The 69,476-nt window shown below is 52.2% G+C and overlaps 1 protein-coding gene and 1 long non-coding RNA gene across 2 annotated transcripts; both read left to right on the top strand.

Moving 5' to 3' along the window:
* The first annotated feature begins 8,257 nt into the window (after positions 1-8,257).
* On the top strand, positions 8,258-10,372 carry LOC311201785. Its single transcript, XR_014617880.1, has 3 exons — positions 8,258-8,300; positions 9,423-9,580; positions 10,217-10,372. It is a non-coding gene; the product is annotated as an uncharacterized lncRNA (long non-coding RNA).
* A 24,374-nt stretch (positions 10,373-34,746) lies between these two features.
* LOC311201693 (hydrocephalus-inducing protein-like) lies at positions 34,747-65,105 on the top strand (the record flags this gene model as incomplete). Its single annotated transcript, XM_084276122.1, has 29 exons — positions 34,747-34,882; positions 34,952-35,189; positions 35,732-35,807; positions 36,669-36,768; positions 37,810-37,928; positions 38,215-38,438; positions 40,528-40,595; positions 41,982-42,217; positions 43,025-43,125; positions 44,132-44,267; positions 44,677-44,841; positions 48,373-48,525; positions 49,670-49,908; positions 50,829-51,072; positions 53,297-53,440; positions 53,937-54,074; positions 54,791-55,104; positions 56,913-57,105; positions 57,348-57,557; positions 58,599-58,736; positions 60,012-60,189; positions 60,663-60,793; positions 61,468-61,601; positions 61,997-62,133; positions 62,946-63,073; positions 63,190-63,411; positions 63,770-63,919; positions 64,783-64,844; positions 64,933-65,105. 29 exons carry the CDS (start codon positions 34,747-34,749, stop codon positions 65,066-65,068), a joined length of 4,650 nt encoding a protein of 1,549 aa, XP_084132248.1. The 3' UTR covers positions 65,069-65,105.
* Between the last annotated feature and the right edge of the window lie 4,371 nt (positions 65,106-69,476).

The following is a 69,476-nucleotide window of genomic DNA, read 5'->3' as shown; positions in this document are numbered from 1 at the left end:
CTTTTATAGTTCTTTCTGCTCACACCCGTTCCGGGGTAGCTGTGTGGTAAAGTCCTAAAGGCTGGTCTACTACTTGACCCTCTCATGACTCTACTCATTCTCCTTTGCCTAAAATCAGATGGAAAAGTAGGCTTTTGTGTTCCCCCCATGCCCTTCCCCTCTGAGACTGTATCACTAATCTTATCTCTATTTAAAAGTCTCCTTCCCTGTGAGCACTCCAAGATATCCTTCCTCCTCCTTTTTGCATGGACATTCAATCTTTTTGCTGCCTATTTTGCATAATGCCATGCCAGACATCATGACACCTGTTTACTCTCCTCGGTCTTCTGAAATGTTGATCTCTGAATCACCTGTCTATGTCTTTGTAAATAATCTTAGGTACCAGCACAGGCAAGAAGTGGTCTAGGGATACTGTTCCTGTTTTAGACGGTTCCACATGTGAGTGCTTTTTCTTTCAAGAAAAGGTAATAATAGAAAACTAAGAATAGAGTGAGTCAGAACAGAATTAAAATGCAGCCTTGACTTTCTTGCCTCTTAGCCCCTCAGGAAATCACATGCTGATTGTACAGACAGCCTAGTGTTTTCTAAGTTCCTTTATTTTGAGTCCTTTCTGGGAAGCAGAGTGATTATGCCTTTGCTGTTGCAGGGACAGGCAGCTGACTCCCACCCTGGAAGCACTGGAATAAGCAGAACTTCAGTACAGCAAATACCTCTGGGGCAGAGTAATTATGTGATTTGAAATATGCCTTCTGCTCCAGTCTATATTCAATTTCAGCTTATCTCAGTTTTTTGGCCACAGGTCTCCTATAGTGATGTCCTAGGTGCAGAACAACAGACAAACATGGGCTAAGAAGAGCATATTTTTAACATTTTATAAATGTGCAGCTGTACAATTTGACCAGTTTCCTGTGGTTTTTCACTGAACATGCCACATCAATGTACTTTTGAGGAGTAAAGGATGAGTTTCTCTTGTTTCTAATCATAGTGCCATATTTTATTAGGTATTGTATTTGGCAATGTTTACATCACTGTTAAAATTGTGTCAGCAAAATCAGTACTTTCAATTTCATAAGCTACAGGGGGTTTTGGGTGTGGAAACCAATCACAACACTTTGATTTGATTTGAAAATAAATTTGAAAGCCCCCCTCCCTGGCAGTGTTCAAGGCCAGAGATGGGGCTTTGGGCAACCTGATCTAGTGGAGGGTGTTCCTGCCCATGGCAGGAAGGTAGGAAGTAGATGGACATTGAGGTCCCGTCGAACCCAAACCACTGCATGATTGCATGATTATAGTCTCCATCAAACATTAGTATTTCTTTTATTAAAATAAAATATCCATTTAGGTTTTTAAATGTTTTATATTAACCATGACAAACTAGAGCTGAAGTATTCTTGCTTTTTGTGAAGCTTTTTAAATTTTCCATAGGTCAGTAAAAAAAGGCGAAACAAGAATAGGGTTCAAATAAGTAATTTGAAAATCAACAGATATTTTAACATTTGCCATTAGTACCATATTTCTCATGCATTACCTCTTGCTAATTTGGCTAAGTTTGCATTGAGATTGATCTTTTTAATATATACTGGTACTGCTATTCATGCTAATTTTGATGATTTAATTTGACCCATACAGAAAGCCACCTTTCTAGGGCATTTCAGAAGTTGTCACAGCTGCCTGCAAGCGTACTCTGCAGTTTAAGGTTAGTATGCTCAAGAGTTAGACCCTGGAAATGTCCATTCAGACTGAGGCCTCACACTTCAGTCACACACTTAAGACTCCTGCAAGAGTGCTGACTGTATAATTTATTCCTAATTATCTTGTGCAATGACAGTGGCAGAGGGATCACACTGAGCAGTATCTAGGGTAGGGTTTGCCTCTTCTAATTGCCCTGAGTATTACCTGCTTACAGAGAAACCTGCTGCTCCCTGAGTGTGGCCGTATCTGGTTCCTAATTGCCAGCAATTCCTTAGCTCCTTGTGCTTGCTTCAATCTAGATGCAGTCAACATTAATGCCAGTGTTAGAAGTATTATAAAATCTCTCTATATAATTCCTCTTTAATTAGCATCCTATTATCTTAAATTGCTTCAACATTTTTATTTTATTTTTTTTTTCTAAAGCTCCTCCATTCTTTTAGTAATACCCTTTGTGTACAACTGCCTGAGTATTTCACCACTGGTTGGATCTGCTACAGTTTTTTTTACTTTGTTTTTTAATAGCTTATTCAAAAGGAGAGAAAAGCACAGTGGGCTCTCAGTAGAGTGCAGTGATATCGGTGTTAGTGTTCTCAGGGTTTTTCTTGCTCTGGAGCATAATGGTTGAACTAAGTCTTGCAGTGAAGAGCAAACCTACTGGGCTAATGGCAATAAACTTGGAAACAGTGAGAGATTTGTTCATTCAAGTTCAATGTGTGGATAGTTCCCTGCAGCTCTAATTAGGACCCTGGTTCTGAATAGATAATTAAATCTCAGATTGGTTATCCAAGTGAAGGGATTAAGGAGAAAATATACCATTCACATTTATAGGAAAATGCAAAGTTCCGCATTTCTGTTGTTTGACTAATGTTACAGTGAACTCCATCTGAAATACCTTTCAACGTGCCTGTGCAAGACAGAAGGAGACACAGATGAAATGTGTCTGCACTGCGTCTCTCACGGCAATGATGGACTGCATAAGATAAAGCTGACATTTTATCTTTAAGAAAGATATTCCTTATCCTTTGGAAACACGAGCATTACTGCGTACCAATCAAAATAAAAACAGTTCCAGCATTTCAAATGGTGGATTGTCTGTTTGGACACCTCTCCCTCACTCCCCCACCCTCAGTTATTTCATGGGTGGCTAAGTGCAAACTGCACTATGGGACATACATATTTGCGCTCTAAGCACTGTTTCTCAGGTGGATGGGAAAGTTTAAGTAATCTAATCACCTAGATTAGTAATCTAATCACCTAAAGCAGATACCCTGAAATCACACGTTTTGCAAGGTTTTAATATGCGTGAAATACCTTTGACAAAACCCACCTGTTTCTTTGAAATTTCAGTGCTTCCCAAGGCTAACCCTCCATTCATTTTTTTTCCTCTTCACATTAATATTTCAGCATTTTAAAGTGTTTTAAGTTTTTTTTTGGCATCTCATTTGTATGCCAAATACAAATTCTGATAATGCTTATATTGACATAGCCATATAGTTCAGACAAGCAGTGCAGAACTTAAGACCGGAGAGGTCTACAAAAAAATATTGACTGGAAGATTGTTTTAGAAATTTTAAGATTGTGCACTAGTAAATATTTCTTACCATTTTCCAAAAGAAGATTTCATGCATCCTTTTGTTTAGAGGACACAAAGCTATTTGTGCTTAGTGACAGAATAAAGGTTAATTGATTGTCCTGGTTTTGATGAAAATTAGGAAGGAGAATGGAAATTTCCTATGTGTCAAGAAGTCATTGGTAATGACAGAATAACCTGAAACATGTCAATGCCTCGGGCCGTTCAGTCTCTCAGACATACTGATGTGCCCTTACTTCTACTCCTCATCCCTCTTTAGGTATGAAAAGCAAACATTCTGTTTCTACGCAGCCTTTCAGCCATTTTCTTCCATTCACAGAAAACAATTCAATTACAGTAAATTTCATGGTGGGTTTTTTCTTTCTACACCAGCACGTAGGCTACATGAGACAGTGTGTGACTATTTGCCTAAGTTTTCGAAGTCTAGACTTCATTAATTTCAAGAACAGAAATGTTTGTGATAACCTAGCCTGACTATTTTTGTTGCACTGGTAATCTCATTTCCAATTTCATCCAATAATTCATTGTAAAGGGTGACTGACAGAGTAAAAAGTCCCTTTTCTAAAATCATGATTGCCTACCTCCTAATCCCTTGAAACTTCTTTCTGCCACCAGTCTTGACAGTTTGTAAATGTTATGGCAGCATCGGCTATACATACTGAATATAAACAATTTATCATGCCTTTATGAACTATGGATCAGGAATCACTAATGTTTTTCATGACCTGCACTGTTAAAACTTGAAATATCATATGTGTTTTCTATTCACATTTGTTTACTCAAAGTTAGGAAGCTGATGCTGACATTTTCTGAAAAAGAAGATTCCATAATGACAAAATACAGTCAGTATACTTAGAGGCATTCCTCTGGGAAGAAAAAGCAGTTGGTAATGCAGTATCCTGAAAGTCTCAGTGGTACCACAAGTTCATTGTATGTCAGTGTGAATTAGAGGAAACTCAAAAACATCAGAACAAGAAGAACAATATATTTTTTCACGTTGTAATGAAAAATAAATTAAATTTATTCTAGAAGTTGCCTTTAATAAACATTAAAGCATACCTGGAAGACTATAGCGCCAATAAAAAGTGAAACAAAAATAGAAAAGATTGTATGAATAGAATTATTTTTCTTGATGTTCACAAACACTGTAATTTGTCATCTTTGCTACTGCATTTCTTCTTTATTGAGAGATGATATCTAGCGACCTTTTAGTGGGCCCTGATGTATGAGTTCTCTTTTTGAGTTTCATAACAAATTAGTAGTGGAACTTTTATTTTGCCACATAAATATCTGATTAGATATTTCTCATAGTAACACTTAACACAATAAATAGATACGGCTTTCAAAGGCTTCTGTACATGTTGTAATATACATTAAGATCAATCAACGGATATTTTCAAATCTATATTCCCTTTGTCAACATAAGTTCATTAAGCGTTCAGTATAGGTTGTTTCCTGTATGATTAAAAAAGTAATAAAGCATATGTTTTTTTTAAATTCTGTACAAGAAGAATTATACTGTAAGTCTTAACCTCTTTTGTGAGCTGATCGCTTCAAAATCAACAGGTTTTGTTTGTGCAACAGTTGCTAACGAAATACAATTACTAATGATGTCATTATTTCATATGATACTTTTAATTACAATGCTTACTTCATCAGTCACACCCCACATAACTGTTTCCTTTGAAACAGAAAGTATTACACCAAAAATTTTTAATATAGGCTGGAATGGAACCTTTTGGCTCTTCACCATAGTTTGGAACTGTTCATATCTTAGTTCTTCATATAGATGTGTGGACCTTCACCTGCTAGGTGAAGATCAATAGCTGAGAAGCTGTGCTGAAGGTAGCATCAAAGTCCAACAAAAAAATTAAAACTGTCCTGGCTTACATTGGACACTGTCACCTTTCTAACTGTCAGTCTCTTGGGAATGTCTTTTTAATTTATTCCATTGCATTTTTAATGATGTAATGCTTGAGTTCCTAGGTTGTTCTGCAATATTTTGATATACTGATAACAGCCCCGAAATTTGTGTAATCTTTGGAACATTTTCTTTTTTGTATCAAGACTGTTTGATGTACACAAAAGGAAATGTTACAAAGGCCAAGAATATTAGAATGATGATAATTCATTAGAATAAATGAATTTTGCTCATTGCAGCATCTCTGTCCTGATCCCTGATCAGGTAACTTCAGATGCCTTTGAAAGAAAGGTTAGATGTAAAGACCCAAAGAGCACTGTGGACCATTTCTGTATGTTGTCTATTTTTAATGTGGCTTCAGTGTGTAATAAGTAGACTAACTAGGGATTGTTCTCAAACCTTCTATGACTGTAAATAAGTAACTAGGGCAAAGGGGAACCATTGTTTCATCACTAGGAACAACCTGAAAGAACTTCAGCGCTTGCTGAGTTGGTGCCTGTGGCAGACTATGGCTGTGAATAGGCAACCAAGGCAAAGGGGAACCATTGTTTTATCACTAGCAACATCCTGATAGGATTAAATGAGTTAACCAAATAAGACACTGAACACAAGGTAGAGGAGGACTACGAGAGACCAGGACGACCCCCACTACCAGCTTACACGGCCACAGAAAAACACCAGGATATGCCACGTGTACCCGGAACTATGGGACTATAAAAAGGGGACTCCAGAGGGGTGAGGCGCGTGCCGTTTGCAGGAGCAAGGGTCTCCTCCAGAGGCCCAGCGCTGTTTTGCCTGCTCACATCTTGCTTAAATAAATTATGTTTGGAAATTTACAAATGTGTCACTGCCGTTTATAACACGCAGCCTTCTCCCAAGGGATTTCAGCTCTTTTCCCACCAGAAAAAAACAAAAGCCCCCGGGGTCCGCAGCCTTATCCCAAGAGATTTCAGCTCTTCTCCCACCAGACAAAAGAAAAAAAGCCCCTGTGTCAGCAGCCTTATCCCAAATGATTTCAGCTCTTTTCCCACCAAACAAAAAAAAAAAAAAAAGCCCCCGGTGTCCACAGCCGTGTCCCAAGGGATTTCAGCTCTTTTCCTTCAAAAACCGCTGTCTTTCTCTCAACCCACAAGTTCACCTCTTTTTCCTTTCTGATTCTCTCCCCCAACCCACTGGGGTGGAGAAGTGTGAGCAAATCAATGCTGCTTATTTAGCTGCCAGCTGGGTTAAACCAACATCTGATTATCAGCTGGTTCCCTTCACTGATGCCAAAATCTCTGCTTTTAAAAGGGCAGATGTCACTGCCATGGGAATGCCACAGAGCTGCAATTGCTGAGTTGTTATGGTGCTGGATAGACCTGGCTCAGGGATGGAGGCTTCACACACACACAGGGATGGAAGTACCCAAGTAAGGATACAATGCAATTTTCCAAGGATACCTTCATTTATGGGTATGATTTCTAAAAGGTTTTAGGAAGATAATTACGACTGTAAACTGAGGCATAAACCAGCAAGCAATTCATGGTACAATTAGAATGGGAGATAAACGGATTAATAAATCTCCTGCACAAGCATCAACTTCAGAAGCTGCTGTGTTCATCAAAGGCTTCTGCTGACATGATACATTCCTGAAGGAGAATCTGGATTTACTGTTTGCTTTGGACGCACACTCACTATCATTCCGCCCAAATGACGTGTGGAAAATAGACTCTATAACTCCAAAGTTATAAAGCAGGTATGTTTATTCAGCACTGGCTGCACGGGGCATCTCTCCACCACAAACGTGCACACCCCACACAGCAAGCCGTTCGTGTATTTATACAATCTAATAATGAATATTCATTTACACCTATACATATTAATTACCTGTGCCCGCCTACCCTCGCCTCGTATGCTAATTACTTTATCATCTTTCGCGCTTGCGCAGATCCTTCAAAAAAATGTTGGGCCTGCCTGGGTCTCTGGTGGTCCATGGGATGAAGGCCCCGAGTCTTCCTCACGATGGACTTTTCAACTTCCTTGCCTGGAACGCAAGAATCTTGCCAACTTGCAGTATTCTTATCCGTTTGGACTAATTTATGTCCGTATAGGGAGACCTATGGATGTATTCCAGCCATCTGTTCCTTCATTAACGAAGAGATAATTGACATCTCTGTGATGGATGTTATCCTGTTCCCATTCTGTCTCCTGAATCCTAAATTCCTACAGCTGTTCCCTACAAAATCTACCTCCCTGCAAGCCAGTTCCTGTGGGCCTCCTTATCTGTTTCTTTAAGCTACAAAATTACCTGACTTAAATCTTGTGAAATATTCTTTCTATTTCTATAGCCCCCCCCCCCCCCCCCATCAGGCTAACAATTTTCTGGGTTTAACTTGATACCAGTTTAATGTTGCATTGGACATTGTTGTAAAATGCATTAGAATTTTTATTCTTCAGAGCTGATGAGGGAACCGATTGTTTCCAGGAAAGCACGGCCAAGGACACTGTTGTGTTGGCATCTTCCCATCACTGGGGCTGGCAGCACCTGAGTCAGTGCTGGCAGCTTCTCTGCCCAGCGCCCCAGTTGCGAGCCGGGCAGGAGGAGAAGCGGGCAAGTGTGTGGCTGCTGGGCAACAGGTCAAAGCAGGGGTGCGTGAGCAGCGCTGCTCTCGCCTTAAGGGCCAGCGCAGCTGAGGCGGGAAACTTCCTGGCCGGGCCCGCGCCGCTTCCGCTGCCGCGCGGGACTCGCTGTGCCTGGAGCGCGGCCGGCCGTTGCCGAGCGACCATGACGCGGAGTCGCCGGAGGACCGAGGAGCATGCGCAGAAAAGCGCAGTGAAGCTGCCCGGAGGAGCCTGCGCATGCGCCTTGGAGCACCGTGGTCAAGTGACGAGGGGTTGACCGCAGCTGCGGGCAGGAACCGGCGCATGCGCAGTAGATCGCGCGTACGCCGCTCGGTGCTGCGCCCGGAAGCCGCTGCGTTCTGCCTCCGCGCGCACTCGCCGCGTTCCTGCGCTGAAGCTGCCTCGAGGAGCCCGCCCGCGCTTTCTGGGGCGATGACGTGCCCCGTCGGGACCCCGGCAAGTGCGCCGTGCGCCCGCGCAGTGAGGCTCGCCCAGGTCCCGGCATCCGCCGCGGAGCGCGCGGAATTCGCCTCGGTTCTCGCCGCCGGTCCCGGCTGCGTGACGCCGCGCTGCGTGCCGGGCGCTCCCTCCCGGGGAGGCGCCGGTTCCGCCGCCCGTCGCGGGGTCGGCCGGGGCCGGGCGGTCGGCGGGTCGCGGCGCGAGTGGTCGCGGCGGGCCGGGGGTCGGTGCGGGGCGCGCGGGCGGCGAGGCGCCGCGCGTTCCAGCCTCCCCCCCCCCCCATCCGCGGCCGGCGTTTTCCTGGCGCCGGTCCGTGCCGGGACTTGTCTTCGCGGCTTCCGGCGGGGGGTCTGGGCCGGGAGGTGCGCGGAGCGGGTCGCGGCGGGGGCTCGGGGTGCGGCCGGGCCAGAGCTCCCCTTCCCCCAGCAGCCGGCACGGGAGACACGAGGCATCGAAGGGGCCGGCGCGGTCGGGGTCGGGGGGGGGAAGGAGGCGGTGCGGGGTTTGTTTTTCGGGCTTGTGGTTTTCGCTGGGTTTTGGGGGTACGGGGGTTCTGTGGGGCTTTGCGTTGGGGCTGGGGTTAGCGGGGTCGGTGCGGGCTTGTGGGGTTGTTTTAGCTGGATAGGGGAAGTTGGTCGGGGCTGGCAGGTTTGGGGGGATTTTGGGGTGTCTGTGGGGTTTGTGTGGGTCTGTGTCTCTCTCTGGTTGCGGCTTGTGGGTTTTCTGTCTCGTGGGGTTGTTTTGGCAGAGGAGGGCTTAGGGCTCCTGTTGTGGTTACTGTGGCGTTGAGTGGTTATTGGGGGTTGTTGTGGTGTCTGGGGTTTCCGGGTTTGTTGGTTTCTTTGGCTTGGTGGTTATTTTGCTTTGGTCTTTTGTTGGTTTTATGGTCTGGGATTTTTTTCCTGGTTTTAATTGGGTTTTTGGAGGTTCTGTGGCTCGCAGGGTTTTGAAAAGTTTTTCCCGTAAATGAAAATGGAGCACAGGTTCTGCTCTGCCTTTTGTTTCCTTGTCAGCAAACATGTGCAACCTCAGCTACTGTAAGAGACGGGCCCTGGCAAGTAGGTCTTGCACTTGGGTGTCTCTGTTGGGAATGGTTACGCTGGTCTGGGCTCTGCTGGGGAGGAGGAGCTGGTCTGGACTTGTGCTTTGCCCTTGCAGATGCCATCCTGGAGAAGGCCATGCGCAAGCGCCTTCTGAAGCCGTTGTAGGGCCCCACTGAATCCCCGTTGAGAGAGTTTCCCGCCTCAGTGTTTCTCTATCAATAATTCCTGATGTGAGAGCTGGAGGGAGGATGCATGGCTCAGAGGCACCGAGAGGTGAGCTGTTGATGAATTTGATACGCAGTTGAAGGAATTACTGCTTCCCTCTGGTAGAGCCTACAGCTCTGTCAACAGAAGGGAATTTGGAGCTGCTTCAACCCTTTCCTCAGTGCAGTATCCAGCATCTTTCTGTAAACATGCTTTTCTCAATAGTTTAATGAGACATCACATACAGCACCAAAGCATCTGAGACATGAAACTGTTTTCTTTCCTCAACTTTCTGGTCAAGTGTAATTTCTTAAACTGCCAGAGCAATCTCCAGAGCTCATCTGTCAGCGTCTTGAGTTGTATCTGCAGCTTGTCCGTCCTGCAGGCTTCTGTGTTCAGCCAGTACAAACAACATCAACCAGTACCCAAAGGGGGGCTACAAGAAAGCTGGGGAGGGACTTTTGAGAAGGGCCGGTAGTGATAGGTTTTAAAATGGAAGGAGGTAGATTTAGACTGGCTATTAGGGAAAAAATTCTTCCCTCTGAGGGTGGTGAGGCACTGGCACAGGCTGCCCAGGGATGTGGTGGATGCTGTGACGGTTTGCTTCCCCCGTTGCCCCCATGTTTTCCTGTTTATGCTGTTTACATGGATTGATTGCTAACCATTGGTGTTGATAGTGATTTCTGCATCTGTCTCTCTGTTCAGGAAGACAGATAACAACACAATAGCCAAGGGTTATCTACGTTAATATGCCCACCAAACACTGGTCAGTGTCCACTGGCATATACGGGAGTATGTAAATATGACAGTGAGCCAGTTCCTTACTCCAAGAGCCCTTTGAGCTCTCCTGAGACGACAGCGGGCTGCACGTCAGGATCTCCCCTTGAAAGGGACGCCTCTCAAGGTGACTTCTCGAGGTTGAGAGAATCCTTGCCGCAACAGATCCTCGGTAAGTGAGTTGGGAATAAGTGCACTAACATTTGTGATCTTAGCTAAGAAATAGAAAGGATTGATTGTACATCAAATCCTTTAGACATAAACCGTTGACCAAGTCTGGGACTAGGACTGAATCCAGCCGCACCTGGGCTCCTCTCTGAGCAGGAGTTTAGAAAGCAAGGGGATTCTTTCTGAACCTCGTGACTCAGCGGGAGGGTCTCCCTGATAGATTCATCTGACCCTGCTCTCTGTGCACTAACTAATCAAGAGTACCTTATCATCGAATCTTAACTATTGTCGCGTTTATTACCAAACACTGTTACACCCTTTTGGTTTATATCAATAGACATATTATTGCCTCTCTCTTAAGAGTGAAGTGCATCCCTCTGATCTATCCCATCTGCCACAAATTGGCGTAGTCGGCAGGATGGTAAACAGTATCTCTGATTCTTTAGGGAGGCATGGAGTAAATCCAAGCCCCAACTTCTCAAATGAATGGGCTTGTGACAATTGGCATAACTGGGAAGCCGTTGAAGAACACCTAAAAGTTACTAGAGGCTGTACAAAGGACGGAAAAAATAAAGGTATCATCTGTAAAATGCTGGGTACCTGTTTACAAGCTGCCTATCAAGAAAGGGAAATAAGAGACGAAAAGCAAAAGAACCTGGAAAAGGAAAAAAAGCAGAAAGGCAACTGAAATGTTACTGTCCTTAAAAATTGAACAGCTACAGAAACAGTTGCAAGAAGAAAAAGTGAAAAGGGAAAAGTTGGGAGGAAAGGTTGAAATGATGCTTATACAGTCTCCCTGCCCCCCTGATATTGTACAGATCAGGAAGCTAATAGTATCTCCTGAATATTGGGATGGAGATATCTGGGGTGATAATAATAATAGTGACTCAGATAAGGAGGACGTCTTGTTCCCTACGAATCCTCCTGAATATGAAATCAGACCCGTTGTTAAAAAAGAAGAAACTATGGGACCTCGGGGTGGTCATCCGCGGTATACTGCGCGAACCACCCCCTGGGATCCATTGCAACTGACAAATTTGCAAGAGAAATATAGCAGAAACCCAGGTGAAACTGAATGTGAATACCTGTGGCGAGTTTGTCTAAGTGGTGGTGACAGAATAATGTGAAGTGAGGATGAAGCAAATGGATTTTGGGGTCCAGGAGTCTTTTTAAATTTGGGACCCAACCCAAGGAATATACCCCGTTCTATCACTAGCCGAGTAGCTTATTGGGCTGGTGGAATAGACATCATGGAGCGAGGTCAACCCTCCATAATTCCTATTAAAACTTTACGTGAACTCTCTACAGCTGTCACAAAAGCTGCTTGCTTACAAGCTATGCCTGAGAGAGGACTACATGAGATCCCACTATCTGCTACAGTAAATTTTGCAATGTTAAAGCCACTAATTCGTGGAGCCCCAGCACTTCTTAAATCTTCTCTAGTTGCAAAACGAGATGAGATTAAAAGAGATACTGAATTCAACAGGGATGGCAATAGTGCTCCTAAGCCACTTCCTACTTGGTCAGAATTGATGCATGACATTGTTAACTACAGCCAGGAAATGGGCTGGAATGATGACATGCCATCTGAAAAACAAAAGTCCCGGGGAGATAACAAAGTAAGGCCTGTGAAAAGGGAAACAGAAACTGACCTAAAAGGAAACAAATTTAAAAACTCACAAACAGCATCCGCAAAACAGAGGAATGAGTTATGGAGGAATGCATTAGCTCTAGGCATTTCCAGAGCTGCGATTCAAGGTCAGCCTACTAGCAATATCTTGAGTCTAATTGAAGCATTCCAAAGGGGAGATAACAATGAAAGGAAGGAGCAAATTTCAACTCCTCCTATGCCACCCCCTAGAAAGGAAGAAAATCCTTTGGTCCCTCTTAGAAAGAAATGACAGGAACTGAATCTAAAAAACTAGTAACATCCGGCAGGAAATTGGGTCTGCCTGTGCGGGAAGTGGAGGCATGTCAATGTAAAAGTGATGATGGCCCATATATTTTAATTCCAGTTGGTCCTCGACGACAATTGGTAAAATTTGTGATAGATACTGGAGCACAAATTTCAATACTAACACAACAAGCTGCTGAGAAGCTGGGTGTGCAACCCGGACGGCGAAAGGTTCAAATTACTGGTGTGAACGGAGGGAGTAGTGTGTGCCCAACTGCTAAAGCCAGTTTGTGGCTTCCAGGCGAGAAGCGCATGTCAACTACTTACTCTGCAATTAAAGATCATCATGAAAATATTTTAGGTTTTGATGTTTTAAACGGACGAACCTGGCACCTACCAAATGGTAGTGTTTGGTCTTTTGGCTCAAGTATCAATTCCAATCCCACCAGAAATAGGGAGGCTGAAGTACGTGTGCTTCGCACAGCCCCTGCACTCCCCGATTCAAACATTACAAACGTGCCTCAATATCCGATTTCTGTGACAGCACGAAATGGAATTTCTGAAGTTATAGCTGATTTGGAGAAATGGCAAATTATCTCCAGGGCTCACTCCCCATAGAACTCCCCTGTCTGGCCAGTTTGGAAGCCAGACGGGAGGTGGCGATTAACAGTTGATTACAGCGCTTGAATGCTAAGCTGTAATTAACAGCTGCTGTACCAAACACTGCAAACTTATCAGCTACCCTACAGGCAGCTGCACATCCCTGGATGGCAGCCTTAGATGTAAAGGACATGTTCTTTATGGCTCCCTTGAAGGAAGAGGACAATGTAAATTTGCCTTTTGTTGGGAAGGAATGCAACATACCTTCAATAGACTCCCACAAGGGTCTAAACATTCACCCACAGTTGCTCATGCAGCACTTGCTGAACTTTTGCAGACAGTCTCACTTCCCCAAGATGTGAAACTGTATCAATACATAGATGATATCCTAGTTGGAGGACCTTGCCCTGAAAAAGTAGGGAAAGCCGCAGCAGCAGTGTGGCAAACATTGAATAAAGCAGAACTCGAGGTTCCACCCGCAAAATGTCGAGGACCTAGTAAAGAAGTAAAATTCTTGGGTACTTGGTGGGTGGCAGGAAGTGCAGTAATTCCTCCGGATACCTTAAGAAAAATTGATGAGCAACAAATGCCTCAATCAAAGAAGGAATTACAAAATTTACTTGGAACTTTGGGATATTGGAGAAACCATATCCCTGGATTCTCTATAATTTCCCGTCCGTTATACACTCTCTTACGGAAAGGTAAACCCTGGGAGTGGAAATTAGAACATGAAGAAGCAGTAAAGGCTTTAACTAAAGAATTAAAACCATATCAGTCACTGGGATATGGTTTTAATCACAGTCGAATGGGGTTTTGCTGAACATGCTACTTACTGTGGTCTGTTCCAATCTGGCCCCGAGGCGCTGCAAAGACCTTTATTGTTGAGCTCAACCGCATTTAAAGAAACAGAGCAGAGATACTCTGAATGGGAAAAAGGACTCTTACCTTTAGTCCGAGCAGTTAAACAAGTTGAGAAAATACATCAGGGACAACCCGTGAAAACTAGAGGACCTTTTAATTTGCTGGAAGCAGTTTTAAAGGGAACTGCTCCTCCAGAGGGAATTGCTCAAAAACCCACCATCAGAAAGTGGTCTGCTTACCTGACAGGAGTTGCAGAAAATATGCAATTAACTGAAGGACACACTGAGGTTTCCAAATTTCAAATGCCCATAAATACAGACCCTTTAGCATTACAACAGCCTTTTAAACCTCCACCCATTCTGGATGCACCTCTCCTCACTGAGGATGCACCAACAGAAAATACTTGGTTTACAGATGCTTCAGCAAAAAGAGTAAACAGTAAATGGCAATATAAGGCTGTTGCATTGGATATTACCACTGGCAAACAAGTGCTAGAGGAAGGTGAAGGCAGTGCACAAGTAGGAGAAATAAGAGCAGCTGTTTTGGCAGCACAAAATGGAGCAAAAATCATATATGTAGACTCTTATGCTGTCTGGGCTGGTGCCACACAGTGGCTCTGTCAATGGGAAACCTTGAATTGGGAAGTAAACAGATCTCCAGTATGGAGAAACAAAGACTGGCAAATATTACTAGATCTAGCCAGGAAGAAACCCTTTAGAGACGGGATGGGTGAAAGCTCATGCTAAAAATAATCAACCAGCCACAAAATGGAATCAAAAGGTAGATGAGCTAACTAAAATTCGGACAATCAGCTTAAATCCTGAGTGGTATCAATTAGGAGAATGGTTACATCAAAACTTAGGCCACACAGGTAAAGAAGCACTTTGCTTTGCTGGGCAGAGTAAAGGCTGGCCTATAAACAGGAAAACTTGTGAAACTCTTCTTACAGAATGTCCTCAGTGTAGATTGACATTGTAAGCAGATCACCCTGCTAAAGCGCCACCTCTACATATCAATGAAGGGAAAACTTTATGGTCTACATGGCAAATTGATTATATTGGACCACTCAAATCCTCTGCAGGATATCAGTACATCCTTACAGGAGTAGAAGTAGTCTCTGGCTTACTTATGGCAACTAAGTGTGGGAAAGCCAGCGGACGAAATACAGTGCTGGGACTATCACTTTGGTTCTGGCATCTGCCTGTTCCTGATGTTATCCAAAGGGACAATGGCTCGCATTTCTCATTTAAATGGGTATTCCACACCCCATACTACCCTCAATCAAACGGGATGGTAGAAAGAGCTAATGGCTTATTGAAAAGGAACCTCAAGCCACGTGAGGCTCAATGGGATACTCGACTTTCTAAAATACTCCATCAATTAAATAATCGGTACGGGCCTACTGGAAGCCCTGTAAGCCGAGCGTTCTTTGTAAGAACTGAGTTTAATACTGCATCTACTGGGAAAGGAGGACGCTCAGAAACACTACAGCCAGGACAACCTGTGATGGTAGATCTACCATCCATTGGTACTGTGCCTATGACTTTAACTAAACCTCGTGGCCCACATGTTTGGGAGGCTACAGATAGCAGTGGTGGGAAACACAGGATTAGTGCACGATGGATTTTTCCTTCTTTTTAAAAGGGGTAACCCGTTCGGACTTTCCCCACCGAAACGAATCTGTTTTCTCTTTCAGCACTCCACAGGATGACAAATAGAAATGCTGTGTTCATGTTGCTATTCCAAATCCTGACAATGCTCCTTCCTCTTAACCTGTGCTCAAGCAACACTAGAGTGGCCATGGTCTGAAGCCCATGTTAAACATACCAGCAATATAATGCGAAACTCTGACAATAAAGACTTGGCCCTCTTAACTGTAGTAATGCACGGGACCATGATATATTCAAAGAATGAATGGAACAGGGATCCTAAGGGTATTGATCAACTACTCAGACTCAACGGGATGACAGGCGAGGAAATAAAGGTAGGATGCCGGATGATCAATGGATCCACCTATGAGAAGGCATCTCAAATCAGTGTGTACAATGTCACATCAAATGAATTGCTAAAGAATACAAAACTTTGTGCAACTGAAAGATTGGACTGTTGGTATAATTTTACCTTGGTACAACCTGTTTTTGTAGTTTGCTGTTGATTTGTGACAGCATGTTTTGTTGTTGCCCAGAGTTTTTATATGCTTTTACTGTATTCAGGAATCTCACAATCTAAGTACGTTCCAATAAAGTGTGGCTACTGTAGGGTTAGATGGCTTCTTTTCTGGTCTCGTTACTTACAGCCTAGGTGCTGGATAAGATCCCAAGGTTCAGGTAACCACCATCAGGTTATGCCAGTTTTGTTCTCCCATGGAAGCACAGGAACTTAGAAAAATAGGTTTAGAATGAGCTAAATGAAATTCCTGGCCCAAGGTAATGTATAGGCTGAGAGGCTTTAGGAGGAAAGCCTGTTCTGAGGGTGGTGTTCTCCTTGTAACAAAAGCAGGGTCTCATTCTGGCATGCCAGTTGTCGTGGCTAACAAAGAGCTTTTTTGTTTTGTATTGTTATAAATATTAGAAGAGTTCCACTTTGTAAAATGCTTTTGTGATGAGTTCAGGCTACAGTCTTGCATCCATTGAAAGCAGTATTTACTGCAGCTGAGTCTTTCTGTTTGGAGCTGAGGAAGGAAGTATGGATTGAATAACAATCTATTGGTTTTTGACCTGCAGATGGGAGAAGAAAGTGAGGAAAGTCTAACAGAAGAGCAGATTGAGTCACTTCTCCAGACAGTCCCCAGTATTCTTCCAGGGGATCGAGAAGAACAGCAAAGAGACTTGGCAATGTTGACTGAAGACAAAGGTGACCAAACATAGGAGGCATCTAGCCCAAAGCTGGTAACGATTTCAACAGAGGAGAGTGGGCTAACAATTTTCTGGGTTTTACTTGATACCAGTGCAGGCTTGTGGGGTTGTTTTAGCTGGATAAGGGAAGTTGGTCGGGGCTGCATTGGACGCAAACTCACTATCATTTTCCTTTATGAGGCTACACACATATATAAGGGACAGATCATTCCACTCAATATATAATTAAACCAGAATGCCTTAAAGAACTGAGCCCTTGGGCTTTGCATGCTTCAGAAGATCTGCTCATAAGCTATGCAAGTGTAACACAAATCCTATGTTTTTACATTACCCGGGGACAGCTTGGCCTTAGGAGTGACATGCCATGAATCAGGGGGAAATTAGTGAAATGAAGAGCTCACAGAAGGGGTGGACAGAGACCAAAGTCAGGCATGCAAGGAATTTCTGCCATGCATTTCTACTAAAGGCTGGAGGTTTAGCTTCTAGCTATCGTTAGGTTCCAAATCAAACCATGAACTCCTGTGTTAGTTTTGGATTGAAACAGCTATTGAAATCAAGGCCACAAAACCCTTTTCATTGGGGAACAAATCTAAATTTAGGCCCTAATCTTCAAATGAAGCGGATCTACCTCCCTGCATTACTAATGTTCTTTACAGATATATGATACCTTAAAGGCATCTCATTTTCCTCAGTGTGTACAGGGCAAAGAATTGGATTGAGGGATGGATTCTGCTAAAAATGTTACAGAGAGTGAGCCCAATTCATACAGAATCAGTTCACCCATCCTTAAAAATCCCCCTCTGTAAAACCTGCAGGAAGCACAAGCAAAAGGGAAGCTGAGGAAGGAAATACTAAAGCCTTGAGAAACAGCTGTATCGTGTCCTGGTGTGAGGACACCATTGGTTTGAAGGCACAGGGGCTGGGCTGAACTTGCTGACAGCACTGGCATGTTTTTAAGGATATCATTCCTAACCAGCTTTGCAGAAAGAGTTCACTGTACAGCTGGGGCAGAGCTGAAGCGCTGTGGGAAAGGACTCAGGTTCCAGAGTTGGTGGAGGACTGTCTGCCGTGGGTGCCCCGTTCCCCCGCTGCACCCAGGTAATCTGGGAGGGTGGGCAGGGGCCGCTTCAGCACACGCTTGCTGTGCCAGCCGAGCCCCTGGCCCAAAGCATCTCCCCCGCGGCCGTGCCGCCGGTTTCCCCGGTGCCGGGTGAGGAGTGAGCGGGTAGTAACTCCCCGGCGAGGTGCGGCGCTTGGTCAGCTCTGCCCGGGGCTGGCCGGGCCCGCAGGCGGGGCTGTCCGGGCGCTGCCGCAGGGGCCTTGCTGGCGTCCCGCCGTTGCCACGGGAACGTGTGTGTCCGTTGCTTCATTGCCAACGGCAGCAGCCCGGCTGGTGGCCGCGCTCCGGCGTGTGAGTGTCCCCAGGCCCCCCCGGGAGCGGGAGGGGGGAGATTGCGGTGCCCAAGGCCGTGTTTTTGGGGCGGTGGCCGCGTGAGAACTGGGCAGGGATGCGCGGAACTCTTGCTGAGAAGGTTTTTGCAGGTTGAGATTAAAAGAGTTTGACTTGGATTGGGGTTTGCGGGAGCATCTTGGGTGAGCTGGCTGATAGCAGAGGTCTGTGGGTGACAGCAGTGGTCAGGATGTGGACACAGCACAGCTGTGCACCATGAATTGATGCCACAGAAGTTGGGATGTGGTTCAGAAAGGGAGAGAGGATGGCTTTCAGGGATGCTGGCAGTGCCCCATGTTCCAGCTTGGGTGTGTGGTTCACGGGTAGATGACCAAATCCTTGTGTGGCAGCAGAGCCGTGGCTGCTGTGCACATGCAGAGAGCCCCTGGGCAGCGCGGACTTGTCACCTCGTGCTTTTAGCTGCAGGCTGCTGTGGGTCCAAGCGTTTGCTTTGGGTAGGGTGAGATACTGCCCGTGGAAACAGCCTGATAGCCTGTGCCTGCCTATGAGTTCCATGAGCTTTGGCTCAGATCCTGACAGGATCCACTACAGAATGGCAGCGCTTCGCTAACGTGCTCCTCGGCCCAGCAGAGCCAGCTCTGACCCCGCTGAGGCCACTTGCTCCCGACCTGGGGACCCGGTAATAGTCCTTTCGGCTCCTGCTTTTCCACTCCAAGGTCTCTCTCTGTGTGGAAGCTCTGATGTGTTGCCAACCACAATGAAACGTGGTCCCGATGCAGGAAAAAGAGTAAATAGTGGGGGGGAAGGGTTGATGCAAGTTGGGAAGCCCAAGATAGCAGAGATGAGGTGCTGGGAGAGGGAAAGTAGTGCTCTAAGTGCTGACGTCGGGAGCTGTGGCTCTAAATTCACAGCACGTGGAGCTCTGGCAGGCCCTTGGAAGGGAGCCTGCTCCTCCTTGCCCGCCTCGCCATCAGCTGAGAGCTTGAGTTTATGAAAAGAAGGAAGGGGAAGGTGTAACACGAGGCTCCTGTTAATTATCTCTGCTGTGGTGGAGCTTTTACAATAAATTGTGGGATGGCAGTACCGAAGTGATAAAAAGACAAGAGGGGCTGGAGTATAAAGGTGCCAGGTGAGGCTTCCGGGGGAGCAAGGCTTGATTTAGAAAGCTCTCAGCCACTTAGTGGTGGGCTGGAGGGGCAAGAGATTAGTCCTGGAAATTCTTCTCCTTTCCTGGCTCCCGTGAGATGCTGTTTATATGGTACTTGCAGCTAAGCAGGTGATTTCTAAGCAAGAAACATGATCGTGCTACTTAAGCCTGAACAGGGCAAGATGATTTAGGTGAAGAAAAGTGTTCAGGAGCATCCTGATTCTCCCTTTTAGCAGATCTCCTCTCTGGCTCTCCCAGCAAAGTGCAATAGAAAGGCAAATGAACCAGTTACTCTGGAGAGAGGTGCCTTATTGCTGCTGAAGGAGGAGGATTTATTGTGTATAGTAAAGCAGGATTCAGCCACCCGTCTGCACTCCTGCAAGAGGAGCTGCTTGCAGTGTACGGGTGGGGCAGGCAGGAGGCACTTGAGGCTCTGACATCGCTTGGAGGGTGCTGGAGCTGGTGGGAAGCAGAAAGTGGGAAGTGCTGAGTGTCAGAGCCTGTGGCTTGTGGTTTGCATGTGGGTGCCAGGCTGTGCGGAGAGCCGGGCTGGGGGTCAGGAGATGCCGGCAAGGCAGTGAGCTGGTTGAACTGGGCTCTGAGCTATCACCAAGCGGCATCTCCCCCGCGGCCGTGCCGCCGGTTTCCCCGGTGCCGGGTGAGGAGTGAGCGGGTAGTAACTCCCCGGCGAGGTGCGGCGCTTGGTCAGCTCTGCCCGGGGCTGGCCGGGCCCGCAGGCGGGGCTGTCCGGGCGCTGCCGCAGGGGCCTTGCTGGCGTCCCGCCGTTGCCACGGGAACGTGTGTGTCCGTTGCTTCATTGCCAACGGCAGCAGCCCGGCTGGTGGCCGCGCTCCGGCGTGTGAGTGTCCCCAGGCCCCCCCGGGAGCGGGAGGGGGGAGATTGCGGTGCCCAAGGCCGTGTTTTTGGGGCGGTGGCCGCGTGAGAACTGGGCAGGGATGCGCGGAACTCTTGCTGAGAAGGTTTTTGCAGGTTGAGATTAAAAGAGTTTGACTTGGATTGGGGTTTGCGGGAGCATCTTGGGTGAGCTGGCTGATAGCAGAGGTCTGTGGGTGACAGCAGTGGTCAGGATGTGGACACAGCACAGCTGTGCACCATGAATTGATGCCACAGAAGTTGGGATGTGGTTCAGAAAGGGAGAGAGGATGGCTTTCAGGGATGCTGGCAGTGCCCCATGTTCCAGCTTGGGTGTGTGGTTCACGGGTAGATGACCAAATCCTTGTGTGGCAGCAGAGCCGTGGCTGCTGTGCACATGCAGAGAGCCCCTGGGCAGCGCGGACTTGTCACCTCGTGCTTTTAGCTGCAGGCTGCTGTGGGTCCAAGCGTTTGCTTTGGGTAGGGTGAGATACTGCCCGTGGAAACAGCCTGATAGCCTGTGCCTGCCTATGAGTTCCATGAGCTTTGGCTCAGATCCTGACAGGATCCACTACAGAATGGCAGCGCTTCGCTAACGTGCTCCTCGGCCCAGCAGAGCCAGCTCTGACCCCGCTGAGGCCACTTGCTCCCGACCTGGGGACCCGGTAATAGTCCTTTCGGCTCCTGCTTTTCCACTCCAAGGTCTCTCTCTGTGTGGAAGCTCTGATGTGTTGCCAACCACAATGAAACGTGGTCCCGATGCAGGAAAAAGAGTAAATAGTGGGGGGGAAGGGTTGATGCAAGTTGGGAAGCCCAAGATAGCAGAGATGAGGTGCTGGGAGAGGGAAAGTAGTGCTCTAAGTGCTGACGTCGGGAGCTGTGGCTCTAAATTCACAGCACGTGGAGCTCTGGCAGGCCCTTGGAAGGGAGCCTGCTCCTCCTTGCCCGCCTCGCCATCAGCTGAGAGCTTGAGTTTATGAAAAGAAGGAAGGGGAAGGTGTAACACGAGGCTCCTGTTAATTATCTCTGCTGTGGTGGAGCTTTTACAATAAATTGTGGGATGGCAGTACCGAAGTGATAAAAAGACAAGAGGGGCTGGAGTATAAAGGTGCCAGGTGAGGCTTCCGGGGGAGCAAGGCTTGATTTAGAAAGCTCTCAGCCACTTAGTGGTGGGCTGGAGGGGCAAGAGATTAGTCCTGGAAATTCTTCTCCTTTCCTGGCTCCCGTGAGATGCTGTTTATATGGTACTTGCAGCTAAGCAGGTGATTTCTAAGCAAGAAACATGATCGTGCTACTTAAGCCTGAACAGGGCAAGATGATTTAGGTGAAGAAAAGTGTTCAGGAGCATCCTGATTCTCCCTTTTAGCAGATCTCCTCTCTGGCTCTCCCAGCAAAGTGCAATAGAAAGGCAAATGAACCAGTTACTCTGGAGAGAGGTGCCTTATTGCTGCTGAAGGAGGAGGATTTATTGTGTATAGTAAAGCAGGATTCAGCCACCCGTCTGCACTCCTGCAAGAGGAGCTGCTTGCAGTGTACGGGTGGGGCAGGCAGGAGGCACTTGAGGCTCTGACATCGCTTGGAGGGTGCTGGAGCTGGTGGGAAGCAGAAAGTGGGAAGTGCTGAGTGTCAGAGCCTGTGGCTTGTGGTTTGCATGTGGGTGCCAGGCTGTGCGGAGAGCCGGGCTGGGGGTCAGGAGATGCCGGCAAGGCAGTGAGCTGGTTGAACTGGGCTCTGAGCTATCACCAAGCGGCATCTCCCCCGCGGCCGTGCCGCCGGTTTCCCCGGTGCCGGGTGAGGAGTGAGCGGGTAGTAACTCCCCGGCGAGGTGCGGCGCTTGGTCAGCTCTGCCCGGGGCTGGCCGGGCCCGCAGGCGGGGCTGTCCGGGCGCTGCCGCAGGGGCCTTGCTGGCGTCCCGCCGTTGCCACGGGAACGTGTGTGTCCGTTGCTTCATTGCCAACGGCAGCAGCCCGGCTGGTGGCCGCGCTCCGGCGTGTGAGTGTCCCCAGGCCCCCCCGGGAGCGGGAGGGGGGAGATTGCGGTGCCCAAGGCCGTGTTTTTGGGGCGGTGGCCGCGTGAGAACTGGGCAGGGATGCGCGGAACTCTTGCTGAGAAGGTTTTTGCAGGTTGAGATTAAAAGAGTTTGACTTGGATTGGGGTTTGCGGGAGCATCTTGGGTGAGCTGGCTGATAGCAGAGGTCTGTGGGTGACAGCAGTGGTCAGGATGTGGACACAGCACAGCTGTGCACCATGAATTGATGCCACAGAAGTTGGGATGTGGTTCAGAAAGGGAGAGAGGATGGCTTTCAGGGATGCTGGCAGTGCCCCATGTTCCAGCTTGGGTGTGTGGTTCACGGGTAGATGACCAAATCCTTGTGTGGCAGCAGAGCCGTGGCTGCTGTGCACATGCAGAGAGCCCCTGGGCAGCGCGGACTTGTCACCTCGTGCTTTTAGCTGCAGGCTGCTGTGGGTCCAAGCGTTTGCTTTGGGTAGGGTGAGATACTGCCCGTGGAAACAGCCTGATAGCCTGTGCCTGCCTATGAGTTCCATGAGCTTTGGCTCAGATCCTGACAGGATCCACTACAGAATGGCAGCGCTTCGCTAACGTGCTCCTCGGCCCAGCAGAGCCAGCTCTGACCCCGCTGAGGCCACTTGCTCCCGACCTGGGGACCCGGTAATAGTCCTTTCGGCTCCTGCTTTTCCACTCCAAGGTCTCTCTCTGTGTGGAAGCTCTGATGTGTTGCCAACCACAATGAAACGTGGTCCCGATGCAGGAAAAAGAGTACATAGTGGGGGGGAAGGGTTGATGCAAGTTGGGAAGCCCAAGATAGCAGAGATGAGGTGCTGGGAGAGGGAAAGTAGTGCTCTAAGTGCTGACGTCGGGAGCTGTGGCTCTAAATTCACAGCACGTGGAGCTCTGGCAGGCCCTTGGAAGGGAGCCTGCTCCTCCTTGCCCGCCTCGCCATCAGCTGAGAGCTTGAGTTTATGAAAAGAAGGAAGGGGAAGGTGTAACACGAGGCTCCTGTTAATTATCTCTGCTGTGGTGGAGCTTTTACAATAAATTGTGGGATGGCAGTACCGAAGTGATAAAAAGACAAGAGGGGCTGGAGTATAAAGGTGCCAGGTGAGGCTTCCGGGGGAGCAAGGCTTGATTTAGAAAGCTCTCAGCCACTTAGTGGTGGGCTGGAGGGGCAAGAGATTAGTCCTGGAAATTCTTCTCCTTTCCTGGCTCCCGTGAGATGCTGTTTATATGGTACTTGCAGCTAAGCAGGTGATTTCTAAGCAAGAAACATGATCGTGCTACTTAAGCCTGAACAGGGCAAGATGATTTAGGTGAAGAAAAGTGTTCAGGAGCATCCTGATTCTCCCTTTTAGCAGATCTCCTCTCTGGCTCTCCCAGCAAAGTGCAATAGAAAGGCAAATGAACCAGTTACTCTGGAGAGAGGTGCCTTATTGCTGCTGAAGGAGGAGGATTTATTGTGTATAGTAAAGCAGGATTCAGCCACCCGTCTGCACTCCTGCAAGAGGAGCTGCTTGCAGTGTACGGGTGGGGCAGGCAGGAGGCACTTGAGGCTCTGACATCGCTTGGAGGGTGCTGGAGCTGGTGGGAAGCAGAAAGTGGGAAGTGCTGAGTGTCAGAGCCTGTGGCTTGTGGTTTGCATGTGGGTGCCAGGCTGTGCGGAGAGCCGGGCTGGGGGTCAGGAGATGCCGGCAAGGCAGTGAGCTGGTTGAACTGGGCTCTGAGCTATCACCAAGCGGCATCTCCCCCGCGGCCGTGCCGCCGGTTTCCCCGGTGCCGGGTGAGGAGTGAGCGGGTAGTAACTCCCCGGCGAGGTGCGGCGCTTGGTCAGCTCTGCCCGGGGCTGGCCGGGCCCGCAGGCGGGGCTGTCCGGGCGCTGCCGCAGGGGCCTTGCTGGCGTCCCGCCGTTGCCACGGGAACGTGTGTGTCCGTTGCTTCATTGCCAACGGCAGCAGCCCGGCTGGTGGCCGCGCTCCGGCGTGTGAGTGTCCCCAGGCCCCCCCGGGAGCGGGAGGGGGGAGATTGCGGTGCCCAAGGCCGTGTTTTTGGGGCGGTGGCCGCGTTCCGGAGGTGCGGGCTCGGGAGGGGCGGGGGCGGGCGGAGCGCCGGGGCTGGGGGCTGGAGCGGTTGGGGTGAGTGGCACAGCGTGCCCGGGGTGGGGGTGTGGGGTGTGAGCTGGGTCCCGCCCGAACTGTGTCAGGCCCTGGTGCTCACCCTGCTGCCGGGTAGGCTTCCCTGCAAGGAGGCGCTGTGTTTGGGAGGGAGGGCGGGATTTCAGGGGGGAGGGGCTGCCTAAGGAGCGAAGGGGGTGCTCTCGTGCCGGGCTAGAGGAGGCAGCAGCATTTTGTGTCGGGGCCTGTCCCCTCCATCTGCACCCCCCCCTCCAGCTGCCCCGCTGTGCTCCCCATGAGAGCAGCTTTCCCAGGCCAAGGTCTGCCCCGCCATGGGATGCAGCTGTGGCCGCATCCAGGCCCTGGGGCAGGAGTGGAGGGGATGGAGGCTGCTGGTGCTGCCCTCCTCTTCTTGTTCACGGGCTTTTGGGTGTTTGGACCTTAAGCCTCAGTGTTGGACCTAAAAGCCGGCCATGGAGCGGTCAACCCGCAGTCCTTGTGGGGTGGGGGTGCTGGAGAAGAACTGCTGTTAGGATCAAGTCTTTAGCAGCCCTGCTTGCACAGACGTGGTGTTTATGTTTGAGCTCATTGCTGTTGTTCCTTTAATGTCTTCATGGTTTTCTTTCTGCTGTTACAGCCTCGAATGCCTGTAGAGAGCCTCGAGTGTGAGTGTTAATAAGTGAAAATTAGGGCCCTTGTTCTCCCGGGAGAAATGCTCTTGGGCGCTGTGGGAATTTCATGCCTGGAAGGAGTCATATTTGCTGGATAATTTCTGTAGCTCAAACCAACCGACTGAGCCTGGAGACTCTAGTTCTTCATCAGAGCATTGAACTCTGTGCTGCGTTAGTTAGAAACATGGCAAAGCTCCTGGCACGGAGGGTGGGCGTTGGGCTGGCGAAGTGGGAAGGGGTCTGGTCTGATCTTGTTCACGCTCGGGGCAGCCGCGGTCCCCGGGCTGGAGGTTGGTGTAATAACCCTGAGCAGGTGATAAGGTCGGGCACAAAGTCACCTGGGGTCAGCTGCTCTTCCTGGATTTTCAAAGTACCATTGTTGCTCCTTCCAGATTAGCTGAGACATGGCTACTAAGAACGTTCATCGATCCAGTGAGCTCTCTGGAATATTCCAGCGCAGAGTAGTAATGTCTCCAAAGAAGAAGTATGTCACTGTAAGTACCTGCTGTGGCCAGATAGGAGCTGTGGTGAGGCTGGAAACCTGCCCTGCGTCCCTCCTCTGCCTGCCCCTCCTGTTTAGCCACACTGTGAAGGTACACACCACCACCCCATCTCTTTGGTGCCATACTTGTGTTGGAGGTGGCCATCAAGGTGCGGTGGGAGATGGAGTGTGGGCTGAAAGTCCCGAGTCTTGTCTGAATGTGCTGCTGGAACCCAGTTAACGGGATGTCCTGGGCAGTGCACTGGAGTAGCTGAAGCATTGGGGTGCTTCTACCCATCCTCTTGGTGAGGGCAGCAGTATCTTCTGTCATGGAAGCGTCCTTGCAGGCACTGCTCTGACCATCCCTGCCCTCCCAGCAGCTGGGGATGTGGTGGGGCTGCTCAGACTCTGCCTGAAGACTTGAGAGATGTGTCCAGTCCCAGCTAGAATGGGGTCCAAACCAGTTTTGTCATGTGTGTCATCCTGGGTTGAGTGCAGATCCAGCCCTTGAAACAGCTGTGGAGTTGGGGCAGTTCCTCCTCCCCATCCATGAACGTGGGGCAGTTCCTCCTCCCCATCCATGAATGTGCCTTTTGCTGGCCAAGGCTCCCTTTCCTGGAGGTAACCTCATGGAGGTGGTATCTCTGTATGCTTCTGTGGAGGGGGCTGTGAGGCCAGAACAGAGAGAAAACAAGGGCTAATTAAAAAGATAACTAAAGCTTGGACCCAGCCAGCTCCACCTCGGTCTTGGCACAGCGCTGCTTTTCTGCTCTCCTGTGATTCAGCCGGCAGTGACATCTCCACACGCCGGCTGGTTGTGAGCATTGTGCGAGGATGGAGTTAGGGGGTTTCTGATGACTCCTCCCCACTCCTTTCAAAGGTCACTGCCTGAATCCTGCAAAGCTAAAGGGGAAACAAATGCCCGAAGAGCAGAAATCCTCAAACGTGTCACATGAGAGGACGAAGGAGAAGCGCAGGGGACAGAGCCGCTTGGGTAGAGCGCGTGTTCCGCTCTCCATCATTCATTGACTGATGTTAAATATGTCAGCGGGGAACTTTGGGGACTTCCAGGACTATCCTAGTGGCTGTGGTGACAAATGGTTTATCAGTGGTGCTTGAACAAGAAAAGCCTTTCTGAAGAGAGGTGTTTCTGCAGCTCTTGTTGGTGTTTTGTGTTTCAGTGGACACCCTCTGCCTTCCTGGAGAAGTCTGTCACCAAGGCGCAGAGGATGGCCAGCACCCGGGAGCTGAGGCGGTCCCGGATTCTCCCGCCTCTAGATACGAGTGAAAGCTCCTGTCATGAGGTAGACCTTTTCCTGCCCTTTTCCTTGCCGTTTGATGTGATGTTTGAAGGAGGTGTGTGCTGGTGGCAGGCTTGCCCCCAGCTTCTCTAAATACCTCGGTGACAAGGTCCTGCTGTCCTTTGAAACCGCTGCTGCTGGTCGAGTTCCTTCTGTTGGGGAAAAGGGAAAACATATTTCCCCCCGGGATGATGTTGAAGCAACATCTGGTGCTAATCCAGGATCAATAACCCCCGACCGAGTTCTGCTGGAGTTGAGTTGCTATCACCAAAGGGATGGTACTGGGGGAAGGCTGGGGTGGGACACAAGGGCAGGAGCTTGCCATTTTCCATCCTCCCTCTGAACTAACCTCCTCCTTCCTTGCTTTGGTGTAGTCACAGCAAACCCTCAGGGCCGTGACACCCTCAGCAGTGGCAGAGTGGACCTTGGAAGGCCGTAGACCCTGCGGTACCTGCTCAGGGCTTAATGAAGCCGATTTGTTAATGCTTTGGCTTGGAAGGAGGAGCGTGAGCCTTCAGAAGGGTGTGAGGGTTGCAGGCTTCAGGGTCTTGCCAGGGAAGTCCCCCTGGGCAGAGTGGGGGGGATGTGTTTTATCTGGAGTAACACTTGCTTGGATGGGTGCTTAAAGCTGCTGCTTCCACAGGACCAGTGGGTATGACACCACCCAGACAGGGGGTTACTGGGGGGGACAGTGAGAGACCCGTAAGGAACGGGTGAGGGATTGCCTGGGCCAGCACGGGAGGTTGGGAACGTGTCAGATGAGTGCAGGCAGAACTGGCAGCGAGCTGCAGCTACTGGCTGCAGTGTCACCATGGTGTCTGGGGACAAGTGGGAGACCTGCCTCTGTCTTTCGGGTGGGCACAGTGCAGCTGGAAGAGGGGAGACGAGGCTTGGGAGGACTTATCTCTGAGGAATGCCTCTGCCTGGGGGACAGGGCAATGGCTGTCTGGCTCCTTGCTGAACCAGCCCAGGGCTGAGAATAGCATGCTTGGCTCTGGTAGGGCTGTCCCCGTGCCTCCCGCCTGTGGGCCTGAGAGCACCAGCTTCAGGAAGGCACCCAGTCCCTTCTGGAAACTTCAGAGGCGTTAGCAAGGCATCGGCTGTGCCACAGTGTGCAGCAGAGAGAGCAGAGCTGTCCCCTGCCTCCCCCAGGGCTGGGCTGAGGTGAAAGGGAAGTCAGAGGTTAGATGTGCAGCGAGAGCTCTCAGGGCCTGGGAGGAGCTGGAAGAGGCTGCGCCGAGGGCAGGGCTGGAATTGTTGGTGCCCTTCAGTACCTGTCAGGAATCTCTCAGGAATAGCTTGGGTATGGAGCAGAGCTGGCTCGGGGCTGGGGAGGTGGATCAGCTTTGGGAGGATGGGTGTCCCCAGCCTTGTCCTTGCGATGCTGTGGAAAGGGGTGGGAGATCTCTGCCTCCCTTGATGTTAAAACAGTCATCTCGGTAAGGAGTTGTGAGGGCCTGGGACAGGCTGCCAGGGAGGGGGTTGAGTCACCGTCCCTGGGTGTGTTTGAAAAAAGGGCAGATCAGGTACTATGGGATATGGTTTAGCACAGGACAGGAACAGTTGGACTCGATGATCTTAAAGGTCTTCTCCAACCTTGTGATTCTGTGATTTCACCAACGGCTGGTGGCAAAGTCCATCCAACAGTGTACCTGAGCATCCCCCACCAAGCTTCAAGTGGGGTCACTGGGATGGAGTTGGTGCCGTGGCATAACCGGATGCGGAGCGGTGCTGGAAGCAGGTCCTTGATCTGCTGCAATCCCTTCCGTGGGATTACTCTGTTCTGGTGCTTCGGCATCAAGCTATCAGGTGACTTGGTCTGGTTCTGCCAGCTCACTGAGGAGGCAGCTGGATCAGCAGGGGGGTTTCCTCTCTGCAGGGTACCAGCCCTGTCCCAGTGGTGCTGCTGGAGGGAAAGGTCGTTACAGAAAGAAGTGCTGTTCCATTCCCAAAGGCTCCTGTTAGTGGTGGGAAGCAGCGGTTTTCCTTCCTCCGGGGACTGAACGTACCGTGATTTGTTCCTTCCCCTCAGGATTACTCCCAGCCGATCACCTGTGTCACAGACAGGGGACACTTCATTGTGCGGATCCGAGGTATTGGTGCCCGGGCGGTCCTGGGCTTCCCCCTCCACCTGGACTTCTCCACCTGTCCAGTCAAGTACAGCAGCCAGAAGACTCTGCTGGTTCGCAACATTGGTAACCGGGAGGCCCGCTACTCCATCAGCACTCAGAGGTAAGGGACCTCACTTCATTTGCCCAACAAAAGGTGTGTGTGGGTGTTTTTCTTCTAGAGCTCTAGAGCAGCAAGTTTCACTGCCAGGAGCTTGCTCCGACACGGGCTTCCCCCAGAGTCACAGTGTCCTTCAGGTGCCTCCAGGCACTGCAGCGTGGGATCCTCCACAGCTATAGATGGGATCTCTGCTCCCTGCCATCCATGAGCTGCAGGGGGACAGCCTGCTTCACCATGGTCTTCCCCACAGACTGCAGGGGAATCTTTCTCTGTGGTGCCTGAAACACCTCATCATCCCTCCCTGCTCCTTCTTCCCTGGCCTTGGTGTCTGCACAGTTCCTCACATCATCTCACTCCTGTCTCTGGGGGCAAAAAGCAGCTTCTTGGTGGTTTTTTTCCCTCTAACTGTGATTCTGAGGCACTGTGACCATCCCTGATGGGCTCGGCCTTGGTCAGCAGCGACTCCAGCCTTGAGTTGGCTGGGGTTTGCTCCGTGGGGCTTCAGAGAGCTTCTGGTTGCTTCTTGCAGAAGCCACCTCTGCAGATCTCCCCCTTCTCCAGCAGAACCCAGCCATGCAAAGCCACAACACAGGTACAGGCACATGTGAGAGAGGAGGAGGACAGCAGTGGGGTAGAAGGGAATGAGAGATTCATCTGAGCATGTAGAGGCCAGCTGATGGGCCTGTATCCTCTATGTTTTATCTGTGCAGGTTGAACTTGTGGTTTAGTTGATGCAACTTCTCTTTTCTGGCCTGAGCAAAGTCAGGCTCTTGCCCATTCACAAACCAGCTCAGGTGCCACCGTTGCCCAATCTGCTGTCCTGCTTGTGCCACTTGTCTTTGCCTCCCCTCTGTGGGTTCCCTTCCCTGGCACCAAGCGTAGAACTTTCTGCTCTCCCCATTAGGGTGCTTTTGCAGCCCATCTCCCATCCTTAACTGTTCCTCACAGTACTGAGAGCTCAGCTCGTGCATCTGGTCACATCCTGGTGATGTTCCCTGCCCGGTCATCGTTTGTCCGAGGACTTGGCTGTTTTCTGTTCTGCTTTTTGCTCCAGAGAGGAGCTCGTCAGTGAATGTGTGGGGCCAATTCAGCATCTTCGATAGCTTCCAGAAAACGTGGTCGCATTTTGGCCATGATTTGACTGCTTTTTCATGAAAAAACCCCAGCCAGCCCCCCCAGCACTGCCCATTCTTCAGTGTGCTCTGTGCCTGCCCTCCCTCCGCAGCAGGGCCGTGCCCAGCCCCTAACCGCAGCGCTTGGGAATAAAAATCCCAGGAGGCTAAATCCAGTAAGTCTCTTCCCATTGCTCTTGTGGTTCAGGCAGGAGAATGAGTTCCTTCTCCGTGACATTGGCAGAGAGAAATGTCATTCCAATAGGTTTAAGATGAAAATGGTGTCTGGGAGCAGACAAGGCGCAGCGCTGCCTTTTCCTGCGGCGATGGACGTTGTGCTCTGCTGTGCTCCAGGGACAGAGAGGGTCGGTCTGGGATTAGATCCCTCTAGGAGTGTCCCCACCCAGCTCGGAAAGCTCGGGAGATGATCCTCCAAGGCAGAGCGCTCAGCGATCCCCTGTGGTACCCATACACTACAGGGAGGTGTGGGGATGCACAAAGACCACCCGAGGTTCTGAAATTAGGGCGGAGGTGTAGGAAAAGGGGGGAAGGGAGGTGCTGAGTGTACCTGGGATTTTTCAGTGCAGTCTGGGATGCTTTGTCCTGAGGGACTGGGTTTGCTGGGATGGTTATGCTGCTTGACTTTGGCTGTTCTACTGCTGCCACAAAGTAGCATGTGCAAAGGTTAAGCCTTTGGGTTTGGTGGGGTTTTCCCTGCTGTAGGTCTGGGTGGACAGGGTGGGGCATTTCAGTCCCCAGTAACTTTGCTGTCTGCCTTGGGGCTGGAGGTAGCTTTTAATGAACTAGGTTCTCCCCAACTCAACTGGTTTTAGGATGCCAATTAAGGCAGCAGTAGACCAAAGAAAGCTTGGCTGTTAGAAGATGAAGGTAGCCCGGGACTCGCAGTATAGTGCAGCCTCCTTGCACGCTGTGTTTACTGAGCATGTGGCTGCAGCAGAGAAGCCAACGTGGTGCTTTGAGGGCCTGTGTCACAGACTTGCCAGCTTCTTTCACTTGTCAGCTGCCTTTCTGCATTATGTCAGGAGTATGATGGCCCTTGGTATCCTCGTGGGACATAACTTGAGCCCACTTCTGTCAAGATGGGGAAGCTTGACCCCTGGTGAGAGTAAGCAAGCCCTAAATACCAAGGTAGATAATTATCAGAGTGCTTACAGGTCTAGTGTTGCTCTCTTGCTGAAGGGCCATAATGGGCAAGATTTCAGCAGGTCCTGGTGTGAAGGAGTCTCCTGGGTTGGTGTGCCTAGATGAGGTTATAGGAGTTGGGGACTGCAAGGTGCTGCTGGGAGATCAGGCCCTGCGAAACTTCAGACATTGTGCAACAAAGCAAACGGACAGCTGGATGTAGTAAAAGCATGCCAGAAGAAAAGGAGCTATTAACCCCCCTCCAAACCTTCTCTCCTGTCTTTCAGGAGTAGCAGGTTTATAGGTGGCAGAAAAAAAACGGATGTCCCAGGGACATCAGGGTCAAGCTGTGCATGCAAACACCTCTTACCTGCTCTGGGCTCTTCAAAACCCATTCTCTGATGGTATGGTCCAGACTGGAGCCTGGCTGCAGAATCTGGGGGGGATGAAGTCATTTCATACTCTCTGGACTTCGGAGAGCGAGGGTAGCCAGCCGTGTTTCTGACCCCCTGTGTTCTGGGTTGCTGCTGCCAGCTGCTTGTTTGCTCCTCACACAAGCGAGCTGCCGGGAACTAGACTGCAAAAGAGCCCCCAGAGCTCCCACCACAGTCCTGATGAGTGTGTGTGTCTCTGTTGCAGCCCTTTCTCTGTCGATCGCTCCAGCGGTACGCTCGGCATCGGTGAGGCCATGCAAGTAAGAGTGGACTTCCACCCGCTGAAGTCTGGGGATTATTGCGGTTCCCTGATAGTTCACTACGACACAGGTGAGTGTCCTATCTGCAGGTCTGCGTCCTTCAAAGCAGAACAAGGCTGAACTTCCTTTGCAATCTACTTGTAAACCCTTTTGTTTCAAAACCTCTGTGTATTTTGGTGCTTAGAAGGGCAAAGGCTGAGTCTGTCCTTATTCTGTCTGTCTGGTGTCCTGGCCCATCCCCGGGTGTTCCCTGCTGTCAGCACAGTAGCCAGCACCCCACACCCCTGTGACAGTCATCTGCCATCATTGCCTATTGTCCCAAGCACCCAAATTCCCTTGCTGGGTGCTATCCCCCAGCTTTACCTCCAAGAAAAGTGAAAACCAGCTGGTGTTTGGGGGCTGTTAGAGTGCATCCCCCTCAACAGGAAGGAGAATGCTTTGGGAATCTGTTTTCCTGGGAGCTGCTGGGTGGAGGAAGGATGAACCTTGAATCTGGGTGACCGCGTGCGTACGCGCGTGTGATGTTCCATTCCGAACCAGTGCTGGATTTGGTCCTGTAAGCGTAACGTGTGTGGGGGGGTGTGTGTCTCTATGGGATGCTGTCACATGCCCACTGTCCCTTACACACCTCTGTCCCATATGCCGCTTCCCCGTGGTCTTGCTCCAGCCCCTTTTTCTACGCCGCCCTCTAAATCCCACTCTTGACAACATCAGGACTAAAGCAGCCAGGACATGGGGGCTCCTGGGATTTGTCAGGAAGAGACAGGTAGGAAATCTTTACGAGGGTCCGAGGTGCCACCGAAGTGCCATCAGCTTCATAAGTGGCTTTAAGAACAAGTTGAGGGGGGGGAAAACTCAAGGAGAAGGTGAGATGTGAAACAGCTTCTGTCAGGATCTTCGTGGCTTTCTTGAAAAACCTGAGTCTTGTTCTCACTGAAGCAGCTGGTTCCTCCCCAGCTTACATGGGGTTGGGTTTCTGCAGTGAAGCTTAATGTTTGCTGCAACTGGGACAAGCCTGTCCCTGTCCCTGCTTGAGCAAATGTAGAGGAAGTCACAGTTCTCCCTCTGCCCGATATTGGGTGGATTGAAGTGGCAGCTCTTCAGACTGTCCTGATCCAGGAGTACGGGCACTGCTTCTACAACACAGGGAAGCTCTTGTCTGCATCCCATCCTGCCATGGGCTGTCGCTTTGCTCCTTGCTCTGCCACCTTCTTTTTTGGCCCACACGCTGCAGGCATCTTTTGGGGGGGATCAGTGAGAGACTGGGAGAGACTTGACACTTGTGGTGGGCCTGGAGGAGATGCTGTGTGAGCTGTGGCTGAGGTGGGACTCCCCTGGGAATGAGGGGTAATAAAAGCTGTAGCCCTTTCTTCTGTGAGCTGAGGCTCGCTGCGTTCCTCGTACTTCCATCGGCAAGTGAGAGGAGTAAAGAGTCCCCTTTGCTTTCTTCCAGGTGAAGACATGAACACACACCTTCATGGAGTGGCTGTAGATGTCAACATCTGTCTGGATGAGGAGCCTGTGACCATTGAGAAGACCTACCTCACGCTGTCGAAGCGCAGATGCGTGGCCATCCACAACCGCAGTGACATCATCGCCCGCTTCCAGTGGAAGGCTTGTGGCACGCAGGAGGAGGAGGATCAGCGGGAGAGAAGGTCCGTTTCAAAGATGCCTTTGGTTAGGTACCCTGCCCAAGGGGAACGCTACCGTCTGGCCTCGAGGTGGGTTGGTGCTTTTAGGACAAGTCAGCCATCCACAGCATCAGGGTGGGTGTCCCTGGGCTTTAGGGTAATGGAGCTGGGTGCTTCCCATCCCAGTTCCATCCACCCTCTGGCTGAGGGTGATGTTTTGGGGAGGAAAGCTTGATTGCAGTGAGTGGATTTCCTCTGAGAGCGAGCTCTGGTGTTTGTGGGAGCTGCAGACTGCTGAGAGCCAGTGTCTCCCGGGCTGCAGAGAGTCTGTGAAGCTTCATTGGCCCAGGAGGATGAGGCCATCTCCTGAATAGGTTTGGGCTGTCCAGGTTTCCAGCACGGGGTGTTTCTGCCTTTCCTTCGAGCCTGGGGAGAGTTTGTAGGTGGAAGGGTCTGCAGGGAAGGAAGGTAGGGCAGCATGGGACTTGGAAGTGCATTTGGGCTTCAGAACCCCCTGTCTTCATGGTGGTGAGAGATGGGGCTGGATCTTCAAAGGACGTCTTTGGGGAAGCTTTGAAAGGCCTCTCTCAGGTGGCAGAGACACACTCGGAGCCCGGGAGGTGGAATGAGGAATGGGAGATTGCACTTCAAAGCTTGGGTGATTTGGGAATCCTTTCTCAGAGTGGGGTGGATGCAGGAGTTAGCGTGACCGTGGAGCTGATGAGGAACCTGCCACAAACTGGAGGCTTTGTGAGGGCTTCTGAGCAAATAAAGGTGAAGGGAATTAGGTGAGAAATGCCTTGAAGGCCAAAAGTAGTTTTCCACTGTTACCTCTTTTTAATTGCACAGTGTGTGACTTGTGTGTGAGCTCAGTGTGTTAAAAGAAAACCTCATGACCTCCTCTTGGTAAAGGAATAGTCCAGGGAAGTGCCCCCTCTCCCCACCTGCCTGTCTCAGACTGGGCCCTGAGTGATGCTCTGCCCCTCAGAAGCCATCTTTTTCCCCAATTAGATTTGATCTCCTGCCAGCTTGTCCCCTAGACACTTCCCAGGATGTTTGGGGATGGTCGTAGCTCCAGGGCCGCTGACCTGCTGTCAGAGGAGCTGTTGAGGTCTTGGATCAGGGAGGATGTTTTCATGGGAGAAAGCAACACAGGACCCCAGTTTGTGCCCCAAGAAGACCTGGGTCATTGGAAGCTCTATCCAGAGGTTTGTCCTGCAGGACTCTCTGGGATGTAAGGGTGGAATTCCTGTCTGCTGATGGAGGTTGAGTTGAGGGTCGCTCATCTCGGGCTGGCAGCCCCCGCTAAACGCGCAGCGTTGCAGGTCAGCCGTGGAGGAACGTCTGCCCTTGCGCTCTACGGGGAGCTGGCCAACGCAAGGAGTTTTGGTGCTGGTGAGGGCACTCGCCCCAGGCTCTGTCTGTGTGCAGCCAGGAACGGCCAGGACTGTGTTTCCTTTCCAGTTGTGTTTGAATTGAGCCGGGTGACGATTGCCGTGTGGTTTCTACCCCGCGGCCTCGATGTGCTGCATACAGAGCCGTCTGCTTCCCCCCTCCCTGAGTTGTCAGCTGCTGGTTCCTCGTGGCTGTGGGACTGGAGCGTGAAGTGGGACAGCAGTGCACCCGCTCGGAAGTTCTGCTCCCTTCCCATCTCTGGCTTGTCATCCTTCAAGTCCGGGATGATTTTGGCAACTACTCCCAAGTGAGGATTAACTGTGTCAGAGCTCTGAGGAGAAGGGGAAAAGGAAAAAAGCAGGTGGTTTAGGGCCAGGCTGAAGGGTTTGGGCTCAGAGGTGCCAGTCCTGACGTCTTCATCAGGTGATGTTAGGCTTCCTTTCTCACAGCCTCTGTATTTCTGCACCTACCCACTGATTTCACTGGGATGCTGTGGTGCCTGAATGCCGGAGCCCTGGGATCCTCTGGTGGAGGCGGGGTGGGGAGCAGAGGGGCTGTGGTTGTTCCTTACACCTGCGGGTCTGAAAGGGAAGAGAAGACAGTGATGCTGGGAACCTGCAGCCCAGAGCAGGGGTCTGATGCCCTGCCTGGTGATACGCTGCCCTGGTGCTCCTCATCCTCCTCTGCCTCCCCTGAGCATCCTGGGGGTAGGAGAAGCCAGTTTGAGGATGGAGATGGATTCCCCATTGGTTGTGGCAGCAGCTTTGAGCTAGGTCGCTCTCCTGAGGGCTGCTCACTTGTGTAAGACCCCAGGACGCAAGATCACCTTTCCCGCCTCCTCTTCTGCAGCATCCCCGACCAGAGTGCCAAGGTGCAAGGAGAATCCCTGCTTTCCTCCGACGGGATCTTCAGCATTGAGCCAGCCGTAAGTGAGAGCTTTGAAAGCTCCCTTTCTCTTCTTCCTCCTCCTCTTCCTCCCTGAATGAGGTCACTCAGCAGATCCCTGCTTGATGTGCTGGGAGGAAACATTGGGTTTCTGGTGGGGCCGGGAGAGCTGGTGGCAAAAAGCGTTTCCCAACTCGTGATGGGCACCGGGAGCCTAAAGCTGGGCTTTGCTCCCAGGGCTATAAATGAAGAGCTGCCCAAGTGTCCTGACCACGTTCAGAGGGATGGAGCCTTACATGTAAAGGCACACCTTCCACAGGGCTAACGCAGGGTGTGGGACCATGTCAGTTGAGATGCTGACCCGAAGAGCGAAGCGCTCCTCTGTGGGAAGGAGGGCAAATTCAGCCCCCGGAACTTTGTCACTGTGAGGGTGATGGAGCCCTGGAACAGGCTGCCCAGAGAGGCTGGGGAGTCTCCTTCTCTGGAGACATTGAAGCCCCCCTGGATGCATTCCTGTAGGATTTACCATGTGTGACCCTGCTCTGGCAGGGGGTGGGACTGGATGAGCTTTGGAGGTCCCTTTCAGCTCCTAACGGTCTGTGAGTCCGTGACTGGCCAGCACCTCTGAAGCGATCCTGCTGGACTCGCTGGAGTGTGAGCTGGGCTGGTTGCTCCGCTATAGCCCTAATTTAAGAAAATGCCTCTCCCAGGTGCCAGTAAAGGTCAGGGACTGGGAAAGTTTTTTGTAGCTGCTTCCAAACTCCCTTATAAATATTGTTGATCAGTGTTACTGGCTCTTTCCTCTTCCCTGGTGCTCTAAATATCGGCTCATGGGGCCACGGTTGGAACGAAGGGATGTGACGTTTGAAGATAAATGGTTTGCTGTCTGCTTCTGTTTTAGGAGGGAGAGATTTGGCCAAATTGTTCAGCTGAAATTAGTGTGACCTTTAAGCCTGAAGAAGCCAGAGTGTATCAACAAAAGTTCTACTGCGACATCTCAGGTACGGCTCCTGTCCCCTCCTGCTCTTGCCCGTGGTGGGGAGGAGCCTGGCTGAGGTATTATGGTGGGAATTTGGGGAGTTGCTTCTCCCTAGACATCCTAAAGCCCTGTGGTGGTTAGATGCTGCTGCAGGTGGCGAGCCCTGGAGCACCCAGGTGTGGAGCTGTATGTTGGGTGCAGGTGGTGCTGAGCTGCATGAGTATAAACAGCAGATTTTTGTCTTGGGTTGTGTTTTCCTGAGCTTTACACCTTCCTTGAGTGGATTTCAAAGCTCATCTTAGCACATGGGAAGAGATTCAGAGGTGGCGTTGGAAACTCAGCATCACCCCAAATCCTGTGTTCAGTTTGGGCACCTGACTCCAAGAAGGACATGGAGGTCCTGGAGCGTGTCTAGAGAAGGGCAGTGGGGCTGGGGAAGGGGCTGGAGGGCAAATCCTCTGAGGAGCGGCTGAGGGAGCTGGGGGCGTTCAGCCTGGAGAAGAGGAGGCGGAGGGGAGACGTTATTGCTCTCTCTAGCTCCCTGAAAGGAGGCTGTGGGGAGCTGGGGCTCAGCCTCTTCTCACAGCTAAGTAGCGAGAGGACGAGAGGGAATGGCTGCAAGTTGTGCCAGGGGAGGTTCGGGTTAGAAAGGAGGAGAAATTTCTTCTCCAAAAGAGCCATTGGGCATTGGAAGGGGCTGCCCAGGGAGGTGGTGGAGTCACCGTCCCTCAGGAAAGGTTGGATGAGGTACTTAGGGACATGGTTTAGTGAGTAATAGAGGTGGTGGGGGGATGGTTGGGCTGGATGATCTTGGAGGTCTTTTCCAGCCTTAATGATTGTGTGATTGTTTCAGGGTGCAAAGTGATGGCTCAATTAGAAAGCAGCCCAAGGGTTTGGTCAGAAAGGAGAAAGCAGCCCAAAGGCATATCTGCCAAGGGAAGGGTCCTGTACCTTTCCCTGGATCTTCCTGGGCTGATCTCTGCCAGCCCCAAGTCGGAGGCTAGAGCCTGGAAAATGCGGGATCAGAGGGAATTGCTGTTCTGACATTGAATTCTCTCCCCAGGCCGTGAGACCAGGCTGCCCCTGTGCATCCAAGGGGAAGGCATAGGGCCTCAGCTGCGCTCCAGCTTTGAGCGTCTGGACATCGGGGATGTCTTCATGGGAGCAGCACACAAGTACGAGGTGAGCTGTGAGAGCTAGCAGGGCTTGGGCTGGAGCCTGCTGGCTCCTTGTGGGATTTCTGGCAGCTCAGGAGTTGTGAGCAGGGCAGTTCTGTGCCAGCTGGACAAAGGCAGAGGTTCTATGGAGTTATCACTGCTTTGCCTGGAAAAAACCCAAAGGCAGAACTTGTCCCGTTGTATTTCCTTTGCCTTCTGCCTTGCAGGTGTTCATTGTTGAATTAGAAAGCAAATGGGTCTTCTCTAAAGGAAATGTCCTTCTGTGTTTCCATTTTGCCTTCCTGCTGCAGGTGGTGCTGTTTAACAAAGGACTCATCCAAGCTGCCTTCAGCTTGGTTCCTCCAGCTACAGCTCTGGGCTCCTGCTTCACCTTTCTCCCCAGCGAGGGGGAGATTTTGCCAGACGATCTCCAGGTCATCCAGATCTCCTTCAGTTCCACCATCCTGGGGAAGTTCACAGAAGAATTCAAGTTCAATGTGAATGGATCCCCTGAGCCCGTGACCTTGTCTATCAGGTGAGTGGGGAGGTTACAGGAGCTTGGTGGGCACCTCTGGAGTTATCTCTGGGTAGTGATCTCCCACCTGCCTCATTTTCTGGTGAAGCAGAGAGAAAAAGGTGTTGTGGGAGGTCTTGGCATGGGGATGCTAGGTTACGAGCTGAGACCCTTTAACCTTGGCTCCAGTTTGAACCTTGCAACCCAGGGGTGATGACCTTCCTTCCTTCCTACGCCCTCAATATACCCTGTTTAACTCTGAAAGACTTGGGTGCCTGTGGGAAGCACCTTGGCCTTCTTGGTGGAGCTTTCCAGGACACTCTTGGCACGGAGTTTGGCAGCGACAGGTTCCTATCGTGAGCCTTTGACACCCCAGTGTGATGATCCTGGGTCTGGAAGTGACTACCCATGCTGGGAAAAGTTTAACTGGAAAGGTGTGGAGATGCCTGCTGCCCAGGGTGGGTACCAGGAGCTGGTAGCTCCTTCCCCCTTTGGGTTGCGGCAGGCGTGTGATGGGCTGTAGATGGGTCTGGGATGGGTCTGTGATGTCCCACGTGAAGGCACAGCGAGGCCAAAAGCACTTTGGAGACCCTTGAGCAACAGGCCAGCCTGGGTGATTTTGTGTTTTATAATCCTCTGTTAAGAATCCACCCAACCTGGGTAGCAGCAGGCTCAGTGTCATCCCTCGCACTCCTGTGTTGGGACAAGGTGTCCTCCCAGCTCCTGTGCAGCGAGTGCTGTGCTGCCTCCTTCCTGCAGCTGGAAAAGCGCCGATGCAGGAGCCTGGGAGCTCTCTGCAGCAAGAACTCGGGCATCATCCTGTGGGCCGGTGCTGGTGCAGAAGATAATGTGCACCAAGCCGAGGAGGGGAAAGAGAAAAGGCTGCTAAGAGAGTCAAAGCTCCTTTCTCAGGCTCTCAGCAGCGGATAAACTTGTCCCAGTGGGTCATAACCATGGGCTGTTGGGATAGTGTGGTGTAGGCAGGCAAGATGTGGGGCTGGCTGTGCCTCCTTGGCCAGCAGCCTCCTGCTAGATCAAGGTAGCCAAGAAATGAAAGGAATCTGCAGTGGGTTTTGCCAGTGAGGCAAGAGAAACCGGTAAAAACAGAACAAGAAGTTTATTGCTTGAAGAGAGAGCGGGGAGTCGGTGTGACCAACTGGAGCTTCAAGACACCCACCCACCCGCTCGAGCTGAGCGCCCCGCTCCTCGGGAGGCTTTGAATGCTGGATTGAGTCCCATGCGGAGAACAACTCCCATTTGGATGTGAGCTGGCTGGTGGGATACTGGGCTATGAAGAAGGGAATGAGGATGAGTGTTTGAGCAGTTCTTTGTTATCCTTCCCACTCAGCAAGAACCCCCGAGTCCACTAATGCTGCCATAGATGTGATCGTTCCCAAAACATCCGCGTTTCCCCCCCAGGTGGAGCTGGGCTCGGGTGGCATCAGCCATGAGGTGAATTCATGAATGGTGTGTGGCTCCAAGGGCCGATTTCAGGCAGTGATGGCGAGTTTCAGAGTTTGGAGCTGATTTTAGGGACAGGAGAGGAGGTGTGGTGGGTTCAGGGCCCCGTGTTTGGTTTAAGATGTGTTGTTCTTGGCTGTGTCAGCAGTGAGAAGCTGATACATTCCTGTGTAGAATTGTTGGTGATCTTGTGGTTGGTGGGTGTCTGTGCGCTCCCTAGGATTCTGATAATTGTGTGGATCCAGATCTCCTGAGAAGACGCTCAGCCACTCAATGGAAACGCTGGCTCCAGCTGAGACGAAGGGAACCTGAGGAGGGTTACTCCATTGAGTCCGCTTTTGTGTGGGCTTCTCTACCCATGCGTTAGAGATGGGGAAACTGAGTCACGGAGCCATCGCTTGTTTGGGGCCCCTCATTGAGCCAACTTGGGGGCATAGCTTTGCCCTATCCTGCCTGACACTGTGCCCTAAGCCCCATCTGATAGCTGCTGGCCACCTCCTGTCCCCTTGAATGAGGGCAAGGGTGTGAGGGGCTGGTTTGAAACCCGCCGTGGTTCTGACACCGGCTCTTACCCGCCCGAGCAGCAGGGAGAGCTGAAAGCTCTGCAGTTCTCTAACTCAGCCAGTGCCTTGTCTGTCTGTCCTCACAGTGGCTGCGTCATTGGACCAACGCTCCACTTCGATGTGCCTGCCCTCTGCTTCGGTGACGTCTCCTTCGGTGAGTGCGCCCTGGGCTTGGACCGCGGGCCGAGAGGTCCATGCGTTACCGAAACAGGGCGCTTGGAACCTCAGAGCACCCAGAATGTGTGTTCCTCTGCAGCAGCAGCCTTCAGGGTGTTCAAAGCAGGACTGATACCCTTGGCAGCAGAATGGCCGCGAGGGTATCAGTCCCTGAAATGCCCCGGGAATGGGAGATGGGGAAAAAAGGGTGATGCTGGCGGGGGAAAGAAGGGCGGTGCCTGGGAGGGGGAGAAGGGCGACGCTGGGGTTGGGGGAAAAGGGAGACGTTGGAGGGGGAGAAGGGTGATGGAGCTGTGAACCAGCCTGAAGCTGCTCTGGATAAATGTTGGGAGGACAGGAGCCATTCAGTCCCCTGAGCCTTAGTGTGAAATGTTAATTAGTGCTGGGAGGGCACCTTGTTATCACCTACCCCATAATATGCCCAAGCCATAGCTCTGCGCAGAGCTCCTTCCCTGTGTCCCACCACCCCAAAAGCCCAGTTCTGCTGAGCCAGCAGCGCTGGTGGCTGAGCATCCAGAGCTCCATTGAAATGCAGGTTCTGGTTCTCCATCTCTGCCTCACAAAAGGCTTTTTACTGAGATGAGGTGAAGTTTTTAATGGGAAATCAGTTGTAGATTGATGGAAGGGCCATTATCGAGATGGGCCAGCCAAACCAGATGTCTTCTCCTGGGCTGGTCTCCTGCCTCTGCAGAACATCCCCACTGAGTGGGGTTATGCCACTGGTGCGGCAGGGAAAGCTGGTGTCAGAGCTTTTTGAGCAGTAATGAGACGTCGCCGTTCGTTAGGGAAGGTGAGACACGGCTTCTGCTGATTTCTCAGCCAGTGTCAGGCTCAGCTCCTGCCAAGTGGGCTGCAAACCTTCACGTGCTCCATCTGGTCACCCTGAAACAGGAGATGCCGTAAGGCTCCAGCTAACAAAACTGCATCAGAGGGCTTTGCATCGGGCTGTAGCTCCCCATTTCATCCATCCCTGCTTTTACTGCAGCTTCTCCTTGGTGCCAACCTGCTCTTCCGTATTGCAAACCACGGGGGGTGTTCATGGGGAGTTTTACGGATCCGATTCTGGGAGTAAATGCTCTGTCTGGCTGCTCACTCTTACGTGAGACGTAACCGGTGCTGGTGTCGGGGCAGCTGAGAGAGAAAAACTGATGGCTTTGGGCATCAGAGCTGCCAAGGAGGGATCTCCATCACCAGCCTGGCACAGAGCTTCCATGGCAATTAATTCCTTGCTGGGCTTCTCAATTAGCTGCAGTTGAGATTGAAGAGAGCCAAAGTCCAGGTGCAGTTTTACCGTGAGAGGCTGTTCAGCCCAGGAATGGTGGGATAACGGGGGCATAAATCCCTCTGTGTGTCTCTTCCCCAGGCTTCCCTCACACCTTGTCGTGTCGCCTCAAAAACACCTCCTTGGTGCCCATGACTTTCCACCTTCGCATCCCCGGGGACGGCTCGGGAGGGCCCAGCGTTACCAGTGCTGCTTGGCTGTCGAACAACGATCCTGAGCCCTGGAGATGGGGAGTTGAAGGTTCCATCAGGCCGTCCGAATTTACCATCAAGCCTTGCAGCGGGACCATCCGCGCCCTGGGATCCAGGAATATCAAGGTGTGGGGAGAATCCGTCCGGCCGTGCTTCAGCAGATGGAGCTGAAGCTTCACTGGTGGGGAGGGTCCGGGGGGGCTTTAGTGATGGGAGGCAGATAGATGCACTTGTGTTGTCTGGGTTGGTCCGGGATGTTTGTGAAGGGGCATCGGTTTGTTTCCAGAACCATCCGCTGAGCATCCTGTGCCCTATGGTCAGGTGCGGAAGCCACGTGTGTGCTTGAGCGCTGCGTGGAGCTGTGGCTTTGGCTTAACCGTGGGCAGAGGAAGGATGAGGACAGCGGGTGGCCATTAGAGAGATGCCCTTGTGTAAAGCAGTTTGCTTTTCTTCCCGGACTTGTTTTCCCTCTCCCAGTGAGCAGAGGAGCTGCATTCACTGCAGCCATCCCTAGGGGGGGCTGAAGCAGCTCTGCCAGGTGTGACCTGCACCCAACTTCTGGGGCCCTTGGCATTTGGCCCTGGCTGTAAAGCTGAACTCGCTGGGTTTGAGGCAATGCATTGCCCCGGGATTTACGCTGTTGTAGCTGAGATTAGAACTGAGATTAATTTTAATACAGTGGTGAGCAGAGCAGTTGTCTGATTAGGCTTTAATTCAGCTTACACACACCCTGTTAACCACACAGGGTGTTGAACCAAGCAGATGCTGTCAGGAGACCTTTATTGCTCTCAGACTCTGCTCTACACATGGAGCAGCAGAAGGATTAGGGGAAAATCCTTCTCCTTACCATGGAAGGAGAATCAGGGGACGCCACACACGGAACGATAGTTTTTGGGGGTGGTGAAGGTCTTTGATGCTCTTCTCTGTCACCAGGTCACCCTGTGCTCCAACACCGTGAAGAAGTACAAGCTGGCGCTGGTGGTGGATGTGGACGGTGTCGGCAAGGAGGTGCTGGGGCTGCTCCTCACAGCCAGGTATCGGCGCTTTCCTTTGCGGCGTGTCCTCTCTCCTGGTGCATCGTCTCTCCTCCCCTCACACAAAGGCCAGCTCCAAACGAGAAGTATTACTTAATGAGCTCGTTAAGCAGGGCTTTGAAAGCAGCCAGTGTTGAGGAGCATCTGTGCTCACCAGACAGGCACAGCCCCCAGCCTTTTCCTAATTATATTAATTAGATTAATTATAGACCTATTTCTTTGGTGGGTGAGGTGTAACAGACTTTCAAAGGGCTGTCTCTCTCCTCCTTCCTGCAAGCAGTCAGTGGGGGAACTGTGTCTGTGTTGCCACCAAAGCACAGTTTTCCTTTGGGATGTGGGAAGCAGCCTGGTGTCTGTCTGGCTTAACAAAGGCACGTGCTAATGGGGAAGGGGCTTAGGGCAGGACTGGTGCAGGAAAAATAACAGTAAGATCTTCCGAAGGAGAAACAGAGTCCTTGATGCTGAGGAGAGCTCAGGTTTTGCTGCTTCCCTCTGGTCCTTTTGAGCATGAATGTTCTCACACTTAAGCTGGAAGTCATCCCTGCTGCAGCCAGGCTGGATCCCGCTGTGCTGTGGGTGTTGGTGTCATTACCAGTAGGATGCAGCTCACTGGTGCTTTTCCACCGTCTGGTCAGTGTCTGGGCTGTGATTTTCTTTTTAACAACCACCCACTGCGTAAGGCAGGGGCTGGCTCGGACCTTCCATCGCCACAGCAAGCAGTTGAGGCTCTTCAGGCCCCTTTTCTGGAGAGGAGGGAGTAGTTTCTGCTGAGATACTGGGCCATACTGCACCAATCCTTGGTGGGAAGGTTCCTCCAGAGCTCAGGGCTTGCTGTGGGAATCAAAGGGAATACAGGAAGCTGAAGGCGATTTATTGCTGTCGGGGTAATACATGTCTGTCTGACAGTGACAAATGTGTTCCGCTCCTCTGTGCCCTATTCAAGGAGGAAACAAATTCTACGTTCTCTCAGTATCTCTAATTCCCTTTGGGACATCTCTTTGCCTAGATGCATCGCTCCTGAGCTGGAAGTGCGGGACCCCACTGTGACATTTGGCCGGTGCTTCCTAAACTTCCAGTACGAGCGGCCGCTGACCCTGGTGAACAAGAGCCGCGTTCCAGCCTGCTACAGGCTCCTTCCTCAGGTTTGGCATCGCATCTGCCCTCAAGAGTTATCCAGGGGTTTATTAAGGGGATGAAAAATAATAACAAAGGGGTGGGGTAAGACCTTGCTGGTTTATATTCAGATGGGTTCTTGTTTTCAGCAAAGCTTTGGGTGTAGAAGAACCGCGCCCCTCCCCCCCCCCCCGACTATAGACTTTGGGAAGAGGTTTGTATTCTAGTCTTTAGGTTGATTTTATGCAGGGTGGTGAAAAGCTGCTGTGAGGAGGCTGCTGGCATGGGTGTGTATGCCTGTGGGTGCAGCAGCTTTTGGACCCCCTTGGGATTCAAAGCCCATCCCGCTCTCCTAGCTGGGTTCCAATGGTAGATGTTAAGGAGTGCAGGTTTCTTCGGAGGTCGCTCTGAATTTGGGTTTGATTCTGTCTCTTACAGAAGCACAAGCAGGGTGATGCTGTGCTGTACTCCAGCCCCATGTTCTCTGGGATCATCAAGCCTTACAGCACTGTCAGGGTCCCGTTGGTGCTGGAAGCCCAGAAGTTGGGACATCAGTCTGCTTCTGCTGTGCTCGCTGTGCTTGGGAACAAGAAATCCCCATTGGTGAGTCCTCGAGGTTCCTAATTCCAGGGATCCTTCCCGGGGCTGCAGTACGCAGCCAGGGTGGACAAGGAAAGGGGTTCGTGGTACAAGCAACAGTCAAGGTCTAGAGGAGAGGAAGGCTGGTGGGACTTCTTCGGCAGGTGACAGTCTGAGAGTCCGATGTGGCACATAATTACAGATAGGGGAGACAGGATAACGAGCGCAGTCTGCAACCCAGCATGGTCCCTGGAGCTGAGACTCTGCTGCGTGATTAGGTGAGCAGGAGCTGCTGCTTCAGAGCAGGAACTTTTGTTCAGGAGGGCACTGGGACAGCCTGTGTGAGAAACCACGCTGAGAGCTTGGCCCATCACGTCGAGAAGTATCTGTCTTATCTCTGCGTAAAGCCCTGTGCATCTCCACACCCCTGGCATCTGCAAGGCAGGGACTCTTCCTTTTTCCAGCACAGGCTTGGAAATGGTGAAGCATTCCTGACGATGTTTCTGGAGCCTCCTGAAAGATGCTGTTAGCGTTCAGGCATGCACAGCAGCAGCAGTGACAGCAAGATGTAGGCAGGAGAATGCCTTGTGTAGTGTCCTGGCTTCATCTAGCTGAAATCTAGAACAAATGTAGTTAATTAAATTTAAGTTTAGAATGATATTAACTTTGGAAGCGGCTGTTTCAGGATGTCTTGCCATCTCTCTGAGCATGAAGTAGGATGCTACAGGAACCTTAAGCTTTCTGTACCCGAAAGGGAGGCTGGCCTTTTGAAAGCAGGCTGGGGATTGAAACTGTCATTAAAACAGATGGAAACAATGCTGCTCAATCCCTGGATGCCAGGGAACATCTCAAGCCTGGCCTTTGTGGCTGTGCTGGTAGGAGAGACAGGCAAGCCTGAAGTGGGACAAACCAGTTGCTTGGGCGTAGATGTGGTGTTTCCCTGGAAAAGGGGGATTTCTGCCCTCTAGAACCAGCCTGCTGTTTAACTGCAGTTTCCTTGCAAAGCTTTTCTCCTTGAGCTAACAGCTTCTGGGTTCAAAGCTTCACCTTGCCTAAAGTATTTGCCTTTGGAAGTGAACGTCATCTTCATTTTCCTTGTGCTTCAGCTGGAGGATCCCAGCTCTCCCTGGCAGGGGGTTGAGTGGCTCCACAAGCCTGTGAAGTCGGTCTTTAACATGCAGCATTTACGCTCCCTTGCCGCGAGCGCCGGTAGAGGCTTCCCTGAGTGTACTGAGCGCAGGGATGGGAGTTTCTGGCCGTGGGGCGGCATTCTCCCTGTTTCCTATAGTCTAAGCAGAGTAGTGGATTCATCTGAAGTTTTCTGGGCTAGCAGAGCATCAACTTGCACATGCTGCACTGGTGGCAAATCCTCCCCATAGGGATCCTGTGACCTCAGCCTGACCCCGGGGGAATGGCTGCAGTGCGTCACGATGGAGCAGAGCGCGAGCTGGCTCTGAAGTCACCCCGTCAGCGCGGATACCGAGTCTGCGGCCGCACCTTGCATTGCGTTGAGTCCCTCTGGGTGTCTGTCGCTTGGTGTTGGGCTTGCAGTGGCTGCGTGCCAGCTTTGGTGTGGTGTATTCTGTCATCCTCTGTGGGAAGGAGCTGGTAAAACCCAGACCTGGGGTTACTGGTGGTCACTTGGACCACGGCTGTCTGCCAGGGACAGATGCTCTTCTTTCCTAAAGGATCTACCGTGACGTTATGGTACCCAGAAGCAAAGCCAGAGTGGTGCTGGGGTTTGTACGTGCAGCAGTATTACCCAGAGCAAAACTCCCGTCGCCTTTCACGGGTGTCACATTGCCCGTCACGCTGTTGAACAGGGTTTTTCTTTCCCCCTTTAAGAAGACAGCAGATGAAGAGTTTCGTTGGCTTTTTAATAAGCCTTCTCCTTGGTGAGGATTCATTGTGTTAGTGCACGTTCCCTCGTTAAAACCAGCTAGCCTGAGCATCTTCCAGATGTTATTGTGTCCACCTCCAGAGGGCTCTGCCCTGCCTTTGCTGCTTCCACCCCACTGCCACTGGGAAGCCAAGGCAGCTGGTGAGACACAGCTCTTCCCTCCAGCTCCTTCTTCCTGGCAGCTCTGGGCAAGCATCAGTAAGACCTCAGCTCTCCCTACCTCCCTCCTCCCGGAGCGATGAAACATCTATCATCACACAGCTTTAGCTTCCTATTTTTGAGGTACCAGCCTTGGTACGTGGCTTGTTGGGGGTTTTTTGGCTCTTGCACAGTGCGCTGTCAAGAGATGAGTGTTTACAGACGCTGCTCCTTCTGCCTGAACTGGACTAGTGATTCTGACAGCTGTCAGTGCCTTTTCCTCGAGTGGGCCATCGTTAAAGGTTTTCCATCACAGAGGCTGGTTTGTCCTGAGGTTAAATCCCACTCTGTGTCCTCTGGTGAATCACACAATGATTGTCAGTGCTGGGAGTTCTGTGTGTTCGGGTTCTGTTGAAAGGTTGAAGTGTTCTTAGGAGCTGGGCTTGTTCAGCCTGGAGAAGAGAAGGCTTTGAGGGGACCTCATTGCAGCCTTCCTGTCCCTGAAGGGAGCAGAGGAACAGGAGGGAATCAGCTGTTCCAAAGGGCAGACACTGGCAGGACAAGGGGGATGGAGTGAAACTGAAGGAGGGAAGGGTTAGATGAGATATCGGGGGAAGTTCTTTCCAGAGAGAGTGGTGAGGGGCTGGAAGGAGCTGCCCAGAGAAGGGGTGGGTGCCCCATCCTTGGGAGTGTTCAAGGGAGTGTTGGATGGGGCCCTGGGCAACCTTGTGTAGCTCCAGGCGTGGAGGTTGTTGGCCCTGCCTGTGGCAGGGTGTTGGAGCTCTCTGGTCCTTGAGGTCCCTTCCAAGCCAGACCGTTCTATGATTCGGAACTGGTGAAGTCCAACCAGAGCAGATGAAGTTCCCTGGTTTTTAGCGCTGTGAGAAGGTGGCTCAGCACAGGAACCCGTCTTCCTCCTCCTACCATGGCCTTTACAAGAAGAAAACTTGGAGGGTCTCAGGCTCTGGAGAGAAAAGCAATCCTGCTTGAGGGACAGAATGAATAATGAATCTCTTGTTCCTGTAGTACTGGGAGTGCCCAGAGGCAGCACCGAGAGGCAGCCAACGGACGTGATCTCTGCTGCCAAGAGCCTGCTTTGCTGGGGGCTCGCGCTGGTTTTCAGGGGGCAGCTTTGTGGGGGATGCGGAAGAAGTTACCGGCCAAGTGTGGCTGTCTGGAAGTCCTAGAGGACAGTTTGGGGCAAGATCCAGCGGGAAAAGGAGCGGGAGCAAGAAAAGGGGCAGGAGCAGGCATGGGGTAGAGGAAGGAGAGCTGAGCAAGGGGGAAAATACAAGTGTGGGGAGCTGGTTTTCTTTATCCCCCAGTAACAGGGGCCTGTGGCTTCCTGATGGGATCACTGTAGATCCCACACTTGCTCCAGGCCTTCTGCATCAGTGTTACAACACCTCAAACGACCGACAGCCGTAATCACCCTCCAGTCTAGGGGTGCCCTGAGAGCCATCTCTTCTTTAAACTTTCCCTTGCCTTTGTTTTTTTAATCTTCCCTACCTGGACAGGACATCAGCTTGAAGGCCGTTGGAGAGGGACCAGTTGTCCACGTGTATCCCAGCAAGATCGATTTTGGCGATATCCAAGTTCTGGCGGACGCTTCTCGCACTCTCTACCTCTCCAACCAGAGTGTTATCCCTGCGTCCTTCCGGGCAGAGGTGGTAAGTATCTGTGGGGATATTTCCCTACAGAAATGATGGCTCCATAGCAGCCTGGGACTTGATTTTTGCACGTGATGTTTCCATGTCGCTATCTGAGAGAGCAGCAAGGTATTCCACCGCAGCGCAGCAAGAGAAGCCCAGCACTGGGGGACCCCTCAGGGAGGCAGGGAGTTTTCCTGGATGGTTGAGCAGAAATTGATGCCAGGTCCTTTCCACAAGTTCTGGCTTTACATTGTGGGAGGTGTTTTGCTCTGAGCTGTGTATTTGGAGCTCTGAGATGAAGAGAAGCCCGTAGCCTTTTTCTCCTGAAAGGAGCATGGGTTTCCTGATCATCTCCCTGCTCTCTCTGCGTCTGTTTCAAGCTCCTCCTGGTGATGGAGACCATTGCTCTGCTGCCAGCTTGCTCCCTGTGAATGTGACTTTAGAAGGACTGGGGGGTCCAGTGCCCTGATCGCCCCATCTGTAAAGGGCAATCTGGAATAAACAAGAGGAAGAGAGAGGAAGCTGGGGCCGTGCCCACAGGGCACAGCTGGCAGGTTTCTTCCTGCTTGTTTCTTCATTGCCCCTCTGTAAACATTCAGAGCTGGATTTCCCGAAGCAGAGAGTGCCAGGGCACCTCACTGCGGCTGATGATCAGTGGGAACGGAGTGCTTCAGTCCTGGGGGGGCTGTTGGGAAGCACTGCCCAACTCTTGGGGAAAGAAGACTTTGGGCATCAGGATTTTGCTCAATCCGTTTGGCAGAGTTTATCCTTCAGGCTCTCGGCCGTATCCCCCGGCTGCGTGGCTGCTGCAGTGGGGTTTGAGCAGTCCTGGCCTTGAGCCTTTGTGCAAACCCGTCTGTGGGGAAGCCAGGAGAGATGCAGCTTGCCTTGGTGTGCTCTCCCAAGGGGAGGCTGGAGGGGAATAAAGCTTCTCCCGAGGATGAGCATCCCTTGGGCTGGGCAAAACAGGGTTAAAGAAGTGGGTCCGTTAAAGGAGGGTGCAATACAAGCTCCAGCATAGTTGCTGTTTCCAGACGCTTGGATTTAGGGAAACGAAGCCTTTATGGATTTACCCTCATGTCTTTAGTCCTTTCTCCTGCACCCCAGAAGAGAGCAGGGTCCGTGGTGTCCGTGCTCACTTAGCGTCTGCCGTGTCTTACAGGCTGGCAAACGCTCGCGCTGCAGGATTGAGCCCAGTAAAGGAGTGATCCCCCCCGAGACCAAGGTGGCTGTGACTGTCATAGCAAACTTGGATGACATTGAACAATTCAAGGACAAGGTGATCGTGTCCATAGAGAACAGCCACAGCTACAACGTCCTGATCCGGGCTTTCGGCATTGGCACCACCATCGTCACGGACAAACCACTTGCTCCGGAGCTCAACTTGGGCCCCCACTTCAGGTAAGTTATCTCTCTGCTCCGGGCTCTGCCGTGGGCCCAGCAAGGAGGAGTTCTGCTGAAATCCTTGGGGCCGGTTCTCCTCCAGCACTCCAAGTTCTGGCTCGGTGCCACTGAAGCCCCAGGAACTCCTTTAGAAATGTTTTCTGGGCGGTTTTCAAGTTGTTAGATTCCCTCAGAAAGCCACTGAGCCAGACACCAGTTGGGAAATGGTTCCCAACTTGCCCTGGGTCAGAATCCATGTATTTTCTGGCTTGATGGAGTAAAGATTTGGAAGAAAACAGCAGGTTCCAGAAGCCTCCAGCAGGGAAACGTGACATTACAAGTAGAAACACAGTACACAGTACTTTTGCAGTAGCCTTGCTGGCTTCTTCACTGGCTGTGGAGTATCGTCTGGCAGCGGGAGAGAACCTTGGCAGTAGCTTGTTAGCAACTCCTTGGCTAAGTTACCAGCACTGTTTGGTTTCCCTTCTGCCCCAGGGAGTCCGGGAGGAGCAGCAGAATTTGTCTTTGCCCTGTATCATCTCTGAGCTTGCTGTCTCTCTCCTGTCCCCTGCCAGGCTGCTCTCTATCAGATGTAGATACTCTTTCCTCCCTTCTCCTGCCTGTTTTCCTTGCTGTCTCTTCCGCCAGCTGCCACAGCACGGAGCAGCCATGGTGGCTGCAGGACCGGCCCTGAATGGAGGAGAAGTCTCCTGAGGTTGGGTGGGTTGGTCTGCGCAAACAGACCGGCTGCTGGATGCTGATAAACTTAGGGGCAACCAGGGTCTGGCTCTTGGTGTAACTTTGAGCTGGGTCAGTGTTTTTGGAGGTGGATTTGTTGCTGGGTGAGTGGTCAGATAAGGCCAGCGGGGCACTGAAGCCAGGTGGGTGCTGGGAAGAGGCAGTTCCTGAGCCATTTTCCATCTCTGCTTCTCTTCTAGCCTACGTCCCTGTTGTTACCGCTTCAAGATAACAAACGCAGGACGACGCATCCATCAGCTCTATTGGAGAATGGAAGGTTCCCCCCCATCTCCCCGTCGTGATTGTCTCCCTGCCATCCAAACCAAGGGCAAAGGTTCCTCCAGACCTGCCAGTCCCGTGTTTAAGATTCAACCTCTGACAGTGGAGCTGATGCCAGGCCAGACTGTGGAGATGACTCTGGAAGGCTCCTCCAGCACTCCTCAGGTGAGGTCCCCCCCGGGTGCTGAGCTTTCCCCATCGCATCACCTCCACTGGGGCTTCTCCTGCAGCCCCTTGACTTCTCCCTGGGAAGATGAACAAGTGCTTTCAAGAAAATATCTCAACGCCCCGAGTGACCATGTCAGCACCAGTTGCACTCCTTGCTGGCCACCATCAGTTCCCAAGGGTTTTTTTTGGGGTGTTTCTATAGCTACCATCAAGCCAACTTGCCCATACCAAAATAGGGGCTGAAGGAACAGGGGCAAACGGTGGGTTACAGGGAAGGAAGGGCAGAGAAAATAAGTTAGGCTTAGCCTAGGAGCAAAGGCAGGGAGTGGATTGAGAAACCGCGAGGTAATTTCTCTGGGGGAAGCAGGGAGTAAAACAAAGGCCCTGGGAAGGGAGGGGAGCGTCTGGGAGCAGCGTTTTTTTCCCTCTACAGACAAACATGGGCAGAGGGCTTGCTTAGAGCCCAGTCCTGGAGGAGAAAAACGAGCCCAGCGCAGCAGCCAGAATGGTGGGAGTGATGTTCTCCATGAGGGAAGCTGCTCCCAGGGATCATTAGAATTGACAGTTCCACTTGTATCAGTATTCCCAGAACAGCTCACCCCAGGCTCTTGGCCGGCCCCGTGTCCCAAGGGCGGTCAGGTCCGGCAGCACCCTTGGATGGCAGCTCAGAGCGGGGGTAGCTCAGCGGGATCACTGTGTCGTCTTCTTCCTGGCCCCTTCTTTCCAGGGGAAGCTCTGCAGAGGAGCTGCCAGCTAAGCCTGGGGCGCATTCCCTCGCTCCAGGCCCACTGGGCACAGATGTTTAGGCGAAGGTGGAATAAATCTGCATGAAGCTCCTGCTGTGTTTTGAAAGGTGTTTTGAAAGGGTTGCCTCGGCGGAGGCTCCAAGATGTGATTCCCGGCTCAGTTGGTTGTGGTGGGACTGTCCCCGTGCAGTTGTGAGTCCCGAGGTTTTGCTGAGGTGGAGAAAAAGGTCCAAGAAAGAAACTAAAATGCTTAGGGCATTGGAGAGGGTGTCTTGCCTGGAAATCTTGAGAAGGGCACTGGGAAGCCCTGTGAAGGGCACCTGTGAGGCAAGAGCATGGGGAGCAGATGTAGCTTTGGGTCTTGAGAAGTTGGTACTCTTGAGGTTGGTCAGAAGCCCAACTCCCTGCGGTGCACGTAGAACCCAAGAGTTGTGAAGGCTGTAGGCTCCCGGGAGGAGTTGGCTTGTGGAGCTGTACCAGAGGGGGAAGAGTGCAGAGAAGGGCAACCAGGCTGGTGAAGGGGCTGGAGGGCAAATCCTATGAGGAATGCCTGAGGGAGCTGGGGATGTTTAGCCTGGAGAAGAGGAGGCTGAGGGGAGACCTTATCACCACCTACAACTACCTGAAGGGAGGTTGTAGAGAGGTGTGCGATGGTCTCTTCAGCCAGGTGACAGAAGATAGAACAAGGGGAAATGACATGAAGCTGTGCCAGGGCAGGTTTAGATTGGATATTAGAAAAAAATATTTTACTGAAAGAGTTGTCAGGGCCTGCAACAGGCTGCCCAGGGAGGTGGTTGAGTCACCATCCCTGGATGTGTTCAAAAAAAGGGTAGATGAGGTACTTAGGGATATGGTTTAGCATAGGATGGGAATGTTTGGACTCGATGATCTTCAGAGGTCTCTTCCAACCTTGTGATTCTTGTGAAGAGTGGAGGGGGAGGAACCTGGGGAAGTAGAACCATGAGAAATCAAGGGAATGGGTTACCCAGCAAGGCTGTGTAAGCCCCTGGATCCCTGGCAGGGTTCAAGGCCAGGTTGGATGGGGCTTTGGCCTGCCTGGTCTAGGGAGGGTGTCCCTGCCCATGGCAGGGGGTTGGACCTAGATGATGTTTTCCGGCATGATGATCATGCTGAGCAGCAGGGCACATCGTGGCGATAACCGTTTGCGGGGGGAGGCGGATTATTCCAGTTCCACCTGACTTTGTGGGTGCCTTTTGTGGACGTTGGGGTGTAGCACTAAGGATTTTGGGAGAGCAGAATAAGTAGGATGGAGCATGAAGAGAGGACTAGCAAGGAGACCAGTGACTGTAGCTTTATGGCAGTGTAATAGTTGTGGAGGGTTGATGGCCAAGATCCCATGGCATGGGTTTATCCAGGCTATCAAATTCCTTCTGTGTCCACGGCTTGCAAATTCCATGGTGTTTTCTGGGCTCCCTGCTGGCACTTGGTGGGTGACGTGTGACTCTTGCCCACAGGTAGTGAAGGAGCGGCTGGTGTGTCATGCCAACGTGGGGAACCAGTTTGGGAAGAGACGGATAATGCAAGTGGCTGTCACGTGCGAGTTCATTGCTCCCACCCTGCAAGTGTCGCCCAGAGCAATGTCTTTCCGGGTGGAGAAGGTAGGTCTCTGGGTTGGGTCCTGGTGTTTAGTAGCATGGCTGAGGACTGAAAGCCCACGGAGGGGTGTGATGGCCTTCAGGGAAGGAAGTTAAACATCTTCTCCAAGTCCTCAGGGCTTTGCCATTGGTTTGAGCAGGACCAAGCTATTGCCATCAACACTGAGATGATTATTTCTCCCCTGTGGGGTTGGGGACCATCTCTCCAGCTCTATTTTGCCTGTGTTGAGCTGGAGGCAGAATCGAGCTGCTGAGCCCATGGCCAGGTGTGTGGGACCCACAAGAACAGCATGGGCCTCTCACAGCCATCCTCCTGTGTTGGGACTGGGGCGGGAGAGCAGGTCGCTGTGGCCGAGCGATGCCAAACGCCCTCCTCACCCCCCAACCCCCCGTGAGGTGGTCTGTGAGCAAAGCGACCGTGTTTTTAGAGGTGGGACTGCTTAACTTCACCGAAGGGCGGTGAGTCACCCCCCTCCCTGTTTTTTCCCCTTGTCTTTAGCAACCCAGCGATGTCCTGAGCCTTCAGTACAAGCCTCTCTCTTTAAAAAACACCTCCTCCCTGCCGCTCAGCATCGTCCTGATGGTAGAGCAACCCTTCTGGGTCTGCAGTGCGTCCCAGCAGCCCCTGCCAGACCAGGTGAGCAGCCCCAGACCTTCCCGCTGGTGGGGTTTGAAGAGGGAGGGGGGTGGGGGTGCGTTTCCGTTGGGAAGCCCTCCAGGAGAGGTGGTTATTCCTTTGAATTGGCAGTCAGTTGGCATGAACAGCATCAGGTTTGAAAAGCAGAGAAAAGACCACCTCAATTGGGGAAATACCTCCTGGCTCTAAGACAACTCGGAGCAGGAACCTAGGTGTGGGCCAACCGTGAGGTGAAGGTGTCTCTTGGAAGCCCTCCTTGGGTGACCTGAAGAGCTGCTTGCTCTCTTTGAGGGCAGCTCTGCCCTTGGGAAGGCCGAGGCGCTTGTCACCTGCGCTGCTGGCGGTGGGAGGTGTGAGACATGGGCTCTGCTAGAGACATGTTGGAAGCACGGCCACCGTTGCCATGCAGGTGATGAGCCCTCTCCAGGCTGAGGGCACAGTGCCCTAGGGCTCATGTTGAGTGTGAAGACAAAGGGGTTCCTCTAGAGTCAGGGCACGCCAGGATTTATTTCCCTCTTCCATTATGGGTGTAGAGCACAAGGGGGTGAGCCTGAGAGTCTCAGAGAAGAACGTTGTGCTGCATGGTCAGGGGCACGTTATAAAGAAAATGAAGGCTGAAGCAAGAAGCCCACGTTGGGGTTGCACTTTGAACACTGAGGCGTTTTGTGCTCGGAACTTCATCACACCAGTGGTTAATACTCGTCATCTTCTTGCAGCCCATAAAGCTGGGGACCGGGAAGGAACTTAATCTCTCCATCGGGTTTAACCCTGCTTTTGAAGAGGGTTGGAATAGTTGGGAAGCAGGGAAAACTCTGAAGATACAGTTTCCTGAGCACCCTCATGAGGAGCAAGTCACCATTCGGGGAGAAGTCTTCTTCCCAAATCTCCATATCCAGACCACAACCTTGGACTTTGGCTGCGTCTTGAATGACACCGAACACGAGCGCCACATTCAGATGACCAACTGCAGCCCGCTGCCCGTCCAGTACCACTGGCTGTTCCTGGTGGACGACTCCACAAGCCACCTGAGGTACGTGCACCTCTCCTTGAAGCTCTTCGTCCGCTGTCCCGTTTGTCCTTTGCAAAGCCTGAGATGGTTTGTGTAGCATCCGACAAATCCCTTTCACTTTCCCTTGTGGAAAAAGCACCTCCCAGCTTCAGGCAGGGAAGGTGCCCAGGGAGTGGGGCTTCTCCACAGCTTGAGGTGGGGATTTCCACGGCTCGAGGCAAGCGCCACCTTGAACTGAGTTCTCGTGTTCTGCTGCCCATGGCATTCACACAGCGGCTGTTGTGTGTGTTCCGGCGCTCGTTGTGTGTTGTGTGTTCCGGCGGGTTCTGCTGCGGCTTTGGGTGCAGCAGTAGGTGTCAGTAGGAGGACTTGTCCCCACGTCCCTGGGCACCAGGGCCACCCAGTGCTGGCCTGTGCTTTCCAAGCCCAAGAGCAATCTCTCAGTTGTGCTGTAGCGCATCTCTAAAGGCGTTTTCGAGCGGTTCTTCCCGCTGTGGCCTCTCTTGCATAGGTCAGAAGTTGACTCTGGGCAGTTTAATTGCAGCAGCCAATGGTTTTTCCATACCGCCCCGGGAAACGGAGCGAAGTTACCCATTGAGGGGCAGCTCTTCCGAGTCCTAGAACAATTGGCTTTGCTGGACGCAAGCCCGCAGGTGCTGGTTCTTCCAGCAGATGCCGAGTCACCCAGCTCTGTTGCCTTGAGGGTCGTGAGTGTCCTTCTGGCAGGATCCTCTCCTCCAAAGGGTTTGGCATTGCCCCTTTGCTGGCTCGTTAGCGCTGTGGCCATTTAGGACAGCTCCCTTTTCTGCTCCGCATGTTAATTAAGCGGTAATGTGCTCAATCAGGGTCCCTCAGGAGACACCATGTGATCCTTGTGGCAGAGCTGGAAATGAAGACGGTCTCCAAGCTATTAACACCTCACATTGCTCATTAAGAGCCCGGCAGAAGGGCAGCATGTCAGATCTATTTTTCTGGTCCACGTTAAGCACTGTTGGTATTGTAAATTATCAGATGAAACTAAGGGGGTCTGACATGGAGGGAATCAACCGTCAGGGCTGGTGACGGTGAGATGGATAGAATGGTGGTCAGACCGGTGTGTGGCTGGAGAGTCTCCAGGCGCTCCCGGTGTGTGTGTCCCATTGGCACAGGCACCTCCCTTCTCACCCAGAAGAAGTCAGGCTGCCCGAAGGCAGCTGAGGTACCTGGGTGTCCCGTGCAGTGCTGGGCTCTGTCCAGTTGAGGCACAGCAGGCTGGAGGCTCCAACCCATCCCAGCCCCGGCTCCATCCCAGCCCCGGCTCCATTCCAGCTCTGGCTCCATCCTGCCTTGTTACACGTAGAGAAAGCCACCAGCGTCGCTGCTTGCTCGTACCGACCCGCGGCTGTGGGTCACTCTTGGGGAGATGTTCTGCATCAGTGTCTGGCTGAGCCACAGAACTTCTTGCCGTGGCTCTGCAGGTGGGGAAGGCACGGTCTGGGGTGGCAGGTGCTTTTGGGAGGGTGCTGCTGGGTCTGTACCAGCCCATGGCTGCCTGGCTCTGTCCCTTTGCCCTCCAGTCTGGGCTTGTTGCAGGGTTCGTGTGTGTCTCCCTTTGCTGCCACGCTCCCCACCCCGGTGAGGTGTTCACCCCTGTCCCCATCTGCTGCTCCTTGCACCCGGCTGCCGGCACCGCCGCTATACCGGCATCGTTCCCAAGCACTGACCTGCTCTGACCCACTTATGGAGCTGCTGAGCTCCCACCTTGGTGCCGGATCCTGCCAAGGAGCTGCTCCTGCTGCCCTCCCTCCTTCCCACTGCAGCTCCACCATCAAAGCTTTGTTGTTTTCCAGGTTAACTCCTCCAACACCAAATTCTTTCACAAAAGCCAAACCACCAAAGGAGGAGGGAGCTCAGCTGGAGTGCCCAGCACCTTCAGAGAGCATCCTCGGGAATGGGAGTGTGGAGGAGCCACTTGAAGCCCTGGCAGGGGTGGGGGATTCTGTCCCACAGCCACCAGATGCAGATGACACCCTGGAAACAGAGGTAGGTGATTTTCTACACCTCCCACCAGCGTTGCCTCCCCCAGCTTACGCATTCATTACTGAGTATGGGAGAAGATTTTCCCCATGGTCTTTCCACTTTTAGGCAGGGTGGCTGCAGGATGAGACTGGGTTTGAGGAAGAGGCCCTCCAGCCATGTCTGTCCTTTGCTGCAAGCAGTGGCTCCCTCCTCTCCTGCACCCATTTCCACACCTGATGTCTCAGTGTCTCTTCCCCTTCCTCCAGGTTTTCCACATCCTGCCGCTGTACGGCGTGCTGCAGCCGGGCGAGAGCGAGCGGGTCAGGGTCACCTTCTCTGGCCATGCAGACATCATTGCCCGCGTCACGGCGCTGTGCCGCGTGGAGGGAGGCCCGACCTATGAGGTTGCGCTGCGTGGGGAGGCCTCGCTCATCCACTACCTCCTGGACAGCACGGAGATGGACTGCGGGCTGCAGGTACCAGGCGCTTCTCTTGGCAGGAATCCTTGAGACCATCCCTGGCAGGTGGCTGCCCACCGAGGTCCAGGACTCTCACTGGCTTCTTTGGTTGTTTGGCTTGGAGGTGCAGCTTTGGGGTGACAGGTCCTGTGTCCAAGCTGGTTTTAATGGTCATCTCCATTGCCCTTCCTGAAGCTGGGAATCCCTCCTCTTCAACGAACTCTGGCTCCCAGGGCAGGCGGTGATCTCCAGGGAGTTGTGCCCTGAGACATCCATCTGCAGATCCGCTCCCGGATCCTGGGGTCCAAGGAGATGGTCTCTTTCAGTACTCTCCATAGACCAGACCACGGTGGGCTGGCCATGCTGGATGGGGCGGTTGCCTTGATCTGTCCTGAATTTCCTTGAAGCCTTTGCAGAGGCTCTGCTCCATCCAGGGCTCCATCCAGGGCTCCATCAATCCGAGAAGCGGGGGAAGTCCGAGGGAACTAAGCTCACTGGAGATGGATCAGAGACTGAATAGGGGCTCGGCCAAGAAGGTCCTTGGCACTAGTTAAGGGTTGCTGTCCAGACCACTGAGCACCCCCAGCTCAAGGGGGCTGGTAACAGAAGAAGCTTCCTGGTGGGAGCCATGGTCCTCCTTTGTGTTTCAGCTGGCTGTCAGATGACGCCTTAAAGTGCTGAGGACTTGTATCTTAAAATCCTAGAACAGTTTGGGTTGGAAGGGACCTTAGAGGTCATCTTGTCCACCTTCACTGAGCAGGGACATCTTCCACTAGGTCAGGTTGCTCAGAGCCTCATCCAGCCTGACCAGATGTTTCCAGCAGTGGTCATCTGTTTATTACTGAGCTTTTTGTGGTGGTTGCTGCACCTCTGCGCGCTGCCATAAATACCTGCGTGGGTTCCTCAGGTTGGCCTGGGAGAGTCAGGTGCCCGTCCCTCCTCTTCCTCTGCCTCTCTCTTGTGTTGTGTCCATCGGCTCTCATCCCAGTGTCAGCAGGAGGAGATTGCCAACATCCAGATGTGTGTCCTCAGTTTCCCGCCCCTCTGTCTTCTCTCCAGCTGTTTACCGAAGTCACCAAATCAGAGGTCACCCTGCGGAACAGCGGGAAGATGGGATTCACCTACGTGGTGCTGAGCCCCAGCACGGCCACCGCGGACAGTCCTCAGCCTGGCGTGCCCCTGGTCCTGCCCAGCACCGTGAGTAGCACGAGGGGTTGACGCTGGCTCCACATCAGGCTGCCCAGGAGGGGGTTATAGGGGAGGAACAAAAGGTTGGGCAAGCAGAGTCCTAGTTGTACCAGGTGAAGTTGTGCTGGTAGCGGCACTGGAGCGGGATGGTGCAAGGTCTCCTGAGCATCTCCTTCCCCTCAGGGTTGGGTGGTGGGACAGGACTTCCTCCAGGTCCCTGCCTGCCTCCTGTCAGCACTAAGGACATAAATAGTCCCTCTCTTGGGCACGCAGCTCCTGTGTCGGAACTCGCGCCGGCCCCTCGCTTCTCCAGCTCGTAGCATCCCCTGTCCCAGTGCCTGGGTTCTGCCTGGATCCCTCAGCTGAAGCAGCATTCCTATCCGTGTCCCTCCTGGCAATGGGAAGAGGAGGCCAAATGGCTTTCATATGTCCTCGTGCCAGTCTCCAGGGGTGTCACTGCTCCAGAGGACACGGCTCTGCTTGGCCCTGGGCAGTTGCTGCTGTGCAAGCAGCTTGGCAGGACTTGCTTTTGCAGATGCCGTGTTGGGAGCTGGAGTCCGGGGCTCCGGGGACCAAGAGGCAGGATGTGTCCTGCTCAGCAGCTTCTCCCTGCGGCGTGGGGGGGCGAGCAGGGAGCTGAAGGTCCAGCCCAGTGAGCTGAGAAGAGCTGTGTCTGTGCCCTGTCCCCTGAGCAGTGTTGCCACCTGTTTGTATTGGCTCTCAACCTGCTTGGCATGAGCCCAACTCCAGGCTCAGACAGCTCTTCTCTAGGAGCCCAGTGAGGAGGGGATTTGTGGGGAACCCCTTCATCCCTGGAGCTCGTCCGAGCCTCTGCCTCTGCTTTTCCAGGGGTGTAAGTTTGCAGGTCACTGTGAGTCTAGATCGTGCCATGTACCCTTGGTGTAACCACCCAGGCAGGAGCTGTTGGTTGGGCTCATGAGTAAGAGGTCAGGCTCTTGGACACCAGCCTGGGAGCCACTGCAGTGCCGTGACAGGAGCTGCTGGCCCTGCTGAGAGTTTGGGCACGCCGCTCCTCCTCCACAGCAGCTGGCAGAAGGGCTTTTCTTTGCTGCTTGGGTCTGGCAGAGGGTGGGCAGTGTTGGCAGGAGGACAAACCACAGCCCGGTGTAGGAGACTTGAGCTTTTGGGTGCAGGGAAGCTGGAAGGCGATGTGTTGTGTGAGAACCTGCAAGGTGCCTTCTCATCTCAGCTTACCGGTGGTCTGAGCCACCCCTCCGCCAAGCCCTCTGGTTGAATTCCCCTCCTCTTCTTCCACACCTCCAGGGTTACATTGGACCTGGCAGAGAGCAAGTGCTCACTGTCTATCACCTGCCGGGAGTGCCTGGAGTCTTCTGCAGGACCTTCCAGATCCAAGTGGGTCACCTGGAGCCAGAAGAGATCAGGCTGAAAGGAGAGGGGAATTTTCCCAGGATTTATTTGGACCTTCCGAGGAGAATCAAAGGTGAGCACTGTCTGACTGCTCCTCGGGGAGGTCCCCTGGGGGTCTTTTTCTGTCCCCCTGTGTCGTCATGCTCATAGGGCAGCTCACACCCACCTCCACCAAGCCTGGAGGTTTCAGGGCTGTTGTTCTTCTGGTTGCTTTCTAGAAGCACATGGGCTTTGCTCCAGAGAGCCATCCTGGCCAGTGTCATCTGTTGGTGGCCTGGATAAAGGGGACAGCTAGAAAGCAGTGTTGGGGAAAGCTGTAATGTGGGCTGGCAGGGATTTGGGCAGGGGTGGGGGGGATGAGATGCTCCCTTGTGTGGAGGAAGATGGGTGGGAGAGAACATAGAAGAAAAGCAGCATCCTCTTTCCATGCATTGCTGGAGGAATGTGTTTGTGGGAAGGGCCAACGCTGGGGGTGTGGAGCTTCCCAGCTTTAACGGGGACGCCGCTGCGCCCACACTTCTATTTGTGGCTGTTTTCTTCCTTCAGGAAATGAGAACTATGAGCACATCCTCAAAGAGGCAAAAGAAAAGCTTGGAGGAGGCAGCCAGAGAGACGACGCGGTGGTTGTCGGGGAGGCCACGGCCAGCGAGCCACCCATGGACGACTCTGGCACTGTGGTGAGACCGGCTGCTGCCCTGTTTGGCAGGGGCCACCCTCTCCCTGTGTCACTTGTCCCCCTTGCAGCTGGCTCCCCTGGGCTGGCCACAAACATGGGGCTCCTCTGGTAGTAGTCCTTCCCGTGGGTGCCTGAGCTTCCTGAGTGCCCGAGTGGGAGGTCCTGAAGACTGTGCTCAAGCAACTGAGATGTGTCTCCAAGAGCTGTCAGCGCTGATGTGGTTCCCTCATGGAGAGAGCTTTTGTCTGAGCTGCCCTGGCAGCAGCTGGGGACAGGCAGCTACTTGGAGCTCTGGCAGGTCCTTGACTTGTTTGGTCAGATCAGCTTGCATAAGGGTGGCTGAGCAGGCGAAGGTGCTGGAGTTCATCTCCCTTCAGATATGGTCCTGGCAGATTCTGAGCAGCTGGACAGAAGGACCCCATCATAGACTGTATTGGCAGGGACATCCAGAGGCCATCTACCCCCTGCAGCGAGTAGGGACACCTTTAAGTAAATCAGGTTGCTCAAAGCTTCATCCTTGAACGTCTTCAGGCATGAAGCCTCCACCACCTCCTTGGGCAAGCTGTGCCAGGGTCTCACCACCCTCAGAGTGAAGGACTTCTTCCTGCTTCTTACCAAGAGCAGGGTGGGATTAACTTGCCTTTGCTAACCAGCCACTGTCTTTGTTTTCCTCAGCTGGACGTTGGGCTGCAGATGGAGATGGAGAACATGCTGATGGAGCAGCACGCCCTGGAGCAGCAGAAAGCTCTCTCCTCCGGTTCCCCAGAGGACGCTGCCTTTGACCAGTGTGCTCGTCGGAGGCTTCTCAAGTTAGTAGGGCCCCTGTGCTCTGATGGTAGCGCACAGTGGTGCGCCCCTGCTCCTGGGAGCTCCTTGTCTCTGGGAATAGCTGGGGACTTGAGAAGGGGGTTGGTCCTGACAGTTTGGACGTGCTACCAGTGAGCAGCCTGAGGACTTTTTTCCAGTGGCTTTTCACAGCAGAGGAGTTGTGCCCAGTGTCTGTTTAAACTCATTTTATTCTAAGAACCTGTTAGTAGCTGATAAAAGCTTGGACCTGGGTGCCCCGTGACGTACCAAAGTCTTCTTAGCAGAAGATCAGACCTTGGGCTTCATGGGCTGGAGTTTCTGCAGCAGTGACTACAGAAGCACCTGCTTTGTTTGCATCCTCCTCCACCTTAAGGACTCTCCTTGCTTCTCCTTCCAGAGTGGAGCTGCCCGAGTACATCCTGGACTTTGGCCACGTCGTTCTTGGTGACATCCACAGGCACGTCGTGAAGATCACCAACCCCGGGCAGCTCCCCGCGTCCTTCTGCGCCGACGGACGGGCTCTGTGTGGCACCGGTAACCCATGCTGGAGAGACTTCCCGCGGGCTTGAAGGACCTGTCTCTGACAGATGAGCTGGGGCCACGGGGAAGGGTTTTGAGTGCTCTTTTGCATCGTTTTCTCTTCCTTCCTCCCCCTGCTCGGTGCTCTGCAGCCGGAACTCTCCTGGCCCGCAGTGTCCAGCCACCTGGGCTGCCCTGACGCTTCATTGCGGGGGCTCCATGGGCTGATCACCTTGGTCACCTCTCAGCATCTTCTGCTCTTGGCTACCAGGAGCATCTCCTGAGTGTCTTTGTGCGCTCCATGAGCTTGTGTTGGGAGCAGACGGGACCCTTGGTGCTTTGGAAGTGCTTTGTTTAGAGTTCGTAATGGCACAGTGCTGCTTTAGCCTCTCTTGAGACAACAGCCTGTGAGGTCAAAACAGGCTTTCAAAACAGGTCCTTGAGGACCATCAGATGGTGACTTGCTGCGTCTGAAGGGTGGTCAGGTGTCTCCTCTAAATTGTCTTCCAAGCAGCACCACAGCACAGGGGAATCTTCCCTGGAAGTTCTTTGGAGAGATCTGCGCATCCTTCCTGGGGGCCTGGTGAAGGAATTGCTGGTGCTCCTCAGCTGATGGGTTTCCGTTTTACCCTGCGGGTCTTGAATTCAGGCTGTGAAATTCCTTTCCCTTTGAGCGGTGACAAGAGAGAAGGAGTGGCAGTCTTCTCTGGAGACACAAAGGGTCCTTCTGCCTGACAGTCCTGTGGACACCCATATGGTCTGAAGATACTTGTGACCAATTTCACGATGCTGGTGTATCTCAGCTGCTTTATTTTCACCCATTCAAGGTTTTAGTGTGGATCTGGGCTGCGTGAAGAACCTGCCCTTCTGTGAGACCGAGACCTTTGAAGTGCGCTTTGACCCGCAGAGTGCCAACCTGCCGGTGGGAGAAGTGAATGTTGTCCTGCCCATCAAGGTAGTGTATTCTTCCTCATCTCCTTGTGCCAGCACGGCCTTTTGAGGCAGCTGTCAGGTTGGGGGCAGCAGCAGATGTTGCCTGGACCTTCAGCTGGATGCTCTGCCCCTCACTAGGCAGAAGAAGGCCCCACATTTCCCATCTGCCTCCGTGCCAGTGTGGCTGAGCCATCTGTCTGCGTGTCCAGGGACAGACTGGAGTTTGCTGCTGTCCAGTGTGGACAGAGTCAGGAAGAAACCATCCAGCTCAACAACCAACTCCAGGTCCCCTGTTCCATCACCGTGAATGAGCCCATTGTGAAAAGGAGGAAGAGACGACGCGGGACACGTAACTTCTCGGTTGGGTTTTCTGTGCCTCTCGTGCCTTTTCTGCCGCTGTGGGTGCCTCACCGCATGGGGACGGCTCGTGGGAGGGAGATTGGAGGGTATGGAGCAAGGCTGGTTCACCTGGACTTGTTGAGCAGCTGATGCTTCGCTTCTCTGCCACCTTCACCCATTCGTCCTCCTCCAAGGACGGTGCCTGCCCGTCTGCCTGCCCTGCCCACAGGTTTTCCCTCCAGTTCTAGGCTGTAGTGGCCACATCTGATCTGGATGTGGGTGCTCTTGGCGCCGTGATGGTGTCTCAGAGCACTGTGGGAACTTGAGGGTCTGTCTTCACAGCCCAAAGAGACCTCACAAGGTTCCTTCCTGTGCCCAGGTGGACAAGTATCTTCCACTGTACATTAAACAAAAGCTGCTCCAGCAGTGGAAGAACAAGCGCTGTGTCTTCCAGGTGCTGCCCTCGGCCGGGACCCTGACTCCGGGACAGCGCTACAACGTGCGAGTCAGGTTTACACCCCGGAAAGAGGTGAGATTGACGTGCGGAAAATAGACTCTCTAACTTGCTGAGAAGTATAAGCTGCATCCGAGTCCTCATCCTGTTCCTGCAGCCGAGGGGGAGGCTTAAAACTATCGTTCAGATCCTGTTCTGGTACCTGGTAAATTTTATCGGGTCTGGTACACCTCTGCCCTATACTGCACGTCGAGCAACACCGCCTCAGTTTACCTTTGTGTTTTTTATTCTCCCTCTCGAGTGCTAGTACCATAGGATCTTGTGGTGGGACTAATCCACACTCCCTTTGCCACTCTGGATGGTGTTGGAGGGTATAAAACATATCCAGATATGTAATTTCATCCCATTTTCCTTCTCTTCTTAGAAATAACATCAATTGTAATAAGGTGTTATAATCTAATGTTCCATTGAGCCCCATCTTCTAATTTATCCCAAGGCCACTACTGATTACAATATTTCATAACTGTTTTCTTATTTTCAGTGCCTCCTGATCCCACCAATTCCTTCCAGTGGGCTAGCACACACCCTAGGGGATTCTTCTTAGAGGCTCCACTTTGATTGTTACCCATCATTTTAGGATTAGACTGCGACGGTTACAGTTTGATCCTTCCCTTTCTAGTACTTTCTGTGGGGATGTAGGGGGAAAACTGCGCCTGCGCGTTTCCAAAAACACAGTTAGGTGAACACGCAGTCAAGCAGCAGAGCAGTACAAAGTGGCTGGTGCTGGTGGGGGTGAGACCCCAATTCCCTTGCCTGAATCACAGGATGCGCCTACAACTCCACGAGTGGTAGATGTTCCTTTCTACAGCACTATAGCCAGGCAGTAGGGACAATGTCCTTGCTATGGCTGTAGTGGTATATTGTCCCCTTGTCCTTAGACTTTCAGGTTGTCATCGCCTTTCAAACGAGTGCGGCTTTACCCACCGGAACAACCAGACAGGTGGGTGTTACTGAGACTAAAAGGTCTCTTCAAGCTCAGATAATTTAGAAAGAATCTAAATTTTCCTTTTCTGTTGTTTTAATTCTAGGCAGAGGACCCAGGCTTCTGCTCCAGCTGATGCGGATATGTGGGAGCGACGCTTTAAAATGGAATGTTTTGTATTGTCAGCACTTATTATTATTTTTATTATTTTTCTTATTGTGTCTTTTTTATTGTTGTTATAGTTGTGCATAGTAATAAAGTTTTGTTTTTGTTCAGTTATACAGTTCTGTGCACTGAAAAAGATTAGTTTTGTTTAGTTAATCAAGAGTTTCTATCTGTATCTCTATTGGACATCAGGGGGAGAAAGTTGCTACACCACGTGACTCATAACTTTATAGTAGACAAAGAAGGGATATGGTTCACAGTAACTTTGCATGCGATTCACCACATCTTGGATCAATTAGATTAGACACGGTGGAAATATTTCATTTCCCACATATTCCTTTCTCTTAGTTTTATTGCTCTTCGAGATCTGTATTAAGTTTTTGATCTCAACCTTCATCTAATATCTACCACAAGTTCCAACCAATCTCTTCACAGGGATTCGGGACTACAAATTGGGGCCCTTTACTTAGTTTACAGTAACTTGATTTCACAATCACTCACTCATGCACACCACAGCAAACACCAAGATTTACGCCAGACAGCAAGTTTTACGACAAACAGTTGACATTCTATTAATTAATTGTCTGTTAAACTCTATCTACATCCATCCCCTCAGCATTATTGCATGTCACTGAATCACTGGTACCAGCAAGCAGCCCCAGCCCAGGCCCCTTCCCGGGCTCAGCGGGGCTGTCGCCCGTCGTGGTTCACCGCCCGTGGTCCCTGCGGTGCCGGCACGTTCTGGGCAAACTGGGAATCCGCTTCAATGGTGGAGCGTTCCCAAAGGTGGTTTGAACGTGGCCACTGGGACTTGGAAACTGGTGGCTTCTGGACACGAGAGCTCTGGCTCCCAGTCCCTGGGTGTTCCCGTTGCTGGCCAAAGGCTGAGTGGAGATGACACCCCTGATTGCGAGCGGTCGGGAGCTCCTCGCCCCTCTGATGGAGCGATACAGAGCGGATGTTTGCCTGAGGTGGCAGTGCCAGGACTGTCTGGGCAGTGTAACCCTGAAGGAGGAGGAGAAGCAGCCCCTGAGCCCACCCATGGGGCCCTGCACTCCCCCAGGGCGAGCTGAAACCCCTGTCAGTCCATTTAAATCCATGGGATACCCAGTTCCACCTGATGCCAGGAACCATCCTGGTTCCTGGGAGCCAGCGTGCCAGGGCCCCAGCCCCTGCTGCACATCAATAGCCATGGGTGGGACCCCACGGTGCAGCAGTGGGAGGGTGTGGAATAAATGCTGTGGGGTCCCACCCACAGCAGACAGTCCTCCACAAAGTTCTCCAATGTGAGTCCTTTCCCACAGGGCTTTACCTGTTCATCAGCTGCCCCACCGTGGATCACTGCTATGGCGGGCAGTAATAAATCCCAATGTCTCTCCAGTCCTCCATGGGGTCACCAGCCTCCCCCCAGCAAATCTCTCTCTCACTCATCTCTGTGGGCTGCAAGTGCTGGCAGAGGCTTGCTCCAACGTAGGGTCACAGCATCTTCTTCTCTGTGTCTCCACCTGTTCCATCCAGCGTGGAGCCTCTCCACTGGCCACAGATGGGGTCTTGGCCTTTTCCATGGACTGTGTGTGTGGGGGGAAACACCCTCTCCACCGTGGGTTTCTCCACAGGCTGCAGGGGCATCTTTCTCTCTCCAACACCCGGGGCGCCTCCTCCCCAACCCTCCCCAGCCTGCGTGTCTACGCAGCTCGTTACATCTCCTCACTCCCTTCTCTGGTGGCAAAATGCAGCTGCCAGCAGGGTTTTTTTTTTTCTCCTGTATGTGATTCACAGAGGCGCTTTGGCCCAATATTTACACTTTGGGGCCACAGAGAATTCCAGCAGCTCCTCACAACAACCATTTTCTACAGTCCCATGTCTCTCCCAGCACCCAGCTACACAAAACTGTGACACCGGGGGAGCGGCGCGCTAATGACCCGGGGTTCATTAAAGTTCTTTTCATTAGGCGCTGGGGTGTGGTGGTGACAGCAGCGACCTCCGCGCCTCTGACGCCTGGCGTGGTGCGGGCACAGAATGACAAGCTCTATGAGAAGAGGAAGGTGGCAGCGCTCGAGATGAAGTGAGCGGTGGGAGGGGGGCGGGGGGAGGCTGCCTGGGAATCGGAGACGCACCGGGGCCGGGGTGGGGGGTGGGTCGGCGGGAGCTGGTTCGGGGGGGTGGGGGGGCGGGGGATGGTCCAGAGACTGTGGGTCCAACCTGGCTCCCCAGCGACATCTGCTGCTTCTTCAGCGGAGGGAGGGTCCAGGGGAATGGGGCATTCCCAGGGCACCAGGGGAAGGGGCCATTGTCAGGGCACCGGCACGGCCCTGGTGCAGGCATTGCCCAGGGTGACCTTGTCAGGCCGGGGAGGGGGACGGTGCCCGGGCATGAGGGGCCCCCGGGTGCCACCCACGTCCCTGTCCCACCGGTGACCGGAGCGCCTCTCCGAAGCCGGGGCTGCCCTGGGCCAGCAATGGTGCCGGGAGCCCCTTGCAGAGCCCAGCCTGCCCGCAGGCACACGCTGGGTGCAATAAATCCCTGGCAGGCGTTAATTGGAGAGCACCTAATTGGGAGTGGCATCCTCTCTTGCAATGCTCTTGGGGCCAGACTGCTCCATGCCTGGCCCTGACCATGGTAATGGACATGAGGGTCCTGCTGGACCACAGTCAGGGCAGCACCCATGCCCATCGTTGGAGAGAAGCTGCAAAAGCAAGAGAAAATGTAGAAAAGAGGGTCGTGTAGAGATGTGATTTGTGCGTCACGGTAAGGAAGGTGCAGACAGGAGGACGCTCCTGGGACAACCTTTTGTATAGGAATGTTGTGGTTCTTGTATTAATGAAAAGTCCAGAAACCTGACTGGAGGCTGCTGCCTCAGCCATGAGAGGGGATAAAAGCTTGCTCAGTTGTTATTAAAGGTGTCTTCGATCCACCGCGATCGCAGTCCGGGCCTTTCAATACGCCACCAATGGCGCCCAGTGCGGGGCACTGACACGACTCGCTGCGATCCGGTGCCGCGGCTCAGCTGAACTCAGGGCAGAACGCTGACAGGAAGCGCTACCGGCGCCCCAGTGCCTCTCGCAGGAGGAAGGTGAGCGGCTGAGAACTGTGGGGATGAATGTAATCAACAGGATTGTGAAGGAACATGGGAAGAAAAGGGATAGTGGAGAGTTACAGCAAATTTTTCTTTGGACTTTTAAAAGTGATCCTTCCACAAACAGTCACAATATTTCTCATGCAGAAATCTGGGATGAAGTTGGGGTCAGATTTGGGACGGTGCCACTAAAATGGCTTTGCCAAAAACGTTATCATTTCCTCCAAGTGGAATTGAGCCATGAAGGTGAATTCATGTTTTAAGGAAATGGGGGTGGAACAGGAGGCTGAAGAACAAGCAAAAAATGTGTGTAGAAGAGTAAAACCTATTACCAGGTTTATTTTTTTTTCTTCTCCATCCAAAATACTCTGAGGTGGGATGGTCCAGGTGAAAATGAAGCTCTTTTGATTTCAGCAGTGCCTCTCTGGAACCATCACCGCTGTGTACATCTAACTTTCCCTGAGGGGTTGATACCCATTGCAAGGAAATCCCTTTGTGCTAGGATGCAGCTAGGCTGGCTTGGGTTATCAGTTTCCAGCAGGTGTGCTGCTATGTTCTGAGGGACATGATCTGCTTCAGCTGGGTAATACTACTTAAGCTTATCCAAGTGTGGCTGGTGAGGAAATAAGCACACCTTGTTCCCTTCTAGCTGCAACAGCAGCATGGACAAACTGTACCTGTTTCTAAACCAGAGTACCTCTTCCCATATTCAAGTGAGATTCAATTGTCTTGTCTGCCAAAGCCAATCACCCCTGCAATATTTCCAGGGCACAGGGGAGCTGCCTCAGTCCCCCTGTCTCCTGTGGTGTTTGATTGATGTGCGAGAGCCAGGTGCCCCAAGCAGCCCATCCTCCCTGAAAGGGCAGCTGTGGAGCCCCTGCAGCCCCCTCACTCGCCCAGCCCTTGCCGCTTTGGTGACAGAGATGAGCTGGTTGAAGCTGATAAGAACGATGTTGAAGACAGAGGCAGGTGCACACCAAGTAGTCCACCACCAGCCACAGCTTGCACAAGCCCCGGCCAAGTCTCCTCCACTCACTGGGCACCACGAGGTCCACTACTTGAACCAGCATTACATTCTCCACTTGGATCTGAAGGTCAGTAGCTCATACTCTCTGCTGGCTAGCGATGGTGGTTTGGACCACCACAGAGTCTCTAATTACAAGAGTTACTTCTCATTAACATGGCCTTAGGTCATAAGGAAATAGACTTATTTAGTTGGGTAGCCGCAATGAGTGGGGAACTCCAGAGGAGAGATCTCTATCCCTCTGGGTCAGTTCTCTCTCTTGACAGTGGATTGAAAAGAAAACAGCACAGATTCTGTAGGAAGACAGAGAGTACTATCAGGATTGTGTATAGGCTGATAAATAAAGCATATGCTTAGGTCATGGATGAATTATGTTATGCCTCTG

This window comes from Gallinula chloropus (assembly GCF_964237585.1).
Source record: "Gallinula chloropus genome assembly, chromosome: 28".
Taxonomy (NCBI): Eukaryota; Metazoa; Chordata; class Aves; order Gruiformes; family Rallidae; genus Gallinula; species Gallinula chloropus.
This window is presented reverse-complemented; position numbering and strand designations above follow the sequence as displayed.